At 45.3% G+C, this 71,361-nt stretch overlaps 1 protein-coding gene and 1 long non-coding RNA gene across 2 annotated transcripts; both read left to right on the plus strand.

Moving 5' to 3' along the window:
• The first annotated feature begins 953 nt into the window (after positions 1 to 953).
• On the plus strand, positions 954 to 1,866 carry LOC123488914. The gene is made up of 3 exons (XR_006660335.1): positions 954 to 1,062; positions 1,524 to 1,618; positions 1,825 to 1,866. It is a non-coding gene; the product is annotated as an uncharacterized LOC123488914 (long non-coding RNA).
• A 10,971-nt stretch (positions 1,867 to 12,837) lies between these two features.
• On the plus strand, positions 12,838 to 45,567 carry LOC121558402 (polymeric immunoglobulin receptor-like). The gene is made up of 7 exons (XM_045219648.1): positions 12,838 to 12,896; positions 15,160 to 15,167; positions 15,413 to 15,745; positions 21,464 to 21,793; positions 43,471 to 43,473; positions 43,666 to 43,971; positions 45,554 to 45,567. The coding sequence occupies exons 1-7, from the start codon at positions 12,838 to 12,840 to the stop codon at positions 45,565 to 45,567; spliced, it is 1,053 nt and encodes a 350-aa protein (XP_045075583.1).
• Positions 45,568 to 71,361: the final 25,794 nt, after the last annotated feature.

Consider the following 71,361-nt stretch of genomic DNA (forward strand, 5'->3'; position numbering starts at 1 on the left):
ATTACATTGTTTACAAACAACTGAGTGGTCCTCTGTAGCTCAGCTGGTAGAGCACGGCGCTTGTAACGCCAAGGTAGTGGGTTCGATCCCCGGGACCACCCATACACAAAAAAATAAAATAAAAAAAAATAAAAAAAAATAAAAAAAATGTATGCACGCATGACTGTAAGTCGCTTTGGATAAAAGCGTCTGCTAAATGGCATATTATTATTTATATAGTAAAACAAGAATATATTTGGGGTCATGATGGGGTAACAGTTGAACTAAACTCGTGAGGCAACTTAAATTATTCAAGAATCAATGGCTATATATAATTATAATGAATTCAAAAGACTAACAATGGATGTACCAATCACAGACTGCAGCTTTAAGGAATTTGTAAGGAGCCTGTTGTAAAAACACTTTTTTCTTCTCTGAATTCTTGTTTTTTACCTCTGTGTTCAGCTACTCCAGAACTCTATGTGGACCAACAGGAAGTGACTGGAGTAGAAGGAGGGAGTGTCACTGTCCGTTGTTACTATAGTAACTCTGGAGATATAAAGTGGTGCAGGATGGGTGGTGATTGTGTGAGTTTGTATTCTGGGACTTTACATGGAACATCAGTGACATTAAAGCGGACTAGTGATGCCAACAACAGAAAAGTCTTAACAGTGACTTTGATTGGACTGAAGATGGAGAACACTGACTGGTATTGGTGTGAAGTGGGAGAACTAGAGATGCCTGTTCACATCACTGTCAGTCAACAAACTGCAACACAGAGAACCATTAAGATGACCTCAAGTTAGTAGATGAATTACATACATTATTATCAAATATGATTCACTCTGTTTAATCCAGTGGCATCATCTGGAATTAATTGTAATATTAACTATGAATGTAATGTTGCTATACAACCTGACTATCTGGTATACCAGTAATTTCATTGATGCCATTGTTGTTTTACATCACAACAACCCAAGCTCCAACCAATCAACAACCCTCTGCCTCTCCAACTGCTGAGCCTGTTCAGACTGACAACACAAGTCAAGGAGCTGAGGGGAACATGGAGGACGTCCACCAGAGGTTATTATCACTCATTCAGCTGTATTATCCCACATATTATGGCAATTGTTTGACAATATGAACACAAAGAAATGTTACAATTCCATCATACACTACAACAGTTAAAGCTAACCAAACACCCTCCCTAAATGCATATAGAGACTATTAGCACTTCCTCTTGGGTAGAACATTTCTTTGGAGAAGTAGCAGCAATTTTTGTGTTATTCTCACTCATTTGCAAGGACAAGTTGCACACATAAAAAAACAAACACGTTATTTGTATAGTAATAATCTCAATAATAATAATATCATCTCTTCAGTTGCATGGTCTTCTTCCACACATGTGAATAGCTAAATACTTGTTCAGTTTATCACAACAGTGTAAACAACAAGTTATAACTTTTTCACAAATGAAATGATCAATTTATAATAATCTATTTTAATTGTATTTTTGATTCAAGTTCTTCTATGTAATCCATCAGGTCCATAGATGTGAAAGTCCTACTGATTCCTTGGGGCATGTTGGTGGTGGTGACAGCTGGTATCCTAGTCACATGGAAGATGTGGACAAAGCATAGTAAGTAGTCATTTTATGTGAATATAAAAAAGGAGAATAGTTTAGAAAAATATGTATTGACATTGCGACCAACAGTATATTGCTGCCTGTGATTTATCTTGAATGATAGAAAGTATTTGGAGGAGTTGTCTATAAGAAATCTATTCAGAGGTATTATTGTACAATAACAAACTCAGAAGTAATTGACATCTCCCTCTTTATTCCAGAGGACAATAAGGCCAAGGACCAGACAACTAACAACTCAGTGGTAGGATACACTTATTTTATTATATTCTATTATTTTCAACCATCTGCTTTTCTGTTCTTGATTTGGGATCATCTACCATTTGAGTCGAGCGTTACCTCTTCAGTTGATTATCGATGACTTTACAAAAAAGGTCCCATATTCTAACTGAAACCAATGCTGTTTAAAAGACTGTCACGGTTTCGGCCGAGGCTGCTCCTCCTCCTGGTTCGGGCAGTGTTCGGCGGTCGTCGTCCCCGGAGTACTAGCTGCCACCGATCTATGTTTCATGTTCGTTTGGTTTTGTCTTGATGTTGTACACCTGTGTCTTGTTTAGTCCTCGTTAGTGTCCTATTTAGTTCTCGTTGTGTGTGTTTGTCTTTGTGTGTGATTGCTCTTCTGTTTTGTGTTGGAGCTACGTACTTCCCTCCAGTGTTTTGGAGAGGTTTTTCGCACATGTTAGTGCGCCGTTTGTTTGACGCCTGTGTGCGCCATTATTTCGCCTTCGGGCTTATTGTGCTTATTTTCTACGTGAATATTGCACTAAAGTCTTTTGGACTGAGCTTCTGTGTCCTGCGCTTGATTCATGCACCACACCCACCTTCAGCACCTTATGACAGAATCACACACCTGAATGGAATCAGCAGGATCTGCAGTTACGCCTGAGTCGCTCGAGGAGCATGTTCGCGGCCAAGATGACCAGATACGACAACTGGGGACCGCTCTACAGTACGTCATCAACACCCTGCACCGATGGGAGGCCAGCGGGGTACCCACACCTCCACCTACCCTGCCAACCCCATCGGCCGGTCCACCAGTCCCAGGTCCGGAACCCAGGGGGATTCGGCTCGCTCCCGAGGGCGTATGACGGAACAGCTGCCGGGTGTCAGGGGTTCCTCCTGCAGGTGGAGCTCTACCTGGCCACTGTACACCCGGTGCCCTCGGGACACGAGAGCGTTTCCGCCCTCATCTCCTGTCTCACGGGCAAGGCGTTGGAGTGGGCTAACACCGAGTGGAGGAAGATGGACGCCAACACCATCTCCTACGCCGAGTTCTCCCGCCGCTTCAAGGCCGTGTTCGACCATCCACCTGAGGGCAAAGCGGCGGGGGAGCGTCTAGTCCACCTGAGACAGGGGAGGAGGAGCGACAGGCGTTTGCTCTAGAGTTCCGGACTCTAGCGGCGGACGAGGGTGGAATGAACGGGCCCTCATCGACCATTTTCGGTGCAGCCTACGGGAGGACGTTCAACGTGAGCTGGCCTGCAGGGATACCCATCTCACCTTCGACCAGTTGGTCGATATGTCCATCCGTCTGGACACCCTGCTGGCCACCCGTGGCGTCCCCGAGGGGGGTCCGTCCATTTCCGCCCTCCGGCACCTCCGAGCCGAGCCCTATGGAGCTCGGGGGTGCCGAGCGCTAGAGAAAGGAGGAGAAGGAGCCCGAGGGGGGCCTGTCTCCTGCACCAAGTGCGGTCGTGGAGGGCACACTGCGGCCAGGTGCTGGGGAGGGTTCTCCGGGGGGGAAGACAACAGGCCACGCACTGGGGGGGCCTCCCAGGTGAGTAGACGTCCCACTTACCCAGAGCTTTCTGTTGCGCACTTTTGTATACCTGTGTGTTTTCCACAGGTTGCACCTCATTCCCAGCATAAGGCGCTAGTAGATTCAGGCGCAGCTGGGAATTTTGTTGATCGGAAGTTTTGTTTAGATTTAGGGATCCCTCTCCTACCTATTGACAAACATTTTCCCGTTCATGCCTTAGATAGCCGCCCGTTGGGGTCGGGGTTGATTAGGGAGATCACAGCACCACTTAGGATGTGTGCGCAGGGGGGTCATGAAGAGACTATACAGCTGTATCTGATCGACTCTCCTGCGACCCAGTGGTGCTGGGAATTCCCCTGGTTAGCACCCATAACCCTGCTATTTCGTGGCAACAGAGGGCTCTCGATGGGTGGTCTGCTCAGTGCGAGGGGCGATGTCTGGGTGTTTCCGTGGGGGCGACTTCGGTGGAAAGTCCAAACCAAGTGCCCGCACTGCACATTCCGCCTGAATATGGGGATTTAGCTCTCGTGTTTAGTAAAATAGGGCTACGCAGTTGCCTCCTCATAGACAGGGGGATTGTGCGATAGATCTCCAGGCAGGAGCAGCGCTCCCACGGAGACACGTGTATCCTTTGTCTCAAGAGGAGAGAAAAGCTATGGAGACTTACATAGCCGAATCTTTGAGACAGGGATACATTCGGCCCTCCACTTCTCCCGCCTCCTCGAGCTTCTTTTTTGTGAAGAAGAAAGATGGAGGGTTGCGCCCGTGCATTGATTACCGTGGTCTCAATCAGATTACTGTGAAATACAGTTATCCACTCCCTCTGATTGCGACCATGACAGAGTCATTGCATGGAGCGCGGTTTTTCACAAAATTGGATCTCAGGAGCGCGTATAACTTGGTGCGCATTAGGGAGGGCGACGAATGGAAGACAGCGTTTAGTACCACGTCAGGTCATTTCGAATATCTCGTCATGCCATATGGGTTGATGAATGCTCCATCAGTCTTCCAATCCTTCGTAGATGACATTTTCCAGGATATGCAGGGACAAGGGGTGGTCGTGGTACATTGATGACATTCTGGTGTACTCGTCTACCCGAGCCGAGCATATAACCCTGGTGCGTCGTGTATTGAGGAGGCTGTTGGAGCACGACCTATATGTCAAGGCAGAGAAATGTCTGTTTTTCCAGGAGTCGGTCTTCTTTTGGGTTATCGGTTGTCCGCGTCAGGGTGAGAATGGAGGTGGATCGGTGTCCGCTGTGCGTAATTGGCAAACTCCAACCACTGTAAAAGAGGTGCAGCAGTTCTTGGGCTTTGCGAATTACTACCGGAGGTTTATCCGGGGTTTTGTACAGGTGGCAGCTTCCATCACGTCCCTTCTGAAAGGGGGTCCGGTGCGCCTGCAGTGGTCAGCTGATGCGGACAGGGCCTTTAGGAGACTGAAGGACCATGTTTACGTCGGCTCCGGTGCTGGCGCATCCGGATCCCGCATTACCCTTTCAGGTTGAGGTAGACGCGTCTGAGGCTGTTATAGGGGCCGTTCTCTCTCAACGGTCCGGCACGCCACCTAAACTCCACCCCTGTGCTTTTACTCAAAAAAAGCTCAGCCCGGCGGAGCGTAACTATGACGTTGGGGACAGGGAGCTGTTAGCTGTAGTTCAAGCCCTTAAGGTGTGGAGGCATTGGCTTGAGGGGGCTCAACACTCTTTCCTCATTTTGACTGACCATCGGAACCTGGAGTACATCCGGGCAGCGAGGAGACTGAACCCTCGCCAGGCTCGATGGATTATGTTTCTCACCAGGTTCGTATTTAAAATCACGTACATCCCTGGGTCCCAGAATGGTAAGGCAGATGCGCTGTCCCGGCGGTATGACACGGAGGAGAGGTCCGTTGAGCCTACTCCCATACTACCGGAGTCTTGCCTTGTGGCACCGGTGGTGTGGGAGGTCGATGCGAAATCGAGCGGCGGTGCACCGACCCCAGCCCTCCACAGTGTCCTGAGGGTCGGAAGTACGTTCCGCTCGAGATTCGGGATCGACTCATTTACTGGGCTCACATCACCCTCCTCTGGACATCCGGGTATTGGCCGGACAGTGCATTGCCTTAGCACTAAATACTGGTGGCCCACTTTGGCTAGGGATGTGAGGGTTTATGTCTCCTCCTGCTCGGTGTGCGCCCAGTGTAAGGCGCCCGACATCTGCCCAGGGGTAAGTTACAACCCCTGCCCGTTACACAACGACCATGGTCCCACCTCTCGGTGGATTTTGTGACAGACCTTCCCTCTCTCAGGGGAATACCACCATCCTGGTCGTTGTGGACCGGTTCTCTAAGGCCTGTCGTCTTCTCCCTATGTCGGGTCTTCCTACTGCCCTACAGACCGCTGAGGCCCTATTTACCCACGTCTTCCGGCATTACGGGGTACCCGAGGATATAGTGTCTGATCGAGGCCCCCAGTTTACCTCCCGTGTTTGGAGAGCGTTCATGGAGCGTTTGGGGGTCTCGGTTAGCCTTACCTCAGGGTACCACCCGGAGAGTAACGGGCAGGTAGAACGTGTCAACCAGGATGTGGGTAGGTTTCTGAGGTCGTATTGCCAGGGCCGGCCGGAGGAGTGGGCACGGTACATTCCCTGGGCCGAGATGGCCCAGAACTCTCTCCGCCACTCCTCTACCAACCTAACCCCCTTCCAATGTGTGTTAGGTTACCAGCCGGTTCTGGCACCTTGGCAGCAGAGCCAGATCGAGGCCCCTGCGGTGGATGATTGGATGAGGCGCTCGGAAGAGACGTGGAACGCTGCCCACGTCCACCTGCAGCGGGCCGTCCTTCTCACAAGGCGAGCGCCGATCTCCACCGCAGTGAGGGGCCGGTGTACGCACCCGGAGATCAAGTCTGGCTCTCTACCAGAAACCTACCCCTCCGCCTGCCCTGCCGGAAGCTGGGTCGGCGGTTTGTGGGGCCTTTTAAAGTCCTGAGAAGATTGAACGAGGTGTGTTATAGGTTACATCTACCTGTTGAGTATAAGAATATTAACCCCTCGTTCCATGTGTCTCTTCTCAGGCCGGTGGTAGCTGGTCCACTCCAGGACAATGAGATAGGGAGACTCCTCCGCCCCCACTGGACATCGAGGGGCTCCGGCGTACACCGTTCGGTCCATCTTGGACTCAAGACGCCGGATGGGGGGTCTCCAGTATCTCGTGGAGTGGGAGGGGTACGGCCCGGAGGAGCGGTGCTGGGTGTCGCGGAGGGACATCCTAGACCCATCTCTCCTGTCGGAGTTCCACCGGGACCATCCCGCGCGCCCTGCTCCGCGTCCTCCTGGTCGTCCCAAAGGCCGGGGTCGGCGCACGACTGGAGCCGCGCGTCAAGGGAGGGGTACTGTCACGGTTTCGGCCGAGGCTGCTCCTCCTCCTGGTTCGGGCAGGCTTCGGCGGTCGTCGTCCCCGGAGTACTAGCTGCCACCGATCTATGTTTCATGTTCGTTTGGTTTTGTCTTGATGTTGTACACCTGTGTCTTGTTTAGTCCTCGTTAGTGTCCTATTTAGTTCTCGTTGTGTGTGTTTGTCTTGTGTGTGATTGCTCTTCTGTTTTGTGTTGGAGCTACGTACTTCCCTCCAGTGTTTTGGAGAGGTTTTTCGCACATGTTAGTGCGCCATTTGTTTGACGCCTGTGTGCGCCATTATTTCGCCTTCGGGCTTATTGTGCTTATTTTCTACGTGAATATTGCACTAAAGTCTTTTGGACTGAGCTTCTGCGTCCTGCGCTTGATTCATGCACCACACCCACCTTCAGCACCCTTGACAAAGACAGAGAACAGGAAATTGTCAGTTCACTAAATATATCTCTGACTGCATCCTTTCATGGAAACAAACTGTGGTTTAGTTGGTAAATAGACAAGTCCTGTATCTCTTTGCTATTTATTTCTTTGCAGTCTGCCGACCCTGAGCAGGACATTACATACAGTACAGTGAGATACACCAGAGAAACAGCACAGCAGGTACAAACTGAATAAACCTGGTTTTGGTCTGTGGAGATCTTGGACTAGTACCAATCACTCCATCTCTGCATGGAGCTAAGGTTCTTTCTCTCTCCTCTATCTCTGCAGTGTGAGCTTGGGTTCTCTCTCTCTCTCTCTCTCTCTCTCTCTCTCTCTCTCTCTCTCTCTCTCTCTCTCTCTCTCTCTCTCTCTCTATATATATATATCCTCTATTTCTGCAGTGTGAGCTGGGGTTCTCTCTCTCTCTCTATCCTCAATCCCTGCAGTGTTGAGCTGAGTATCTGAAGTTCCTATACTCTGTCTTCCTATGTATGTAACCATGCTGCTCTGTTGATTAGCCACAGCTAGTATTATGTTATCAGAAACAACAGTAGGTGATTGTTTTCTCAGTGTTAATATAGTCATGGTTATGTCACCAGTATACCTATAGGCATAATATATCACCTTTATGTCACATATCACAATTACAACTGTCTTTCACAGAGAACTGTGTTTTAAACTGTACTCTCCATTATAACAGAACTGTCCCTGTTCACCTCTCTACCTGTTCCTCCTCTGTAGGCAGCAGAACCAGATGATAATGTGGTCTACAGCTCACTAGCTCTACAGGTGACCACACAGGTCAGTGTTGGTGTCTCCTCTGTCTGTTGTACCAGATGATGCTGATTTCTCAACAAAGATACAGACAACACCACATTGCTATGTGTTGTAAACGTCACTCTTTAACCACACAAATCTTTCTTAGTCTTTTTAGTTTTGCTGCATGAAAAACTGTATAATCACATTGTGACCAGCTAACCACATTGTTTTCAGTGTGTATCCATAACATTACAGTGTGGAGTGTGCCTGGGTTTAGGGTGAAGTTGCCCCTAGATGCTGATCTTGGGTCAGATTATATTTTTTTAAATCCCACTAAAGGTTAAGGTTAGGATTGGGGGAGGGGAAGATGATTCTAGATCTCTATCTATTGGAAATGTCACCACAGTGATTGTGACTGAATGTTACACGTTCTCTCCAGCAGAGGGCAGCAGCAGCACAGCAGTGACTGACTGAGTGACCTTGGTGGAGTCCTTATCCTGGAAGGACAGCCCACTCCCCTCTCCTGTGTCACAACATCTATCTGCCTCCAATATGCTTCTGTCATACCTCTTTACCCACGCCAGAAAGACCCCTCTATCCTTTTGTGTCCATAAACTACTGAAGACAGTCTGCTGTGTTAGTTTTCATTGTTACCACATATCTGTTATTAGTTATTTTCCATCCACCTTTCCCCTTGTCACTTGTTTTTTACATCATCATCTTATATCTCTCACCTAATTAATTGTTCTATGCCTGTAACTAATCATGATCAAAAGTATAGATAGTATAGTATAGTAGCTACTTTGTATAATAAATGCTGTACTGCGATAATAAAATGTACTATACTGTCTATATTGCACAATGGACATCTGTCACACCTGATGTGTATTTTTAATGGATTATCAGATAAAATTGAGTTAATCATGAACATATAGTTAACATTCTTTGTGGCTAACTGAATTGGGCCGTTTGTTTTTGTCTCTCTCTTCAAACACAGTGAAGGGAGCAGCACCAGGGTTGAATAAAGTTTGGGCTAGACCTTTGTCTCCTTGGTATCTTCTTGATTGATTACAGCATGAGGGGGTGAGGTTTGTGTAATTTAGGGCCTTGTCATGTTTAAACTAAACATGAGTGTGTGTGCAAGACAGGGGAGCGGGTGATTGGTTGGAGTAATAGTTCAGCCGTCCTCAGGGACAAAGGAAGTGGGCGGAGCAATAAAAGAGCGGGAAAACTGAAGAGGACTATATAAGATGGAGGGACACCTTGAGGATGTGTGCCCTCTGCAGACTGGTATCGGCTTTGTTGAAAACTTTAATAAAGTCATTTCCCAGTATCCCCTGTGCATTTCTACCTGTGTTTTCTGTTTGTCTGTTGCCAGTTTGTCTTGTTTCGTCAAGCCTACCAGCGTGTTTTTCCCGTACTTCTATTCTCTCTAGTCCCTGTTTTCTAGTTCTCCCGGTTCTGACCTATTCTACCTGTCCTGACTCCGAGCATGCCTGCGTTCCTGGACATATCTGACTCTAACCTGGTTTACAAACCTCTGCTTGACCTGACCCTGAGCCTGCCTGCCGTTCTCTACCTTATTGACTCTGCCCTGGAATACTGACCTCTGCCTGCCCTTGACCTGTCGTTTGCCTGCCCAATGTTTTGTAATAAACATCTATGATTTGAACTGTTTGCATATGGGTCTTATCCTGATTCCTGATTGTACAAACTGGCTGACCCAGCAGACTCGGACAAGCTCTGCGACGCCGTCTCCTCCCACTGAGCCACCATTGCAAGACACGAGGAGTTACTTCACAACCTTATGGAAGGATTCCAGACCTTGGCTGAACGCCACGGCTGTGCTTTCCATACATTGCCGGAGAAAGTCAGCGGATTGTCTATTAGGCAGCAGCCACTACTTTAATCCCCCAGACTCTCAGCAACCCTGCCACCAGCGGCACTTCTTCCCAGCCTACCACGGTGTCCCGAGAACCTTGCTTACCTCCGGAGCGCTATGCTGGAGATTCTGGAACCTGCCAGGCTTTTCTCTCCCAGTACTCCTCATCTTCTGTTCCGGTTGCCCTCGCACGTCCTCAATTTCCACCTCGCCTCCAAGGAATCCCGGAAATCCCCGAAGTCTACACTTCCGAGTGAATCCGATGTCACCCGAGTTCTCTCAGAAATCACAGAGGGTTGCCGACTCCCGGAGCCTATGCAACTTGGCAGAGCTAGATTGTCTCCTGCCGAATGGTTACACAGACTGAACACATAGGGCTGTCATTATATTTCTACCTGTCCTGTAAAAAGACCCGGCTCATCAGGAGGTATGAGTACACTGGTGGCCATTACGGAGAATGTCCAGTCTCCCATTACTCGTACCCCTCTCCATGCCATCCTGCTGTGCGGTGACCGGTCCAAATCTCTCCCGGTACTCATTGACTCTGGGGCCGACAAGAGTTTTATGGACGCTACCCTGGTGTCAGAGTTGGGAATCCCCACTCAAACCCTCTCTATTCCCATGGACGTCGGAGCGCTGGATGAGCGTTCTATTGGCAGAGTCACCCACAACATGGTTCCTATCAACCTGCGAGTGTCAGGCAACCACAGTGAGACGATCCAGTTTCTACTTATCGAATCCCCTCAGGTACCCGTTGTGTTGGGGTTTTCATGGCTCCAAAGACACAATCCCCTTGTGGACTGGACTGTGGGTTCGATCAAGGTTTGGAGCGCATTCTGCCATGCTCAATGCCTGAAGTAGGCGCAGCCTGCCCCGGAACGTATTCCTGCAGGCTTGGGTAAAGTCTCGGACCTCTTCGCCATTCCCGTGGAATACCAGGACGTCCGGGAGGTTTTCAGCAAGGCCCGTGCCACCTCACTTCCTCCGCATCGGCCCTATGACTGCGCCATTGACCTTCTCCCGGGCACTGCACCGCCTCAGGGGTGGCTCTATTCCCTGTCGGGTCCGGAGACCAAGGCGATGGAAACGTACATTGAGGACTCCTGGCTGCAGGGTGTATCCGTCCTTCTGCCTCCCCGCCGGCAGAGGGTTCTTCTTTGTGGAGAAGAAGGACAAAACCTTGCGTCTGCGTATCGACTACCGGGGCCTGAATGACATCACGGTTAAAAACCGTTACCCACTTCACCTCATCGCCTCGGCTTTTGAGTCTCTCCAGGGGGCTACCATCTTCTCCAAGTTGGACCTCCTGAACGCCTACCATCTGGTACGGATACGGGAAGGGGACAAGTAGAAGACATCCTTTAACACGGCTAGCAGGCACTACGAATACCTTGTTATGCCATTCGGACTGACCAACGCTCCTGCAGTGTTCCAGGCCCTGGTTAACAATGTTCTCCGTGACATGTTGAACCGGTTCGTGTTCGTCTACCTCAATGACATTCTTGTTTTTTCCCGCTTGGCTCAAGAACATGTCCTCCATGTTTTTCAGCACTCACCTCTCCAATGGTCCCGTTCACGTGGTCTCCAGCTGCAGACCGGGCGTTCTTGGACCTCAAGCACCGATTCACAACCGCCCCATCCTAATCCATCCGGATCAGTCCTGGCAGTTCGTGTTGGAGGTCGACGCCTTGGACATCAGATTGGGGTCTGTCCTGTCCCAGCGTTCGGCCCAAGACCAAATGTTGCATCCCTGCACTTTCCTCTCCCATCGTCTCAACACCACTGAAAGGAATTATGACGCGGGTAACCGAGAACTCTTCACGGTTAAGATGGCGTTAGAGGAGTGGAGGCACTGGTTAGAGAGGAAGGAACACCCTTTCATAGTGTGGATGGATCACAAGAACCTGGAATATCTCCACACCGCCAAGCGCCTCAACTCCAGGCAATCTCGACAGACCCTGCTATTCACTCGGTTCAACTTCACCATCTCATTCAGCCCGGGATCCAAGAATGTGAAGCCGGATGAGCTTTCACGCCTCTATAGCCCCTCTGCTACACCAACGGACCCTGAGACCGCCCTACCCTAACTCTTGTCTCGCGGCTGCATTCGTCTGGGGTATAGAGAACCAGGTCCGTGAGGCGCAGTGTTCCCAGACGGACCCCGGGGAGGGGGCCTGGTTACCCAGATGTTTGTCCCGGACTCTGCCTGTTCCCCAGTTCTGGAATGGGCTCATTCCTCCCGACTGGCCAGCCATCCTGGCTCCCGTCGGACCCTGACCTTTGTACGACTACTTTTTGGTGGCCCACCTTGGTTCATGACGTCTCCATGTTCATCACCGCCTGCACTGTGTGTACTCAGAATAAAATTCTAAGGCAAGCTCCGGCTGGCCTCCTTCAACCTCTTCCCGTTCCTCACCGCACCAGGTCCCATATATCCCTGGACTTCGTCAAGGGTCTCCCTCCATCAGATGGCAATACCACTATCCTCACGTTGGTGGATAGGTTTTTCCAAAGCCGCCAACTTCATTCCCCTTCCCAAGTCACCCTCAGCCAAGGAAATGGCCCAGTCATGGTGCAGCACGTCTTCCGGATCCATGGACCTCCGGTGGTCTCCGATCGCGGTCCTCTGTTTTCGTTCTGGTTCTGGAAGGCGTTTCTGCACCCTCATTGGGGCATCGGCCAGCCTGTCCTCCGGTTTTCACCCCCAATCTAACGGCCAGTCGGAGGGAGCCAATCAGGACCTGGAGACGACTCTTCGTTGCCTCGTCTCCGCCAACCCCACCTCCTGGAGCCAGCAACTCGTGTGGGTGGAATATGCCCGCAACACCCTTCCCTGCTCAGTCACTGGTCTCTCGCCTTTCGGGTGTTCGATGGGATATCAGCCCCCGCTCTTCCCTGAGCAAGAGGACAAGGTCAGCATACCCTCGGCCCAGATGTCCGTCCGCCACTGTCGCCGTACCTGGAAGAGAGCCCGGTATGCTCTTCTCAAGACCACCTCCAGGTATGGACGACAGGCGGACCGCCATCGGACTCCGGCTCCCCATTGTCGTCTCGGGCAGAGGGTATGGCGGACCACTCGGGATCTGCCCCTCCGGGTGGAGTTCCGCAAACTATCCCCCCGTTATATCGGCCCTTTCCCCATCTCTAAGATTCTTAGCCCCGCACCCTCCGTATACATCCCTATTTTCATGTATCAAGGATTAAACCTCTGTCTCACAGCCCTCTGTCTCCTCTTTCCAGTAAACTAATGGACAACAACACTTAAGCTTCTACTTCCAGCTTATACAAACTATATACATTTTACGGACACAGTATATTTTACAATAGCTCTCTTTTGTTTGTTTTTAGTCCCATCCTTCAGCTACCCTCAACCCATCCTATCTATCTCTGAAGACCATCCAGTTTTGATTTATATTTGCTATATATTTTTCAACTCTGCTGTTTCATAAAGGTTCTGAACCTATATACAAAATCAGAACTGTTTGTGGTCGCCATTGAACATTCACGTGTCCTGGTCTCCGTCTGCCCAAAATAAATTATTAACCAGAGTGGATAGTCAAAGGACAATTATGGAGGAGTTCCCGGGGTTCAAACCAAATCTGTTAAAGTACAGGGCAGGGGAATTGATGAACAGTGGGGCATTTATCATATGTTACTGTTTAAGTACCTTAAGTTGGTTTCTGTAAACATTTACTTTGATTAATTTATGGCACCTTGTATTATGTTTTTTAGAATATTTTTAGCAATTTTGAATGTATAGTTTCTTTATTGAATTTGATTGTTTCCGTAGGAGGGGCTATGGCAATTTAAAGGCTGGGGTAGAGCTCGTCCCCGGACCTGGAGTCGCGGGCAGACCATGATAAGCAGATTCCACTAGCTTCCATAGCCACCGAGTCAGATTCCACAGCCACAAAGTCAACATTTTATTTAAGGTTAGGCATAAGGTTAGCAGTGTGGTTAGGTTAAGGGTTAAGGTTAGGTTTAAAATAGAATTTTAAGAACATCAATTGTAGAAATGGGCGGGGTTTATGACTTTGTGGCTATGGAAGCTAGTGACGACCATGAAATGCTGCATTCACGTGCTCATCAGAACTTCCTATTTCCTAGTTGTGGTGTCGGAAATACAACTTTGTTTCATTCATGTGCTTTTAGTGATTTGGTCGGAACAATTCTTCAACTAATAAGAGTTTAGCTAGCTTACTTAACATTGACAATATGGTCAAACTAGCTACATTATACATATTGATGAGGCTGTAGTGGTCAAAAATGTATTTGTTGTCATCCTTTGGTTGAAAAGGTTAAAAGGTCAGTGGTGAAACTTCACAACTCAACAACTTTCGGGCAGCAACATTTTCTCAAAACCCCTTGTAATTCCGACTTGGAGGGTTTTTCATGTGAAAATTCCCAGTCGGAACTAGGAATTTCAAAGAAATCCGACAGCACGTGAACGCGGCAATGAACTTTTGATGCAGAAGCATGTAGCGTTTAGAACCCAAGACATATGGGCATCGATTGAAAACCAAGTTGAAGTCTAGTCTCGTGTTTTTCAAGTTTGTAATTTTTTGGTGTGGTTTTCCTGTTTTTGTCCCGCACTGCAAATATTCCTCACTGGATTCTGGAACTCCAACAACCTTTTTGTCAAATAAACCAATAGTGACACCATACCAGCCACTGCCAACCAACCCTACAGTTTAGCTAAGCAGTCTTTTATCAACATGTAATGCATTGAGTTAACCTGAAACCTGTAGTCTTGTGGTACAGCAGCTTCCTGAGCTACTGCTGATTCGCTACCTTACAGGACAATGTGGTTTGGAGCTGTGTCTATGACCAGGGTTTATTTCCTGGACAACGTTTATTGTTTCTATTTCTATTCCTTTCTAGTCTAATTCTTTTTAAGACAGAGAGGGTTCATATCTGGATTTTGGCAAAACACCTTAAAATCACATAGACTGGAAGTCTAATCATGGGTTTACTTTGAAGCTGATTTTTGGTCTGGTCTGTGGAGATATTGGTCTAACTTTATTGGGAACAAATACAAGTACATAAAGTAAGTACATAAATAAAGAATTGAAATCAATTAATTTGAATAAATCAAATCATATCAATTGTAATGACTGATCCACAGAATGTATTGTTACCAGCCAATCAGGGGTATGTTCACTTTAACAGAAGCAGAATGAGGGGTACAGACAGTGATGTGTATAGGAGTCATTGTCTTTGGTGCCTCTGTCCTTGAGAAATACATTTGTGTACAGGTACTATAACACAGAAACACAAACCACACATGGCTCTTCATCTCTCCCTCCTCCTCCTCCTCTGCTCCAGACTCTCAGGTAAGGGTAAAATGTTTTTATGAAGTGAAAAAGTCTCATGGTTCAGTGCGCTGCTGCTTGAAGTCAGACAAAATATTAGCTAGCCTACATATTCAGCCCACACTCATCCCTGCCATACCAGCCATTTTGTACACTACTCACTCCGACTGTTGTCCTTGTCCACCTGAATGGGTAATTGGTAGACCACCTTATCAGTTGACCGAAAGGACTGAGTCTAAATGTGTTTTCTGTTGCTGTGTCTGCAGGTACCCAGGCAGGGGAGTACGGTGTGTCCACAGTGAGTAAGGTGTCTGTGAAGACAGGAAACTCCATCACCATCCCATGTCGCTATAATCTGAGATACATAGAATATGTCAAATACTGGTGTCAAGGAGATTACTGGAATTCTTGTTCTGCTCTAGTACGCACAGACCAACCAAAGATATCTGGGACGGTGTCAATCTCTGATGATGTCACCCGAAGAATCTTCTCTGTTACCATGACTGATCTGCAGCCAGAGGACTCTGGGTATTACTGGTGTGCTGTGGAGACTACAGGAAGAGATCAACATACATACTTGCACCTGTCAGTTACCACAGGTTAGCTCCCCATACCTCTCCTCAATCACACTGTTTTTTTTATTTGTTCAGTATGACACAGCTATGTAGCTATTATTTGGGGAAGACTGTTTTAAGGCTCTAAATACAATGTATTTACATGGCTATACATATAGGCAGATACAATGTATGTATGGAGTGTGTTTTCATTGTGGGTATACATTGTTATACTGTGGAGAACAGAAACACTTTATTATGAAGGGTTTCTACATAAGGACTTCATAACACATTCATAAGCCATGCATAATGAAATCAAAATCACAACAAAATGCTGATTTATTAATTATCTTTGAGACATTAAATTGAAATACTGTAGAATTCCATTCTTCCTATTGAAGACCGCTCCTTCTGAGGAGTACCAATATGGCGGACGGTGGCTTCAAAGCCTCTCATTGGCCAATACATAGCATCAGCAATCTAGTGTTTGTATACACTGAGTGTACAAAACATTAGGAACACCTTCCTAATATTGAGTTGCACCCCCTTTTGACCTCAGAACAGCCTCAATTCGTCAGGGCATGGACTCTACAAGGTGTCAAATGTGTTCCACAGAGATGCTGGCCCATGTTGATGTCAAGGATACGGCCGAGGCTGCCCTCCTCTCGTTCGGGCAGGCTTCGGCGGTCGTCTCCGGAGTACTAGCTGCCACCGATCGATGTTTCTGTGTCTCACTAGTTCTGTCTGTATTGTTCACACCTGTTACTCATTAGGCTTATTAGTTTCCCTATATTACCTCTGTTTTCCCTCCTGAGTGTGTGCGTGATTGTTCTTTGTTACGTCGTCTGTTGAGCTGTTGTTTTTGCTCTTCCCTGCGTGGAGGGTTTGCTATATTTACTTGGAGTCGAGTAAAGCCATTTATTCTCAGTTCTGTGTCCTGCGCCTGATTCCGTTTCCCCACTGCACCCAGACACTGACAGAATCACGCACCCGTTATGGAGTCAGCAGGCACGCCCGATCCCAGCGCTTTGTTGGAGGAACGCATCAACCAGCACGCGACCATGCTGCAGCGACTAGGTTCGGCTCTGGATCAAGTGATCCACACCATGGATCGATGGGAGAGAGGTGGGTTTTCTACACCTCCTCTTTCGCCGATTTCTCTTCCATCAAGATCCTCCAACCCTGGGTCCAGTGGTCTTCGGCTCTCGCTCCCGAGGGAATACGATGGGACAGCTGCCTGGTGTAAGGGTTTCCTGCTCCAGGTGGAACTTTACCTGGCCACCATCCACCAGGCTCCCTCGGGATACGAGAGCGTGTCCGCCCTCATCTCCTGTCTGTCGGGCAGAGCCCTGGAATGGGCCAACGCGGGAGTGGGGTGGAATAGACGCTGAGTCCGTTCGTTATGAGGACTTTACCCGCCCCGCTTCCGGGCAGTATTCGATCATCCGCCTGAGGGGAGAGCGGCGGGGGAGCGTCTGTTTCACCTCAGCCAGGGAAGGAGGAGCGCACAGGAATAAGCCCTGGATTTCAGGACACTGGCAGCCAGCGCGGGATGGAAACGAGAGGGCCCTGATTGATCACTACCGGTGCAGTCTACGGGAGGACGTTCGTCGGGAGCTGGCCTGCAGGGACACTAATCTTAACCTGGACCAGCTGGTAGATTTATCGATCCGGCTGGATAACCTGTTGGCTACCTGCGGATGTCCAGATCAGGGTCCGTCCAGTCCATCCCCCAGCACTTCCGAGTCCACACCTATGGAGCCTGAGTTTTCCACACATTCCCAGCATAGGGCGCTCGTAGATTCCGGCGCAGCTGGGAATTTCATGGACAGATTGGTTGCGCATAGATTAGGGATTCCTATATTGCCGTTAGGTGTGCCCTTCCCCATACGTGCCCTAGATAGTCGCCCATTAGGGTCAGGTATGGTTAGGGAGGTCACAGCTCCACTTCGGATGGAGACACAGGGGGGTCATGAAGAGAGAATGAGTCTCTTCCTTATTGATACCCCTGCGTTTCCCATGGTGCTGGGCCTTCCCTGGCTAGCCACCCATGACCCCAGTATTTCGTGGCAACAGAGGGCTCTTAAGGGATGGTCACCTCAGTGCTCGGGAAGGTGTGTAGGTGTTTCCGTAGGGGCAACCACGGTGGAGAGTCCAAACCATGTCTCCCCAATGCACATTCCCTCAGAATATGCCGATTTGGCTCTCGCCTTCTGTAAAAGGAAGGCGACTCAATTACCACCCCATCGACGAGGGGATTGTGCGATAGATCTCCGTGAGGGTGCTGCACTTCCCAGGAGTCACGTGTATCCTCTGTCACAGGAGGAGACGGTGGCTATGGAGACATATGTCACCGAATCTCTGGGACAGGGATACATTCGGCCCTCCACTTCCCCTGCCTCCTCGAGTTTCTTTTTTGTGAAGAAAAAGGATGGAGGTTTACGCCCGTGCATTGACTAATGAGGTCTAAATCAGATAACCGTAAAATACAGCTATCCTCTTCCTCTCATTGCTAGTGTGACGGAGTCATTGCACGGGGCACGCTTCTTCACAAAATTGGACCTCAGGAGCGCGTACAATCTGATCCGTATCCGGGAGGGGGACGAGTGGAAGACGGCATTTAGTACCACCGCTGGTCACTATGAGTACCTCGTCATGCCGTACGGGTTGATGAATGCTCCCTCAGTCTTTCAATCTTTTGTCGATGAGATTTTTCAGGGACCTGCACGGACAGGGTGTAGTGGTGTATATAGATGATATTCTCATGTGTCCCTGGTGCGCAAGATGCTTGGTAGACTGTTGGAGCGTGACCTGTACGTTAAGGCTGAGAAATGTCTGTTCTTCAGACAGTCCGTCTCCTTCTTAGGATACCGCTTGTCAGAGTCAGGGGTCGAGATGGAGTGTGACCGCATTTCAGCCGTGCGTAATTGGCCGACTCCTACCACGGTAAAGGAGGTGCAGCGATTTTGGGGTTTTGCCAACTACTACCGGAGATTTATCCAGGGCTTTGGCCAGGTAGCAGCTCCCATAACCTCTTTGCTAAAGGGCAGTTCGGTGCGCCTGCAGTGGTTTTTGGTCAGCTGAAGGCGCTGTTCACCACGGCTCCCGTGCTGGCTCATCCGGATCCATTCTTGCAATTCATAGTCGAGGTGGACGCGTCCGAGGCGGGATAGGAGCTGTACTGTCTCAGCGCTGGGTACGCCTCCCAAACTCCGCCCCTGTGCTTTCTTCTCGAAGAAGCTCAGCCCGGTGGAGCAAAACTACGACGTGGGGGATCAGGAGCTGTTAGCTGTTGTGAAAGCTCTTAAGGTGTGGAGACTTTGGCTTGAGGGGGCTAAACACCCTTTTCTCATTTTGACTGACCACCGCAATCTGGAGTACATTCGGGCAGCGAGGAGACTGAATCCTCGCCTGTTTTTCACGCGTTTTGTGTTCACCCTATCGTATAGACTAGGTTCCCAGAATGCTAAGGCAGACGCTCTGTCCTGGCTATATGACTCAGAGGATCGGACCAGGGAGCCTACTCCCATACTTCCGGCTTCTTGTCTGGTGGCGTCGGTGGTATGGGAGGTTGACGCGGACATCGAGCGGGCGTTACGCACGGAGCCCACTCTCCCCCAGTGTCCAGTGGGTCATGCGTACATTCCGTCAGAAGTTCGCGATCGTTTGATTTATTGGGCTCACACGTCACCTTCTTCTGGCCATCCTGGCATTGGTCGGACAGTGCGCTGTCTTAGTGGGAAGTACTGGTGGCCGACCTTAGCTCAGGACATGAGGGTTTATGTTTCTTCCTGTTCGGTGTGCGCTCAGTGCAAAGCACCTAGACACCTGCCCAGAGGTAAATTACAACCTCTCCCCGTTCCACAGCGGCCGTGGTCACACCTATCGGTGGACTTTGTTACAGATCTTCCTCCGTCACAGGGTAACACCACGATCCTGGTCGTTGTGGATCGGATTTCTAAGTCCTGTCGTCTCATTCCTTTGCCCTATAGTGTCTGATCGGGGTCCCCAGTTCACATTGAGGGTCTGGAAGGCATTTATGGACCATCTGGGGGTCTCGGTCAGCCTGACCTCAGGTTTTCACCCCGAGAGTAATGGGCAGGTAGAAAGAGTAAACCAGGATGTGGGTAGGTTTCTGAGGTCGTATTGCCAGGACCGGCAGGGGGATTGGTCAGTTTACATCCCCTGGGCAGAAATGGCACAAAATTCCCTCCGCCACTCCTCCACTGACCTGTCTCCCTTTCAGTGTGTACTAGGTTACCAGCCGGTCCTGGCACCGTGGCATCAGAGCCAGATCGAGGCTCCTGCGGTGGATGAATGGTTTCAGCGCTCGGAGGAGACATGGAACGCTGCCCATGTACGCCGGCAAAGGGCGATTAGGAGACAGAAGGCGAGTGCTGACCGCCACCGCAGTGAGGCTCCGGTTTATGCACCGGGGGACCGGGTCTGGCTCTCAACCCGAAAACCTGCCCCTTCGCCTGCCCTGCCGGAAGCTGGGTCGGCGGTTTGTGGGGCCCTTTAAAGTCCTGAGGAGGTTGAACGAGGTTTGTTATAGGTTACAGCTCCCCCGATTACCGTATAACCCCTCGCTCCATGTGCCTCTCCTCAGGCCGGTGGCAGCTGGTCCGCTCCAGGAGTCCGAGGTGCGGAGGTTCCTCCGCCCCCATTGGACATTGAGGGGGCACCGGCGTACTCGGTCCGTTCCATCATGGATTTGAGGCGTCGGGTTGGGAGGCCTGCAGTATCTCGTGGAGTGGGAGGGGTACGGTCTGGAGGAACGGAGCTGGGTTCCCAGGAGGGACATCCTCGATCCCTCCTTGTTAAGGGAGTTCCATCGTCGCCATCCGACTCGCCCTGCTCCGCGCTCCTCCCTGGCCGCCCCCGAGGCGGTGTCGACGCACGGCTGGAGCCGCGAGTCAGATGGGGGGTACTGTCACGGATCGGCCGAGGCTGCCCCTTCTCCTCGTTCGGGCAGGCTTCGGCGGTCGTCGTCACCGGAGTACTAGCTGCCACCGATCAATGTTTCTGTGTCTCACTAGTTCTGTCTGTATTGTTCACACCTGTTACTCATTAGGCTTATTAGTTTCCCTATATTACCTCTGTTTTCCCTCCTGAGTGTGTGCGTGATTGTTCTTTGTTACGTCGTCTGTTGAGCTGTTGTTTTTGCTCTTCCCTGCATGGAGGGTTTGCTATATTTACTTGGAGTCGAGTCAAGCCATTTATTCTCAGTTCTATGTCCTGCGCCTGATTCCGTTTCCCCACTGCACCCAGACGCTGACAGTTGACTCCAATGCTTCACACAGTTGTGTGAAGTTGGCTGGATATCCTTTGGGTGGTGGACCATTCTTGATACACATGGGAAACGGTTGAGCGTGAAAAACCCAGCAGCGTTGCAGTTCTTGACACACTCAAACCGGTGCGCCTGGCACGTACTACCATACCCCGTTCAAAGGCACTTAAATATTTGTTTTTGCCCATTCACCCTCTTAATGGCATACATACACAATCCATGTCTCAATTTGCTCAAGACTTAAAAATCCTTCTTTAACCTGTCTCTTTTCCTTCATCTACACTGATTGAAGCGGATTTAACAAGTGACATTAATAAAGGATTCTAGCTTTCACCTGGATTCACCTGGTCAGTCTATGTCATGGAGAGAGCAGGTGATCTTAATGTTTTGTACACTCAGTGTACATAATTGTCTATGAAATGACATGGGTTGCTTCTCCCTTGGTGAATTTGTGTCTGTACCTCTGTGTTCAGGTACTCCAGGACTCTATGTGGACCAACAGGAGGTGACTGGAGTTGAAGGAGGGAGTGTCACTGTCTGTTGTCACCATAGTAACACTGTGGCTAAGAAGTGGTTGTGGTGTAAGATGGGTATTTACTATGTCCCCTTGGTGGGAAGATATTCAGGTCTTTTAGATGGAACATCAGTGACATCACAGCAGACCATTGATAACAACAACAGACACATTTTAACAGTGACTCTGAATGGATTGAATATGGGGGATACTGGCTGGTACTGGTGTTCCACAGGTGACCTACAGATGCCTGTTCACATCACTGTCAATCAACTGACCACAACGCAGAGTATCACACTGCCTCCACCACCACCCCTACCCCCACTTCCACCATCACCATCTCCACTGTCAATCAACTGACCACAACGCAGACTGACACCATCATCAGTAAGTAATGAGAGAGCAGTTTTAACCAAATATAGTGAAATTAGTCTTTCAAATTCACAGAATTCAACTTAAGTCATTTTGCATACATGATACATTGATATATCACGCTGAAATTGTGTCACTTAAACACTAATAAATGAAATACAGAAACTGTTGAACCTTGACAGAAAAGCTGACCCCTCAAGACATCTCTCTGACCTCACCCACAACTGTAGTTCCTGCTGTGTCCTCTTCCACCTCTCAGGCCCCAGTCAACAACACACACGATGGAGCCCAGGGGTAGGTGAACACTACCACCTCTTTAGTCGGTACTCAATAAGCAAAAAGGTCATTTATTTTAATTATTGGATGAGTCAATTGTGTTGTTTTTAAATAAAAAATAAATGCCTTCTGTATGCCTCAGTCTTCAACTAACACTGTCTGGTTGCAATTTGCATAGTGTCATGTCCTCAAAGCAATGTTGTTCTTCTACAGATGGGAAAGAACACTCTTCTACCTTCCGAAAACTGTTAATGCAGTGCTCTTCCTCCTGTCCACCATCATTGCTGTGGTGAAGTTCACGGCAAACCGACTCTGAGGTCAAACAGGATGAGTAGAAACTAGATTTATTTAGCATTTGCACATTTTTCATTGAGGGATATGTCTTCACCTTCTTCACCTTCTTCTCCTTCTCTAGCTTTATTGGTATATTTAAATTCTTTGCTAATATTTTTTTTTTACTCTTCTCAAGATCATCTGTTACGAAATTCTGTGAAATTACAGTGCCTTCGGAAAGTATTCAGACCCCTTTACTTTTTCCAGATTTTGTTATGTTACAGCCTTATTCTAAAATTGATTAAATAAATAAAAATCCTCAGCAATCTACACACAATACCTCATAATGTTTTTTAGAAATGTTTGCTAATTTATAAAAAATAAAAACGAGAAATACCTAATTTACATAAGTATTCTGACCCTTTGATATGAGACTCGAAATTGAGCTCATGTGCATCCTGTTTCCATTGATCATCCTTGAGATGTTTCTACAACTTCATTGGAGTCCACCTGTGGTAAATCAAATAAAGAATAATATGGTCAATTCAATTGATTGGACATGATTTGGAAAGGCGCACACTGTTTATATAGGCCCCAGTTGGGCATGTCAGAGCAAAACCAAGCCATGAGGTCCATAGAGCTTGGAGAGAGGATTGTGACGAGGCACAGATCTGGGGAAGGGTACCAAAATATTTCTGCAGCATTGAAGGTCCCCAAGAACACAGTGGCCTCTATCATTCTTAAGTGGATGAAGTTTGGAACCACCATGACTCTTCCTAGAGCTGGCTGCTCGGCCAAACTGAGCAACTGGGGGGAGAAGGGTCTTGGTCAGAGAGGTGACCAATAACCCAAAGGTCACTCTGACAGAGCTCTTGAGTTTCTCTGTGGAGATGGGAGAACCCTTCCAGAAGGACAAGCATCTCTCCAGCACTCCACCAATCAGGCCTTTATGGTAGAGTGGCCAGACGGAAGCTACTCCTCAGTAAAAGGCACATGACAACCCTCTTGGAGTTTGCCAAAAGGCACCTAAAGACTCTCAGACCATGAGAAACAAGATTCTCTGGTCTGATGAAACCAAGATTGAACTCTTTGGCCTGAATGCCAAGCGTCACATCAGGAGGAAACCTGGCACCATCCCTACGGTGAAGCACGGTAGTGGCAGCGCCATGCTGTGGGGATGTTTTTCAACGGCAGGGACTGGGAGACTAGTCAGGATCGAGGTAAAGATTAACAGAGCAAAGTACAGAGAAATCCTTGATGAAAACCTGCTCCAGAGTGTTTAGGACCTCAGACTGGGGCGAAGGTTTACCTTCCAACAGGACAACGGCCCTAAGCAACCAGCCAAGACAACGCAGGAGTGGCTTCGGGACAAGTCTCTGAATTTCCTTGAGTGGCCCTGCCTTGGCCCGGACTTGAACCTGATCGAACATCTCTGGAGCGATCTGAAAATAGCTTTGCAGCAATGCTCCCCATCCAACCTGACAGAGCTTGGGAGGATCTGCAGAGAAGAATGGGAGAAACTCCCCAAATACAGGTGTGCCAAGCTTTTAGCGTCATACCCAAGAAGACTTGAGGCTGTAATCGCTGCCAAAGGTGCTTCAACAAAACACTGAGCTTTCATTTTTTAATTTGTTTTTACATTTACATTTTCTCAAGTTTTTGCTTTGTCATTATGGGGTAGTGTGTGTAGTTTGATGAGGGTTAAAAACAATTTAATCCATTTTAGAATAAGGCTGTAACGTAACAAAATGTGGATAAAGTCAAGGGGTCTGAATACTTTCCGATTGAACTGTGTAGGAGGTAATTTGCTGTGTTAGAGCCAACAATATAACGTTTAGCTCAGTGTCTAACATGATGTCATGGAATGAGTTAGTGTCACGTGAATTTCTATCTCTAATTCAACCTAAGCTTGAATCATTACCAGAGGTTGTAATGCTCTGGTTTTAATCATCAATGATTCAAGGTCCACAATCCACAAGTAATTATCGGTAAATTTTATTCAAGGAGAGCTCTGACCAAAAACACAAACATACTGTTTTTATACCCCTTGACAAACAAAGGCATTATGCTCCTCCCACCTTTAGGTGGCTTTCTTAAAACAGTTCCCGCCTTCTTCTTTACCCTTGAATGTTTAGTAATGTTAGTGGGTTGACACTACATGATAATTCGAATATCGTATACACATTTCTGCTGTATTTGGGGTGAAATCTTTTAGTCATTATTTTTAATACACAAATTCATCTATCAATCCACCCTTTTGACTAAATGGTTTCATCTTCAGGATAAATGTATTTACAAACATGTTTAATCTCAGAGATCAGTTCTATTTATCTACATCCAATCATAGGTCTTCTTTTAGGATTTTCCCTATGACCTTCATACATCAGAACCAATAAACGTTTCATCCAATTGCGGTCTTTCAGGGTCAAAGTCAGTCGTTATCCCCAAGCCTGGAGGATCGTATTTCCCACTCTCCTGGTCAGAGTCCGGAGTCGGTCCATTCTCTTATCATTTGGTGAGATACTGCATTCACCAACGCCTTGCTCACCAATCCTCGGACACAGGGAACAAGACAACAACCACATAATACAAGAATTCCCATACAAACACTGACTGCCCCTAAGATGGTTGCTGCTATGGTTTTCCATTTACCAAACATGGTATCAAACCATCCTGTCCAAGATGTACTAATTCCTGAGTTTTCAGCCCATTCTTTACTTAGCGCAGTTAATCCTGCAAGAGCTCTGGTCACCGTCCCTTCCGGTGCGGTGTTGTTAGGGATAAATGTGCAACAATGCCCCCCCACCATTTTACAGACTCCACCCCTTTCTACCAGCAACATATCCAGAGCTAACCGATTTTCCCAGGTCATAAGTGAGGTGGCCGATAATTGCTCGGAGATCCCCTTTACTGCATCTCTAGTCTGGTTAATAAATCGTTGTTGGTTGTAATAGATATAATTAATCCAATCCACATTTTTGTTTATTGTCACCCACCAGAAAATGTTTGTGGTGAACCCCTCCCATATCTGATTCATAGCTTTGTATTCATCTGGAACACCCTGGGGATGCCTATACCATCTATCCAAATGGGGGCTATTTCCTTCCTGACCTATATTCCTTTTCCTTCTGATTATTCTTCCTGTCACTGGTCTTTGATGACTAATTCTTACAGGCTGGACCAACAATACTGGTGCACAAGTACCCACCCATCCCTCTGGTAATGTCTGCCGAATACTCCCTTTTTTAGTGCATGCCCACCACACATCAGTCAGAGGGATGGTTAGGTTCCTAATTTTTCCTCCCTTCCTTATCTAAATCAGTCACATTAATTATCTCCTTACAGCCATCAAAATCACCCACGTTACGGGTGCCATTTCTATGTCTGTAACACTGGTATTCGCCAGGAGTTAAAGTGAATCTAGGTGGGCTGGCCGAGTATGTCAATTTTGCCAGCCCAATCCCTGTGCAATTGGGCTCTTTTTGATTGGACCCCAGGTCTAATACACAGGGAAACATTGCCTTTGGCATTGGGGGCGGTCAACATTGTCGGTCGCCCAATGGAGCATGCATAACAATTGGTCTCCCCCAAGGCCCTAGCGGTGTATTTCATCCACTTTAACCAGAGATTCTAATCAGGGACCCCCTCCACTTCCCCATTGTTCCATTCTTGGAGGAGAAAATCTTTCATAGTGGACGGGTTAGTCAAATTGACTCCGTCATCCCTTGACTGATTTACTCGGTCTATTGCCATTAATGGATTAATGCCAGTACCTGCTCCCTCTATATCGTTTGACTCTATTAAATATAATCTTAGACAAGTATCCCGTCCGTATACGTCCGCGCAAGCCCAGTAAGTTCTTTTCATGTCCTCTTTAGTGACCTTTACTATCGTTACTACCATCTCCGTGGGGATGTCGTTATACCTTCTTATCCTCCATCTGGACGTCCAGCCCCCCCCCCCATCTCATATCTCCTTCCCCCAGTATGTCTATATACCTGAGCCCAGGAACAATCCGCTGAGGGGGCTGAACATAAATACAACGGGATCTTATAATCCCATGTTGCTTGCTTATCCGCTCTGATAAGATCCCTAATCATAATTTTGAATCTTACTCCCCACCCTTCTCTGACTCCTATTTTGTAGATCACTCGCCCTTGATGGTCAGTATGTCGGGTCGCTTTCCCTTTATTTCTTAATAATGGTAAGGCCATAGCGTAATTGGTGCGAGGTGGTGGTGGATTTTGACCTACCACGACTATTGCCGAGACTATGATGCAGCTCAGGGTCACCCATATTCCCAAAAACCGCCAACCCTCTCCTGTCTTGGAGTCCTTCTGCTCGGTACCACCCCATACTCACACCCTAGGAACACACTACAGTGATGATAGGTCTGGGTAGGAGATCTTCGTTGACAGAGGTGACCCCCGGACCCTGTGGCCCAGTTCCGCTCGTCAACTCTGCGTGTGCTAAGCGGTGCTTGTATGTGGTCCTACCTTCTTGCAGTGGGTAACATGGACCCAGGTTCCTCTCTCTGCTATTCTAATGGCAAAGGCGGTGACCAATAGAACCTGGTAGGGGCCTTCCCAACGGGGCTGCTTCCAGTCTTTTTCTTTAGGGATTGTATCCACACCCAGTCTCCGGGTTGGATAGAGTGGGTTACCCTCTCCTTTAGTTCTCCTGTGGGGCACAGAATCTTTTACATACGTGTTTGGTTAATTAACAGTCTTCTCATATGTCCCGCCAATGTCCCTTCTACTTCTGTATCTGCCTCCTCTAGTCTGCCTAACTCGGGCATTCTATATGGTCTCCCAAACACTTTTTCAAAGGGGGGATAACCCATCTTTATTTGGTGTCACCCTAATCGTCATTAATACTATTGGTAGACATTGTACCCAATTTCTTCCTGTACTCATGATGCTTTTTCTTAAACGTGATTTAATCGTCGAATTAGTGCGTTCAATCAAACCTGCTGATTCCGGATGATATGAACAATGTTTTTTCATATTAATATGTAACTTCTGTCCAATATTATCTATTACCTGGTTGGAGAAGTGAGACCCATTGTCGGAATAAATAGTTTCTGGCAATCCGAACCGAGGGATTATTTCCTGACATAAAGCTTTAGCTACTGTGAATACATCAGCGGAGGAGGTTGGAAAGACTTCTACCCATTTGGTATACTTGTCTATCACAGTCAAACACCATTTTTTCCCTTCACTTCTTGTAAGTTCTATGAAATCAATTTCCAACTGTTGGAATGGATATCTGGCCTGGGGAAATTCCCCTTTTGGTGCTCTCTGCTTTCCTTGATGATTACTTTGTGCACATATAACACACCTAGAACAATTTTTTAAAAAGTAATTTGTTATCCCGTACGCTACAAAGTGCTTTCTAATTATTTCCACCATCCCCCCGGTTGATACGTGACTTTGCCCATGTATCAAAATTGCTGCATATCTAAACAGAGATTTTGGTAATATAGGTAAACTACCTTGATGCCACATTTCCCCCTTCTTGACTGCTCCCATTTTCTCCCATCTACTCACTTCCTTCATCGGTGCTCTTAACTGGCTGTCTATCAGTAATGCTTTATCAATGTCTACCTCCTCTTTTAGATGTAAGTATGTGGGTGATTGTGGTTTGAGACCTGCCTTTTTTCGCTTCCTCATCTGCCTTTCTGTTGCCGTTGCTTATGCTATCTACACCTTTAGTGTGAGCATCACATTTACAGATAGCTAACTTCTCTGGTAGGAGTACAGCATCTAAAAGATTCAAAATGAACTGGGCATGTGTAATGGTTTTGCCAGAAGTGGTTACCATTCCCTGTTTCTCCATTGTGCAGCAAATACGTGTACTGTATTAAATGCATAGGCACTATCGGTGTAAATAGTAACCTTTTTCCCTTTACTCAAATGACATGCCCGAGTGAGAGCCGCTATCTCTGCCTGTTGTGCAGAATAATTTCTAGGTAATGATTCAGCTTCCAAGACGTCAGTCTCTGTTACAACTGCATATCCTGTAGCATTCGTACCATCAGGGTTTTTTCTAGATGAACCATCAACAAACATAGTCACTTCCCCATCCACTAAGGCTAGGTCTTTTAAGTCAGGTCTTGGCAACACAAGTTTCTCAGTTTCAGTTATACAATCATGTGGGCTGCCATCTGTCGCAATAGGAACTAGAGTAGAGGGGTTTAGAGTTGTACACCGTTCAATGGTCAAATTAGGCATATTTAACAGGATTATCATACAAGATAAATGTCTAGCAGGTGACATATAGGCCATTTTATGCTCCAACAACAGTATGGATACTGCATGCGGAACCTTTAGTGTTAAATCGTGGTATAAAACTATTGATGCCGAATCTTGCACTGCCTGAGCTGCAGCTACCACAGATTGTAAACATAGTGGCATTGCTTGTGCTACCTGGTCTAATTTAGATGAATAATATGCAATGGGTTTGTTCTTATCCCCATGTTTTTGAGTCAAAACCGATGTCATATATCCCTCCCTACAATCTACCGTCTGGGTAAAAGGCCTGTCATATCTAGGAAAAGCTAAGGCTGTTTGGGAAGTGAGCAACTTTTTTATCTCTATAAATTGTTCCTCCGCCTCAGAGTTCCAAATGATTTTATCATGTGCTGCCATTGCCTTCCCATAGATAAGATCACTTAACTTCCCAGTATGCAGTGCATAATGTGGTACCCAAGCTCTACAGTAGTTTATCATCCCCAAAAGCTCATCATTTGTTTTTTTTCAATGGTTTTGGCGCTTCAAGTATAGCAGTTTTCCTGGATGAGTTTAACATTCGCCCTTCCTGAGTTATAGCGTGTCCCTAGGTAAATCACCTCGCTCTGCCAAAGTTTAAGTTTCTTTTGCTCACTTTGTGTCCTGTTCTGCCAGGAAGGTTAACAATTGGATTGTATCCCTCTTACATCCCTCCTGAGTGGGATTAGCCAATAGAATATCATCTACATAAACTAACATTTGGCTTCCCTCCTGAGGTTAAAACTTTCCCAAATTCCTAGTTATAGCCTGGGCAAAGATTGTAGGACTTTCCGAGTAGCCTTGAGGCATCCTAGCGTATGTCCATTTCCTTCCCTGAAAAGTAAAGCCAAACCACCCCCTGACTATCCGGATGAACTGGGATACTAAAGAAAGCATTAGCTAAATCTATCACTGTAAAATAGGAGTTTTCTGGTTTCAATTGGTTCAGCAATGTATGTGGATCTGGTACACATGGAGCTCTGGGAATGATATTTCTATTAACCCCCTGCAAGTCCATTACCATCCTCCAGTCGGCGCTAGGTGCTGCCTTTTTAACAGGAAATACTGGAGAGTTGCATTGTGCCTCGTCTCCAGGAATTATCACCCCTCCCTTAAGTAAATGCTCAAATGTAGGTGTTATCCCTTTTATTGCTTCTGGTTTCATAGGGTATTGCTTTTGGTATGGTCTATGATCGGATCGAGGAATCACTTGTACTGGAGCTACCCCCTTAATTAGTCCCACATCGGCTGGTCCTTGTGACCATAATTTGAACGGAATTGCTGCCAACTCATCCTCCTGTTCCTGAGTTAAGAAAATCTCTTCCTGTCATCCGTTAAAATTTGTCTCCAGGTGGACCCCGGCCTGGGTTTTTGCTCTCCAATTCAATTTTCTTCTATATCTCCCCGTGGAGTGGCTATACTGATCCCCATTTGGTGTATTTTGCCAGTCAGTGATGTTTTTCCCCTGTTTTATCCATTTACCTAGTGATAACCATTCCTCTGAAAGTTCTTTCACTAGGGAAACATGGGGGCTCCACCTTTCTATGTACAGTCTCTGGCTTTGTGGTCCTAACTCCACCTCTACAGCTGCCCGTTTTTATCATAGTGAACCCATTTTAACCCAATTGTTTTTTCTGTGGTTTTTAACAATTCTTCCTCATAATCTGGGTTAGGACCTGGGTGCTCATTACACCATAATGTACAGTGTAAGTCATCTACCGTCATCTTGGTTGATCCAATCACTAACTCATTACTTAGGTCCATTAGTGATTTCGGTATGTCTGTGAGTCCCCCTCTTAGCAGATCCTGGCTATACCAATAGCATGGTTTTCCCTCCCGCTCAATACCATATTATCTCTTACGACATATGCCTTCATACCCCTTAGCGTTGGCTTTACAGCTACGTTCAACTGAGTCATGGCATCCCTTCCTAGCAAATTGACCGGACACTGGCTTGATACAAGTACAGGTATGCATACCTCTCCCCTGAATCTTCATGTTTTAAAGTCACCGGGGCCGATAATCGCTCTATAAATTGGATGGCCCGAGGCCGAAGCGTACCATGATTCTTTTCCCCATTAATTCTAATTCCTTTGGGTATGTCGGGTATTACAGATTGCTGTGCGACATGCCCCTGTGTCACACAAGAATTTAATATTTTTCCCAATATTGTTAAGGTGAGGTATGGTTTCTGTTCTTGCTGCAGAGCCAATTCAATCGTTTCCAATTCAAACACTTCACACCCCGTATCAATGGTATCCTCTGACCCTCTCCTTCACTATCTGTCTTACTATCTTCCCCTTGCTCTAGTCATGCCTCATCTTCCTCTTCCTCCCTACCGGAACTGGGTGGTGGGTGTTTGTAGGCCCTCTCTCTTTTTCCACCCCGATTATCTTGTTTGCCCCTTCTTTTATTGCCGCAGTCGTGATGGTTATGACCTGTCTCGTTACAGTATTTACACGGGGCACAACATTCTCTTGCAAAGTGTCCTTCTTTGTCACAGTTAAAACACCTACTTCCTTTCCCATAGGGCAGGAAAGAGCGAGGCCTCGCTCCCCCCTCTTCTGGAGTTCTACCTCTCCCAGCTATCTCCCCTAGAGTAGCCATTAAATATTCTGCTCCCTTTTGTTCCTTTCTGACTCTATCCTGTTTACTATTCTGCTCATGATGGATTGCATATCTTTTGACCTCGGCTAACGATGTAGTTCCCCATCCCACTAAAGTTCTCTTAATATTCCTGCTTATTTCTGGTCTCATTCCACTAAGGAATGCTATTTTTAACTGCTGATGGTAACGGAGTATCATTCCCTTGCCCCTTGGGGAGGCTCAGGTATCCCTACTATTTGCGTTAAATACATTTCTCAGTCTCTCTAAGTATTGGCTGATGGTCTCACTGTCTTCCTGTTTACATTCATGTACTTTGGAGAATTCAGCATGTCGATGGTAATGTTCCCTTAAATTATTACACAATTCAGTTATTTTCCCAACATATTGCCCATCATCTGCCCATAGTAGGACTGCTCCATTGGCATCCCCTGAAACCCACTGCCCCCGAACAGCTGCCCAATCTTTCCCAACTAGGGTTCTGACTGCCCTTTCAATTTCCCCTGTGTTTAGCTTAAAGCTTGCCGCTAGACTCTCCAAATCCCTCCTGAACCCCTCTATTCCTGTCTTAGGGTGCACTACACCCTCTATAGCTCTCACTACATCTCGCTGTGTCCATGCCCTATATACATCCAGTGTGTCTGGTGCATGCTCCTCCCAGCCCTTGGGTTCGGCAAGGCTATCAAAGGGTACTGGTCATCCCCTTCCTCATTATCTAACCACTCTTTTCTTCCCTGGCTTATTGTAGTTTTCTAATCTTTTTAACTCCCTGTTTTTAAACTCTCTGTGTTTACTCTCTTGCTTTTCCTGCCTCTTTCTCTCTATCCAATTCTGCCCTTAACCTGACTATTTCATTTTGTAAAATGTCCCCCTCTTTGTTTTCTTTACTGGCCTCTTTACTCTGCCCCCTCTTCTTGCCCTTCCAACACTCGGCTTGGCCGTCATATGGTGGGGAGGGACGGGGATCACCCCTAATCTTCTCCTACACATGACAACGGTATCATCTGGGCTTTCTTTCCAAGCTTGCTCTACCAACTCTGGATATAACCTCTCTGCTCTTTGCTCTGGGGGAGGCCCTGAAACTTTTTTTTTTCTGTCCCTTTCTCTTTGCATCTCTAATAATTTTTTATTTTGTCCTTCCTCTCTTTTTTCGCGCCTCAAACAGCCATACCTCGCTGTTTCTAGCCCCTCCTTTCGCTGTTTTTGCATCTGTTTGATCATAAGTTCAATTTTTCTACTTCGAGATGCCCAATAAATCCATACTTTTTCTCTCCCAAACGGATCCATAAAACACATTCCTTCGATCTTCCTAACATATATCTTTCATCCCCGTTAATTCCCGGGAAGATTTATTTCCCATGGTGGAAAACTAAAAAGTTCCCCCTTTCGTAATAATTCCCAGAATTATTCTTCTAGAGCTTATTTTTGTGCGTCTCTTGAGCCAATGTATGATTTGCTCTTGTAATTAACCATTTAAAATTATTCAACCCCTAACCCAGAGCTTTTATTTAAAACTCCGGTTTCATGAGAAGAGTCAGATAACCATTTTTTCTCACGCGACTTAATAATTTAGCTCCTTCCTTGAAACGATTTACACGTACACTGATGGATACTCAAGTCTCACACGTACATAACATTATACAGTCATTTGCTAAACCTATTTGTAACCTAGAGGTCGTGAACTGCTCTAGTTTCATGAAACACACAGAGTTCTAGCAAATCCCCAGTTGTATACGCGACTTTTGACCCGTTTTATCTATAGCACACGACGAAAATCATCCCTTTTCCCTTTTTATCGTAGTACTGTACCCAATACAGTCTCAATAAAAACTAGTTTACATTGGTGATGGCCTTCATCCCTTGTCATTTCGGACTAGATTATTCTGGTAATAGCTATTTACCTAGGGTCAATTGCGGACCTCCCTGTTTCGTAATAATTATTACTTTGGTAACTATTTTCTGCCGTCTCTCACTCTCTCTCATACAAGTTCAAATTATTTTACCAAAATTCATGAATAAAATTACTGACCTTTTCCTTGTAGTTTGGATTCAAATAATTTTTCAAACTCGTTAACGTCTTTATCGTTCATAAAGAGTAATCACCAGCCTGTTTATTAACCTTAACGTCGAAGGCCAGGCCTATTCTTCACGGATGCAATCACCCGGCCGTGCACGGATTTCGGTGTCTCTAGAACGATAAAGATGTATTAAGATCCGGCTCGAAGGACCAATCTGTCACGTGAATTTCTATCTCTAATTCAACCTAAGCTTGAATCATTACCAGAGGTTGTAAAGCTCTGGTTTTAATCATCAATGATTCAAGGTCCACAATCCACAAGTAATTATCGGTAAATTTTATTCAAGGAGAGCTCTGACCAAAAACACAAACATACTGTTTTTATACCCCTTGACAAACAAAGGCATTATGCTCCTCCCACTTTTAGGTGGCTTTCTTAAAACAGTTCCCGCCTTCTTCTTTGCCCTTGAATGTTTAGTAATGTTAGTGGGTTGACACTACATGATAATTCGAATATCGCATACACATTTCTACTGTATTTGGGGTGAAATCTTTAGTCATTATTTTTTTATACACAAATTCATCTATCAGTTAGTTTACCAGAAACCTGCCTTGTGGTACAGTAGCTTCCTCAGCTAACTTTAACACTTTAGGTTGGAGGACATCTGTGGTTTTGAGCTGCGTCTATGACCAGCTTTCATCTCTAAGTAGAAGGCAGTCATCACTCCATCTCTGCAGCACCTGCCCTCTCAATTCTATAAATGTCTTTGTGTAATCATTAGTGACCTATTTTCCAGCAGAGGGTAACAGGATAATAGTGACTCTTGGTCCTAAAGAGCCCTTAGAGAATGTTGGAAGCTGAAAACATTGTAGTGACTATGAGTTTTGGGTTAAACTAGTATATATAATGCAATAGTTGCTAACTTTCACTGAGGGGGGCATGTACACAAATATTTTGAGCTTTCTTCAGGATAAAACACACACACGTTTGTTTTACTGTATTTGTGGGGATCAAAAAAGTATGCCCATTCAAAATCCTATTTTCCCCTAACCCTAATGCTAATTCCTAACCTAAACCCTAACCGTAACCTTAAACCTAACCCCTAGGCCTAAAATAGCCTTTTACCATGTAGGGACCAGTGAAATGTCCCCCACTTGTCCAAATTGTCGTTGTTTTACTATCATTGTAAGGACATCTGGTCCCCACAAGGATAGTAGAACTAAAACCACACACACACACACACACACACACACACACACACACACACACACACACACACACACACACACACACACACACACACACACACACACACACACACAAAGCAAGGTTACATTTTAATTCGTTTGTTTTTAGCATGATTTATGAATCCTTAGTTCTTGAGTTGTTTCGTAGTTGATATTTGGTCGTCTGGTTTACTGTAACAAATCCTCTCCTTGTTGAATCAGAGCCTTGGCCTACTATTCTGTCTTTACCTTCTCCAGCTTTAATGGAAAATATAAATGCTTTGCTAATAAACATTTTTAAAGACATTATACTGTTCTCAAGATCATTTGTCAGAAGATTATGTGCTCTGTGAGTCTAGGTGTGAAATTGTTGTATCAGAAATAGTTGGCTGTGTTGGAGCCAACAATAGAAATTATACTCAGTAGTTAACATCATGTCATGGAATGAGTTTACCTGAAACCTGCAGCCTTCTGGTACTGCAACTTCCTGACATAACTTTAACACTTTAGGTTGGAGGACATCTGAGGTTTTGAGTTGTGTCTACTGTGACCAGGGTTCATTTCCTGTATAGAAGGCAGCCATCACTCCATCTCTGCAGCACCTGCCCTCTCAATTCTATACATTTCGTTGTGTAATCATTAGTGACCTATTTTCCAGCAGATGGTAAGAGGATAGTAGTGACTATTGGTCCCAAAGAGCCCTTAGAGAAAGCTGAAAGGGGCAGTGCAGTCAAAAATGTGAGTTTCCTGTTTGTTTTTAAATTATATTTCCACACAATGAGGTTGGAATAATACTGTGAAATTGTAACAAATTTGGATAATGCCCTTTTAGTGTAAGAGCTTATTGAAGAAAATGGAGTTGGAGTTTTTGATCCACAGAATGACATCACAATCTGAAATGATTATTCTGATTCTGTTTTATTTGCATATTTATCCTCCTACTTTGAAGGGGTAAGCTGGGTAGGCTCTAGTCTATACAATCCTCTCCACCAATCAGGGCTCTGTATTTAAATATATTTAAATTTCTATCAACACACCCACATGATCACACAGAGCATTTCAATGTCAAAAGGAGGATCAGGAAAATAAATCAGGAAAAATGTATTTTTGAGTTATTTTCATGAAATGAACACAGACAGTGATTTAAAAATAACATGAAACTGCATGGGGCTTGAACAACGTTGTAGTGACTATGAGTTTTGGGTTAAACTAGTCTATATAATGCAATTGTTGCTATCTTCCACTGAGGGGGGTGTGTACACACAAACATAAGCAGGAAGAGTTAAAGTGAGGTCTGTGAACATTGGGAAGTAGAGTAATTCTCGACTGGTGCCTTTGTCCTTGACTGATCTACACATTAGTACACAGATACTGTGTCACACACACAGACTCAAACCTTCACGACTCCCCACCTCTTTGACCTCTTTCCTGGGGCCCATGCCCACCTCTTTGACCTCTTTGATGGGGCCCATGCCCACCTCTCTGACGGCCCCTTGTCCACCAGCTCTTTGATTTCTCCCTCTCCCTTGCTGTCTATCCTGCTCCTTGTTAAATAAATTGTAAGTGTTCACACACACCCTTTTATATGGTGACCAATAGTGGTTGCACTATGTGAAATCAATTAGTACTAATGAATATTCATTATGTATGGTTATCATGTATCATACATGTCATTTAGATGTTTATACTATACAAACACACATTGTATTTATGTAGTTCTCTAAATACATATATAGTAGACAAACCAGTCAAAAATCAATAGGTTTACCAACGGTTAAGTGACTAAACATTAAGCGCCGTTGGATTGCATGATGGTCAAATGTATTTAAACAAATGTGACGAGAATCATATGAAAAGTATTGTGATTATTACATTGTTAAAGGCAATTACTTTATATGAAAGGTATTTCTAGATGTGTCATGAGCCCTCTCACTCCACCGGGTTACCACCTTAATGTGTTTCCACTATCTTCCACTCTGCTCATCTCTCTCTCTCTACTCAGCCTAACTAGCTCCACCTGTCCCTGCTCTGCTCGGCTCTAATTACTCTGCCAGCTGCGCTGCATTACCCACTAACCTCTCCCAGTATTTAAAGTCCTGTCTTTCAGCTCTCCTTTGTCAGATCGTCTGCAAAGCTCACACCCGGAACCTGTGTGCTCGCTTCTGGCTCACCCTTGTTTTGTGACCCCGGACCTGCCTGATTCTTGGATACTCTTCTGCCCCAGGAAAACCAGACCTGCTTTCTGCCATTACGACTCCTGACTACTCTTCGACCCCGGTAACTCCGACCAGCCTTCTGCCTTGCTACAACGTATTTGGATTTCCCTTGAACTGTACTTCTGCCTTGTTTCATCCGCCTCGTTGTGTCTGTGTTTCCTCCCCCAGGACTTCTGGACCACCAACCACCGGCGTCATCGGACGCATCGCTGCCACTGGGGGGCACAGACCCAGCACATTGGACGGGATAACCCTGGAGCCTTCACTCACTCCCTACTTCCCTTTCCCCTTAAGTTTTAATAAACTTTCTGGTGTGACGCAATTGTGGTCCTCTTGTCGTCTGTCTGAACCGTGACAGTACGATCTGACCATCATGGACTCAGCGCACACTTCCCGACATGGAAACCGAAGAACCTGAGCAACCCACCGCCATGCTACGCCTGGAACACACTGAGAGAGAGCTAGGCCGCATGAGCGGCGACATCACCTCTCTGCTTCAGGTCGGCCACCAACAGCATCAGCAGTTCCAGCAGCACCAGCAGCAGTCCCAGCAGCAGCAACAACAACTCGCCAGGATCATCCAACTCCTCACCAACCTTACCCCAGCCAGTCTGCCCACCAGCCCTGCCTCCGAGTTACCTGCTCCCGGTCATTGCAGCCGCTGCCCCGGAACCCAAGATTGGAAACCCCGAGCGGTTCAACGGCGATTCTACCCAGGTCCGGCCATTCCTGACTAGCTGCCGACTTCAGTTCTCCTTGCAGCCAAGGACCTTCGCCACGGAGGGGGCTAGGGGTCGGGTATGCCATCACTCACCTGACGGGCCGAGCTCGACTCTGGGGAACAGCAGAGTTCGAACGTCAAACCCCCGCATGTGCAACCTTCGACCTGTTTGCTGAGGAGATGCTGAAGGTGTTTGACCTGGATTCCCCAACCGCAGAGGCTCTGTGAACTGTTCAGTATTCGACAAGGCAGACGTGACAGTCGCAGGCCATTCCATCGACTTCCGAACCCTGGCAAGACGAAGTTCTTGGAACACACCATCGTTGGTGGACGCGTTCTTCCATAGCTTGGCTGACTATATCAAGGACGAAGTTGGTCTCCCATGAACTGCCTTCCACTCTTGATGAAGCCATCGCACTGACTGTCCGGATCGACAGAAGGATACAGACCCGGGCTGTCGTGAGAGGGGGCGCCAAGGTCCACCAACTCCCGGCATTCGAGAGATCCGACTGGGCTCCTGTCAGCTACTGCCACCACCCAAGTCAGCTTGATCAGTCTGAGCCTATGGAGATTGGGCGAGCCTCTCTCACTCCTGCAGAGCGCCAGCGCCGCTTCACCTCAAACCTCTGCCTCTATTGTGGAGGTGATGGACATCGTGTGGTAACCTGCCCTTTAAAGCCGAAGCTCACCGGGCATAGGGGAGTCCGGTTGAGCTCAATGACCATCCAGTCCTCCGACCGCAAACCCCTTGCTGCAAGTTCACCTCCGCCTCTCTGACTCAACTCACACCCTGGCGGCTCTGGTGGATTCTGGCGCCGAAGCCAACATAATGGACATCAAGCTGGCACGCCAACTGGGACTGGAGAACCTCGTTTGACACCTCCTATTCCTGCCCGGGCACTGGACGGACACTTACTCGGGATCGGTCACTCATGTCACGGCCCCGGTCTTGATGGGTCTGTCCGGAAACCATCAAGAAACTATCCAGTTTCACCTGCTCCCCCCTCTCCCAGGCCAACCCTCATCCTGGGTTACCCATGGCTCCGCCCGGCACAACCCTCAGCTCGACTGGGTGACCCGGGGTGATCAGGGAGTGGGGAGAGGACTGCCACCGAACCTGCCTGCTTGCTGCCGCACTCACCCCTCGGCCAGTACCTACTAACTCCGCTCCTGACCTCTCCCATGTCCCAGAATGCTACCATGGTCTCAGAGAAGTGTTTAACAAAGCAAGAGCCACATCTCTGCCCCCTCACCGACCGTACGACTGTGCCATCGACCTCCTCCCTGGAACAGCCCCTCCAAGGGGCCGTCTTTTTCGTTGTCTGCTCCTGAAAGAAGGTCCATGGAGGACTACATCAATGACTCTCTGTCCACAGGATTGATCCGTTCATCTTCATCTCCGGCTGGTGCTGGCTTCTTTGTGGGGAAGAGGGACGGATCTCTTCGCCCCTGCATCGACTACAGGGGACTCAACGACATCACAGTGAAAAACCGTTACCCTCTCCCTCTGCTCACCTCTGCTTTTGAGTTGCTCCAGGAGCCACTGTTTTTACCAAGTTGGATCTCAGAAACGCTTACCACCTAGTGCGGATCCGGGAGGGAGATGAATGGAAGACCGCATTCAATACACCAACAGGCCACTACGAGTATCTGGTTATGCCTTTTGGCCTCACCAATGCTCCTGCTGTGTTCCAGGCTCTAGTGAATGATGTACTGCGGGACATGTTAAACAAGTTTGTCTTCGTTTACCTGGATGACATCTTAATCTACTCCAGAAACCTGTCTGAACACACCCGCCATGTCCAGCAAGTCCTTCATCGTCTTCTGGAGAATTCCCTCTACGCCAAGGCAGAGAAATGTGAGTTTCACGTCAAGACAGTGGCCTTCCTGGGGTACATAGTGGCAGAGGGAAGTATCCAAATGGATCCTGCCAAAGTATCAGCAGTCACTTCATGGCCAGTTCCGGAGAACAGAAAGAAGCTGCAACAGTTTCTGGGTTTGCTAACTTCTATAGAAAGTTTATCCGGAACTACAGTACCGTTGCTGCCCCTCTCACTGCTCTAACCAGCACCAAGCAACCCTTCACCTGGACCCCAGCAGCCGACAAGGCCTTCAGTACCCTCAAGGGTAGGTTCACCTCCGCTCCCATCCTCCAGATGCCTGACGTGGACCGGCAATTCATTGTGGAGGTGGACGCCTCGGATGTGGGAGTTGGTGCTGTGATTTCTCAGTGGGCTGCGGAGGATAGGAAGCTCCATCCCTGTGCCTTTTTCTCACGTCGGTTGTCCCCCTCTGAGTGCAATTACGACATAGGGAACCGAGAGCTGCTGGCTGTGAAGCTTGCCTTGGAGGAGTGGCGTCACTGGCTGGAGGGGTCCCACCATTCCATTTCTCGTTTGGACCGATCATAAGAACTTGGAGTACATCCGCACGGCCAAACGGTTGAACTCCAGGCAGTCCCGCTGGGCCCTGTTCTTCACCAGGTTTAATTTCACTCTGTCATACCGGCCTGGATCACGCAACACCAAGCCAGACGCCCTCTCCCGTCAATTCCAGAAGGATGACGACCCTCCAAGGATCCTGTGTCGATTCTGCCAAGTCCCTGCATCGTAGCAGCTCTGACCTGGGCTGTTGAGGAACAGGTGCTGGAAGCTCTCCGTAACCAGCCCGGTCCCAGCACTTGCCCAGCTGACCGCCTTTTTGTCCCCGAAACCTAAGGTCCCAGGTCGTTCAGTGGGGACATGACTCCCGCCTAGCTTGTCACCCTGGCTCCACCCGCACTTACAACCTGCTCGCCCAGAGGTTCTGGTGGCCCGCTCTGAGAAAGGATGTACGGGAATTCGTCCAAGCCTGCCCCATCTGCAACCAACACAAGTCGTCCTGCCAGCCCCCAGCCGGATTGCTGCAGCCCCTGCCTGTGCCCAGACGTCCCTGGTCTCACATCGCCCTTGACTTTGTCACGGGGCTGCCCCCCTTCAAGGGGCAAGACCGTCATTCTCACCATAGTTGACCGATTCAGCAAGATGGCACACTTCATTCCCCTCCCCAAGCTCCCAACCGCCAAGGAGACCGCCCAGGTGGTCCTGGAACACGTCTTCCGGATCCACGGACTGCCAAAGGATGTAGTTTCTGACCGTGGTCCACAATTTCTCCTCCGCTTTTTGGAAGGAGTTCTGTCACCTGCTGGGAGCCACAGTCAGTCTGACTTCCGGATTCCATCCCCCAATCCAATGGGCAGTCAGAGCGGGCAAATCAGGAGCTCGAGAAGGCACTGCGATGCATGACTTCACGCAACCCCCACTCCTGGTCGCAGCAATTGACATGGGTGGAGTACGCACACAATTCTCTGACCTGCTCTGCCATCGGTATGTCCCCTTTCCAATGTGTTTATGGATACCAGCCTCCTCTATTTGCCAGTCAGGAAGGGGAGGTTACTTTGCCCATCTGCACTTGCGTTTGCCCGTCGATGTCGCCGCACCTGGTCACAGGCCCGAGCCACACTTCTCAGATCCGTTGCCAGCTACACTACCGGGGCCAACCGTCGGAGAATCCCTGCTCCCACCTACCATGTTGGTCAAAGGGGTGTGGTTGTCGTCAAGGAACCTGCCACTCAGGGTGGAGTCGCAGAAGTTGGCACCTCGGTTCATTGGCCCATTCCCTATCATAAGAGTGATTAGCCCAACTGCTGTCCGGCTCCAACTGCCTAATTCCATGAGGGTGCACCCCACTTTCCATGTGTCTAAGATTAAGCCCATTCATGAGAGTCCGCTGGTCCCTGCTGCGCCTTGTCCTCCTCCTCCACAGCTCGTCGATGGTGGTCTGGTTTACACCGTCCGCCGCCTGCTTCGGTCCAGACGGAGGGGTAGGGGTCTCCAGTACCTCATTGACTGGGAGGGCTATGGACCTGAGGAAAGGACCTGGGTGCCAGCTAGTCGGATTGTGGATAGGACTCTCATCACCGCCTTCCACCAACGGCATCCTGATCAACTTGCAATCCGTAGGGGGCCGCCCCAGAGGGGATCCCTAACCGTCCTGCCCGCTCGGCTTCCTGTCCTGTGCCTGATCCTGTCTCGGGACCTGTCCCATCTCCCGACCACGGCCCTCCGGCTTCCTCCGAGGATGAGGGCGTTCGCTCGGACCGTTCGAGGAGTTCTAGCCCTCCTCCGGCTCCCCTCCTCCCGCCCGGCGTGGTGTTGCTCTTGGGACTTCTGGGGCCGTCCCCTTGGGGGGTTCTGTCATGACCCTCTCACTCCACCGGGTTACCACCTTAATGTGTTTCCACTATCTTCCACTCTGCTCATCTCTCTCTCTCTACTCAGCCTAACTAGCTCCACCTGTCCCTGCTCTGCTCGGCTCTAATTACTCTGCCAGCTGCGCTGCATTACCCACTAACCTCTCCCAGTATTTAAAGTCCTGTCTTTCAGCTCTCCTTTGTCAGATCGTCTGCAAAGCTCACACCCGAACCTGTGTGCTCGCGCTTCTGGCTCACCCTTGTTTTGTGACCCCGGACCTGCCTGATTCTTGGATACTCTTCTGCCCCAGGAAAACCAGACCTGCTTTCTGCCATTACGACTCCTGACTACTCTTCGACCCCGGTAACTCTGACCAGCCTTCTGCCTTGCTACAACGTATTTGGATTTCCCTTGAACTGTACTTCTGCCTTGTTTCATCCGGCCCGTTGTGTCTGTGTTTCCTCCCCCAGGACTTCTGGACCACCAACCACCGGCGTCATCGGACGCATCGCTGCCACTGGGGGGCACAGACCCAGCACATTGGACGGGATAACCCCTGGAGCCTTCACTCACTCCCTACTTCCCTTTTCCCTTAAGTTTTAATAAACTTTCTGGTGTGACGCAATTGTGGTCCTCTTGTCGTCTGTCTGAACCGTGACAAGATGAAACACTGATCATGTTTGGTGAAAAGTTTTGTGTGATTTTGTGTGTTGTACTTAGTCAATTGAAAATGTGCTTAATGTTTTGAAAAAACTGCCTTTTTGATGGTCTGTTTTGAGTTTTGTACTAAGAGTTGTGAAATGTTACCACATACATGTGAAAATAGTATGAAAGCAATACAAAAAATGTCATGAATATTTTTAAAGACATTTTATTCTTCTCAGGATCATTTGTGATTTTGAGAGTGACATTCTGATGTATCTGAAGTAGTTTGCTGTATTGGAGCCAACAACAGAATGAATAGCTCAGTATTTAACATGACATTATGGAATGAGTTTAGCTTAAACTTGCAGCATTCTGAGCTAACTTTCACACTTATGCTTAGAGGACATCTGTGGTTGTGAGCTGTACATTTCCTGTATAGAAAAGGGAGAGAGACAGAGAGCGTTCTTGTTGAACGTAAAATAATATCAGACTGGGTTGTGGTCCGGAGGACCCTGAACCATGAACCTGGTTTAAAATGAGAGTCTGTGGAGGTCTTGGTCTAGTACCCATCACTACATCGCTGTAGCACATGACCCCTCTAATCTATCAATGTCTAGCACATAGAGTACATTTATCATATCGTTTCTTATATACCGAAATATAGATTTTTGACAATGGAAATATTGTGCATGTCACCCAATTATCAAATCTTTGTATCATTAGTGGCCTGTGTTCGAGTAGAGGGTAACAGGATAGTAGTGACTCTTTGTCCCAAAGAGCCCTTAGAGAAAGCTGAAAGCTTAAATAAATTACATTGTGGTGACTATGATTTTGGGGTTAAACTAGTCCATATGATGCAATAGTTGCTATCTACCACTGAGGGGGCCATGTACCCACAAACAGAAGCAGGAAGAGAGTTACAGACAGTGAAGTCTATTAACATTAGGAAGTAGAGTCATTCTGGCTGTTGCCTTCGTCCTTGACAAACATTTGTACTCAGGTACCATATAATATACCAGGCAGACTGAAACCATAAACATGGCTCTTCATCTCTCCCTCCTCCTCCTCCTCCTCCTTTTCCTCATCCTCACCCTCATCCTCTTTGTACTCTCAGCAGGTAAGGGTACTATTTCTACGAATTAAGGGCGAAGTCCCCTGGGTCTATTCACTTAAAACACTGTATAATCAATCTCAATCATGAACGAGCTGTGTGTTGGAGCAATGTGATTCATTTTGTATTTTTCCTTTGTACAGATTCTGTTAAATGTTAATTCTAATTTAAATGTGTTTTGTGTTGATGTGTCCACAGTGAGGTATGTGTCTGTGCAGACAGGAGGCTCCATCACCATCCCATGTCACTATGATCTGAATCACATCAACCATGTGAAATACTGGTGTAAAGGATTAGGTTGGGAAATGTGTTCTTATGTGGTACGCACTGACCATCCTAAGAGCAGTAGTAATGCCTCAATCTCTGATGACATCAACAAGAGAATCTTCACTATGACCATGACTAACCTGAAGTCACGGGACTCTGAGAATTACAGGTGTATTGTGGAGATCAATGGAGGACCAGATATCAGGATACAATGGTTCTACCTATCTGTCACTCCAGGTAAGATCCCTTCACTGTTTGTATCTAGTAAAGTAGAATGAATAGTGCTCAGCAATGTCCTATGGATTGTCCTGTAAACCTTTAATGTCAAATACAAAATAATGACCCAATTATAAATATCATTTTACAACAAATGAAATGATAAATGTGTAACCAGTCTGAAATTCATAGACAGAGCTATACTGTATACGTAGGTGCAAGAACTGACCGTGTTTTGAAGCTGGACAGCGTTTGTTTACAATTACATGACATAGTGTCTCTAGCTTCCCCTCAGTTCCCTCTCTGTTGCAGCATGACACAGTGTCTCTAGCTTCCCCTCAGTTCCCTCTCTGTTGCAGCATGACATAGTGTCTCCAGCTTCCCCTCAGTTCCCTCTGTTGCAGCATGACATAGTGTCTCTAGCTTCCCATCAGTTCCCTCTCTGTTGCAGCATGACATAGTGTCTCTAGCTTCCCCTCAGTTCCCTCTCTGTTGCAGCATGACATAGTGTCTCTAGCTTCTCTTCAGTTCCCTCTCTGTTGCAGCATGACACAGTGTCTCTAGCTTCCCTTCAGTTCCCTCTCTGTTGCAGCATGACATAGTGTCTCCAGCTTCCCCTCATTTCCCTCTCTGTTGCAGCATGACATAGTGTCTCTAGCTTCCCTTCAGTTCCCTCTCTGTTACAGCATGACATAGTGTCTCTAGCTTCCCTTCAGTTCCCTCTCTGTTGCAGCATGACATAGTGTCTCTAGCTTCCCTTCAGTTCCCTCTCTGTTGCAGCATGACATAGTGTCTCTAGTTTCCCTTCAGTTCCCTCTCTGTTGTAGCATGTCAGTGTCTCTAGCTTCCCCTCAGTTCCCTCTCGTTTGTAGCATGACATAGTGCATGTCTCTAGCTTCCTTTAGTTCCCCTTGAGCTCTCTTCAGTTCTATGGTTTTACGTCATAAGGATTCACATGCTGTAAAAACACTGTTGGATGCATTGTGTAGAGCAAGGCTCACCCTGTCTCATCTGATTTAGAAAGGTTCTGATCTCTAATTCTGTGTCTCATACCATCACACACACTACTATAAACTTTCTCACAAAAATGGTGCACGAAAACGCACACACACGAGCACACAAGCACACTATTATAAATACCCTTAGTCTCTGCCTTTTTAGTGTTCTCTCTATCTTTTTGGTGGAAATGTTCACACTCTCATTCCATTAAAGAAACACACACGTCTGAGAGGGGCCCTGCGCAATCTCACTGTAGACGCCTGTAGTGTCTCTGAAAACATCACAACGCTCCCCAGTGTTGCCATGACAACAGATTGCGTTTGCCATAGCTAGCTACCTCTGGAACGCAACGGCAGCACACAGGTGCATCACATACAAATTGTATAACACAGATGAAATGAGCAGGATCACACAGGTGCAGAACGTAGAAGTGGGACAACATAGATCAGGTAGGCAGGAGCACATGGAATACAAATAGAACAGACACATAGTTCCATAGGGAGAGCTATATGCTACAGTTCTTAAACAGTGCTCAAGGATTATCATTAAATGCCACAGGGAGAGTCTGATTATGATAATTTCTCTAAAGTTTCCCATCCGTCAGTTTTTCAGAGGTGAGGAGCTCGCATCCTATCAGAGCTTGTCAGAGATGAGGTGCTCTCATCCTAAGAGAGGGAGGTCTGAGTCAATCACAAAGTGCTGCTTAAAGACCCTCTTAAAGACGTGACAGAGGAGGAGAAAAGCTCTTTATCAGTTCCTCACTGTAGAGGGAGCTGTCAGTGCCAGGATCATCAGACAGACAGACAGGGTAGTGTAAAGAAGTGTTCACACAGTACACACTGTCTTAGTTTTGACAACACATGGACTACTGAACGTCCAGTTTAAGAAAAAACGTTATACCCCCCCACACACATACACAGCAGGATGATAATGTTGAGCTACCTGTAAACTACTTCATAAGAAAGTGATAAACCTTAATGATGCAACCTCAGACAAAATCAGAGAGAGAGAGAGAGAGAGAGAGAGAGAGAGAGAGAGAGAGAGAGAGAGAGAGAGAGAGAGAGAGAGAGAGAGAGAGAGAGAGAGAGAGAGAGAGAGAGAGAGACTATTTTCTACAGAAGATAATCCCACCATCCAGAGGCAATCCAAAACATTGGCCTCTTGCCCTCTCTCTAATCCAGTGGTTGTCAGAGTGGGTCCTCTGTCCTCACCCGGTTCTAATCCAGAGGATATTAGCTACTAGCAACCAGTCCTAATCCAGAGGATAATAGCTACTAGCACCCAGTCCTAATCCAAGTTTCCGGGACACATCATCTAGGTCCCGACTCCGACCCACTGTGAGTTTCCTTAGAACACATCCACTAAAATTGATTTACAGTATTAGGCAATTACTGTGTGTCAATGAGCTCTGTCTAATAAAGAAATGGTAGACAGCCAAGATTCCCCCATTCACATCACAATATAAAGCTTTTTTTTCTATGAATGTATGAACTCTTTATAGAGACCAACGATGGAAAGATAACTCATAATTACAGATATCTCCAGAGCCCTGTCACAGCTTGGCATCAGTCATGAGTCTTTGTGTGTGTGTGTGTGTGCACGCACATGTGTGTTTGCACTTAGTGAAAAAGTTGACAGTTGATGCCATTGAACATCCATAGAGAGAGACAGTGTTTTTCTGTTTTTGTTAACAGGAAAACAAATGGGAACAATTTAATGAATGTGAAATGTTCTCTCTCACACAATACAATCCCCAGCTGGAATGTGCAAGTCTATAACATCATTGACTAACAATACTTTCCCTTTATTAAATAGAGTAAGAACAAATGTGTGTGACTCTGACCTCTACAGGACAACATAAAGAAGAATGAATGATCAATGGATTGATTGAAAGGACAAATTATCAATGGAAGTGCTTGGAGGGATGAATGATCAATGGCAGTGATTGGAAGGATGAATGATCAATGGAAGCGCTTGGAGGGATGAATGATCAATGGAAGTGATTTGAAGGACAAATGATCAGTGGAAATTATAGGAAGGATGAATGATCAATGGAAGTGATTGGAAGGATGAATGATCAATGGAAGTGATTGGAAGGATGAATGATCAATGGAAGTGATAGAAAGTATGAATGATCAATGGAAGTGATAGGAAGGATGAATGATCAATGGAAGTGATAGGAAGGATGAATGATCAATGGAAGTGATGGGAATGATGAATTATCAATGGAAGTGATAGGAAGGATGAATGATCAATGGAAGTGATAGGAAGGATGAATGATCAATGGAAGTGATAGGAAGGATGAATGATCAATGGAAGTGATAGGAAGGATGAATGATCAATGGAAGTGATGGGAAGGATGAATGATCAATGGAAGTGATAGGAAGGATGAATGATCAATGGAAGTGATAGGAAGGATGAATGATCAATGGAAGTGATAGGAAGGATGAATGATCAATGGAAGTGATAGGAAGGATGGATGATCAATGGAAGTTATTGAAACGCAGCGGAGGAGAGAGAAATACGTATTCTTCCATTAGAATGGATCAATAATAACCGTAAGGCCACATATGAACTGCTTATAATCAATAAATGATTTAACCCTTTATTGAGGCATGACACAACATCATTATCTTCACATTCTCCAATCAGGTTGGAAATTGTAGCATTGATTACTCTTGATGACATTGATCCCTTCAGTATGGAAGAGGGTAGTAATCCTCTCTTTAGTATGGAAGAGGGTAGTAATCATCCCTTCAGTATGGAATATGGAAGTAATCCTCTCTTCGGTATGGAAGTAATCATCCCTTCAGTATGGAAGAGGGTAATAATCATCCCTTTAGTATGGAAGAGGGTAGTAATCATCCCTTTAGTATGGAAGAGGGTAGTAATCATCCCTTCAGTATGGAAGAGGGTAGTAATCATCCCTTTAGTATGGAAGAGGGTAGTAATCATCCCTTTAGTATGGAAGAGGGTAGTAATCATCCCTTTAGTATGGAAAGGGGTAGTAATCATCCCTTTAGTATGGAAAGGGGTAGTAATCATCCCTTTAGTATGGAAGAGTATAGTAATCATCCCTTCAATATGGAAAGGGGTAGTAATCATCCCTTCAGTATGGAAGAGGGTAGTAATCATCCCTTCAATATGGAAAGGGGTAGTAATCATCCCTTCAATATGGAAGAGGGTAGTAATCATCCCTTCAGTATGGAAGAGGGTAGTAATCATCCCTTCAATATGGAAGAGGGTAGTAATCATCCCTTCAGTACGGAAGAGGGTAGTAATCATCCCTTCAATATGGAAAGGGGTAGTAATCATCCCTTCAGTATGGAAGAGGGTAGTAATCATCCCTTCAATAAGGAAAGGGGTAGTAATCATCCCTTCAATATGGAAAGGGGTAGTAATCATCCCTTCAGTATGGAAAGGGGTAGTAATCATCCCTTCAATATGGAAAGGGGTAGTAATCATCCCTTCAATATGGAAGAGGGTAGTAATCATCCCTTCAGTATGGAAAGGGGTAGTAATCATCCCTTCAGTATGGAAAGGGGTAGTAATCATCCCTTCAATATGGAAAGGGGTAGTAATCATCCCTTCAGTATGGAAGAGGGTAGTAATCATCCCTTCAGTATGGAAAGGGGTAGTAATCATCCCTTCAATATGGAAAGGGGTAGTAATCATCCCTTCAGTATGGAAGAGGGTAGTAATCTCTGATCATTACCAATCTCATCACTGGGTCTTTAGATGATATGGTGGCACATGTTCCAATACTAACATGAACCCTTTCCTCCTCCCTTCCTTGAGGTAATCATTGATCTGCTATGACTGTGATGGTGGGAACACATTTGAAGTGGTCCCTTGTTGTCACCTATCCTTTAATGTTAGATCTGGGGCCTGTCCATTAATGTTAGATCTGGGGCATGTCCATTAATGTTAGATCTGGGGCCTGTCCATTAATGTTAGATCTGGGGCCTGTCCATTAATGTTAGATCTGGGGCCTGTCCATTAATGTTAGATCTGGGGCCTGTCCATTAATGTTAGATGGCCGTATGTGGCCCAATGCATCAAGCGTCTCAGAATAGCAGCGCTGATCTAGGAACAGGTCCTCCGTGTCCATTTAATCTGATTCAATGTGATCTAAAAAGGCAAAAAGTATCTTAAATCAGCACTCTTACTACGATACGTACTTATGGCCCCAGGTGCTCTCATGTGATTGCCATGCTACCTGGTACCTATGATACAGCCATACCCATTATGCTGGTGATGACTCACAAGCAGGGCCGTAATCAGGGAGTTTCAGAGAGGTCCTGAAAGGGGGGGGGGACATTTTTGTGAATGTTGAAGCTCATTTTTCTGCATTTCTATACAATGAAGCTTTAAAATGCTGTTTGGGGTACAGCAAAACAAGCCAAAATTATCCCAGTCATTATCAACTTGGCTACTGTAGGTTCATTCACCTCAGTCCATCTACAGACACATACAGTGGGGGAAAAAAGTATTTAGTCAGCCACCAATTGTGCAAGTTCTCCCACTTAAAAAGATGAGAGAGGCCTGTAATTTTCATCATAGGTACACGTCAACTATGACAGACAAATTGAGAAAATGTTTTCCAGAAAATCACATTGTAGGATTTTTAATGAATTTATTTGCAAATTATGGTGGAAAATAAGTATTTGGTCACCTACAAACAGGCAAGATTTCTGGCTCTCACAGACCTGTAACTTCTTCTTTAAGAGGCTCCTCTGTCCTCCACTCGTTACCTGTATTAATGGCACCTGTTTGAACTTGTTATCAGTATAAAAGACACCTGTCCACAACCTCAAACAGTCACACTCCAAACACCACTATGGCCAAGACCAAAGAGCTGTCAAAGGACACCAGAAACAAAATTGTAGACCTGCACCAGGATGGGAAGACTGAATCTGCAATAGGTAAGCAGCTTGGTTTGAAGAAATCAACTGTGGAAGCAATTATTAGGAAATGGAAGACATGCAAGACCACTGATAATCTCCCTCGATCTGGGGCTCCATGCAAGATCTCACCACGTGGGGTCAAAATGATCACAAGAACGGTGAGCAAATATCCCAGAACCACACGGGGGGACCTAGTGAATGACCTGCAGAGAGCTGGGACCAAAGTAACAAAGCCTACCATCAGTAACACACTACGCCGCCAGGGACTCAAATCCTGCAGTGCCAGACGTGTCCCCCTGCTTAAGCCAGTACATGTCCAGGCCCGTCTGAAGTTTGCTAGAGTGCATTTGGATGATCCAGAAGAGGATTGGGAGAATGTCATATGGTCAGATGAAACCAAAATAGAACTTTTTGGTAAAAACTCAACTCGTCGTGTTTGGAGGACAAAGAATGCTGAGTTGCATCCAAAGAACACCATACCTACTGTGAAGCATGGGGGTGGAAACATCATGCTTTGGGGCTGTTTTTCTGCAAAGGGACCAGGACGACTGATCCGTGTAAAGGAAAGAATGAATGGGGCCATGTATCGTGAGATTTTGAGTGAAAACCTCCTTCCATCAGCAAGGGCATTGAAGATGAAACGTGGCTGGGTCTTTCAGCATTACAATGATCCCAAACACACCGCCCGGGCAACGAAGGAGTGGCTTCGTAAGAAGCATTTCAAGGTCCTGGAGTGACCTAGCCAGTCTCCAGATCTCAACCCCATAGAAAGTCTTTGGAGGGAGTTGCCCCAAAACATCATTGCTCTAGAGGAGATCTGCATGGAGGAATGGGCCAAAATACCAGCAACAGTGTCTGAAAACCTTGTGAAGACTTACAGAAAACGTTTGACCTGTGTCATTGCCAACAAAGGGTATATAACAAAGTATTGAGAAACTTTTGTTATTGACCAAATACTTATTTTCCACCATAATTTGCAAATAAATTCATTAAAAATCCTACAATGTGATTTTCTGGATTTTTTTTCCTCATTTTGTCTGTCATAGTTGACGTGTACCTATGATGAAAATTACAGGCCTCTCATCTTTTTAAGTGGGAGAACTTGCACAATTGGTGGCTGACTAAATACTTTTTTTCCCCACTGTAGCCTATTAGCTATACAATTGTAATTTTATACCCCTGAAAGGGGGGAAATATGAGAAATGATTCACACTGACACGTAGCATCAGCGACGAAATGGAAACCTATGACATTTTTAGAACTGTATTGTTTGCATGTTGATTGCATTTTAATGTCGGCCTACAGGGAAGATAGGCCATGTGTAGATGTTCATATTGTTTTAAGTTCCTATCGTATTATTTTTTTTAAAGTTCCTAACATATTATTTTTTATGTTCCTAACGTATTATTTTTTTATGTTCCTAACTTATTCTTTTTTTACGTTCCTAACATATTCTTTTTTAAAGTTCCTAACGTATTATTATTTTTAGTTCCTAACTAATAAAAACTTTGCAAAGAGGCAGGCGTGAATAACTCAGTCAGATCAAGTCTATAAGCGTTCTGAGCTTTGATCAACGCTGGGATCAATATCTAGAGGTTGACCCGTATTTGATTTTGTTTATTGTGTACAAAGTATATATTTGTTTTATTATTAGCTTTATTAGAAGAAATTACGAGGTCCTGACCTCTGTGTCTAGTCACAGCCATGCTCATAAATCATTGTAATCCATAGCCTAAACACTGATGAATAAAACACAAATCTATGTTAATCTGGTCTCATTAACATGCTACCTGGCATCGTGTCTGATGAGTCAAAGGTCATTTAAATTCATAGTCCCAATTGTGTCTCTTCCTACATGGGTAAATTTTTTTTACAGTTGTGACATACAGTAGTAGGTGGCAAGCAATGATTTATATATGAGGGCAAGTCACTACCCTTTGTGCTATAAAGATCCAGACCTCTTCACATGGGATGAAGTGCGTTTAGGCTACTTTACACACATGAGAAGACACGGCAGTAGAAACTGTGTTCTCCATCTCCATTACATGGTTAGCTAGCTACATAGGCAATTAATTAATATAACAATTTGCTGTTATCAGATATAGGCCTAAAGTAGCTGCAAATCAGGTTGTTATGGACGTGTACACATCTGCAGAAGAGCTACGTCCATAACAACCTGATTTGCAGCTACTGGCCACTCATTTAGTGTTCAGACCGAGCATCGCGGCACTTAACAAAACTTCCCCCTACGGAAGATGCCCTGGTCCAATGACTCATGTGTAATGTAATGGAACTGAGAGTCATGATCAAGGGCTAGGTTACCTGCTGATGTACAGTAGCAATGGAAGATACTGAAGAAGATAGGGACTAGAACAGAAAATCAAGACAATGGACAAATGGTGATACACTGGTGTTCAATATAAAGTAAGCTACGCTGACGTCAATAATAGGAAAGCATATTTTTTTACATTGATAGTCTATGCCCCTCAAACTCAACTCTGGACCTCGAAGCCAGTTCCACTGCATTTTTGTATTGTTCCCATCTGATCAGGGACTGATTTAGACCTGGTACACCAGGGTGGTGCATTTAACTATCAGGTAGAACAGAAAACCAGTGGTCTCTGACTGAGGTAAAGTAGGTTTTATATCAGACATTAAACAGACATTCACCGTTAGCCTAATTAAAGTTTGACATACATTTCCATTTCTCTCTGATTACTTGAAAGGATCTTTCACGAGCTAATGTTTTTGTTAGGGGTGGACAGATAAAGTCAAATGTTGATTTGATAGAAATAATCAAATCATATAAAAATGCATTTAAATCTCTTTTTTACAACAACCTTTTCATTGATTGTGATAGAAACATCAAAACAAGTGAAAATTATTCTAAAAAGGTCTGGCCTACTTTTACAACCTTTGATTTGTATAAAACATCAAGTATTGATTTGATAGAAATAATCAAATCATATAAAAATGCATTTAAATCTATTTTTCGCAATAATTATTGCATTGATTGCCATAGAAACATCAAACAAGTGAACATTTTTCTAAAACCATCTGGCCTACTTTTACAACCTTTGATTTTCATAAAAATCACGATATGATAGAAATAATCAAATCATATAAAAATGCATTTACATATCTTGTTCGCAATAATTTTTTTCATTGATTGTCATAGAAACATCAGAACAAGTGCAAAAATATTCTAAAAACATCCGGGAAAGACACTCAAAGAAGAAACAGATACTTTAATTGGAGAAACAGGAAGTACTGACATAAAGAAGAGAACAACAGAATGTTGAGAATATTCAATTCACATTTCATGATTAATCCTATCGTCAAGGCTTCACCCTCTTATTATATAGAAAAACATTGTCTCCTTCCTAGAAAACGTCAACATTCTAACTTAGTTTTAGTGTCTACTGAATCGCAATTGCTCAAACAATAGGCTGCATTAAATCTCGCTTAGCTAATTTTCTAAGCTTTGTGGAAAAGGAAGTGGACACCAGTGTGGCGTTTGACAATGTGCATCACAGTTCACAACATTAGTTCAGCTATACAGCTGAGGGATGGGGCTGGGGAAATTTCACCCCTCTCCAATTAATGAATGTTGAATGTCAACACTTATAAGCCACTGACAGGGCAGTTTCTCAAAATGTATGTAGTGTATTAGGATTATGTCTTTGTTAATGGTTTTTAAGTGGAACTGAAAGAATGTTGATTTTAGTATCAAGAGGGAATGTTTTAGTGTAACGCCACATACAACAGACAGGAAGTGTGTTGTAGACAGGGGATTGGACAGTAGAGGGAGCCACCCACATCTTGGGGAGATTATATATACTGGGGGAAAAACGAAGGAGAGGGTAGAGCGACCATTGCAATCTGAGGCGTCGCTCTCCGGGTGGGCATGTCACCTTTAACTCATGCTGAAAGCTTGTGATATGAATAAACTTATGATCAAGGTTCAGTATGAGCGGACTCCTTTGTTTATCAGCAATAATTGCCAGCATTTACTCGATACGACATGTATTTTTCAATATTTTCAATAAACCACTAACTCAAGCTGAACTGGAAGAGGTGGCTGACTGGAAGAGGTGGCTGCAGCTATGGTCCATGTTGTGTCTACAACCGTCTCCAGCATCCCAGCCACCCAAGTTATAGACTGTTCTCTCTGCTACCATACAGCACGTGGTACCGGAACGCCAAGTCCTGGACCAAAAGGCTCCTGAACAGCTTCTACCCCCAAGCCATAAGACTGCTAAATAGTTAGCCGGACTATCTGCATTGACCCTTTTACTATTTCTGACTCTATTCACACACACAATGGACTCTACATACACACACAGACACACTCACATAACACGTACACACATTCGCCACACACACACTCATCACATATGCTGTTGCTACTGTCTATTATCTATTCTGTTGCCTAGTCACTTTACCCCTATCTAAATTGTATTTCGTACCTATCCAAATTGTAGTTCGTACCTATCCATATTGTATTTCGTGCCTATCCATATGTAACATAATATTTAGTGAAATATGTCTAGACTAGATATTGGTGGAGCTAGATGTTTGCTCTGGTTAACCACTGACTTGAACTATAGACTGAAAGGACCATGAGACAGATTTCCAGATGAATAGTGTTTATCAGTCATACATTGCGTTACGTCAGTTGGGAGGGGTTACAAAGGTACAGCAGTTGGCAATTATCACAAAAATACATACTAATGGAGAATAACAAGATCATAGTTATTAGACTCATGGCAAACATAGGAGTTAACAGTTGCAGTGTTATCCTGCGCTAACAAAGGGAAAACTACCCTTGCATTGAAAAGATAGAGCCGATGTCTGCGCCCATGCGGAAATCTAATAATAATAAAATCACCATTAAAATATGTCTGTTTAAGCTAGATATATGTTTTTTTTTGCATGGGCTAAGTCTCAATCCACCGCATCCGCCTATGGCGGCCTTCCACATCTGTGGAGGAAGGTGGCAGAGCTACGCAGGTGTTAGTCAGACCAGGAGACATTACGAAATTCGGTCTTCTCCAGAAAACATCTGTAGCATCCGAACGGTTTGGGCTACAAACTAGTATGACCCCTCTATGGAAAGATGAGACTCACAAACACGAGAGATATAGATCTACGATATAGATAGGATTTTTTGGGGGGGACTATCTGTTTTTCCATGCATGAATCTGTTATGCAATGTGCTTCTATGGGATAATAGTAGTACATTTCATCAAATAATGTTTATATATATATATATATTTTTTATACCTACAGGGTCCTAAAATTCTAAATCTAGTGGCTAAATGATCATTGGTATGCACATCATAAAACAAATCAATATGTTAGCTTACTAGAAACCCAGCCCCGGGCCCTTAAACTCTAGGGGGTTAAACCGAACATGTAAGGTCCTTGGACTAAGGACTAAGGTTAGGTTCCAGTCCATTATTGGGCTACAGGTAGCCTATCCAAAACGCAGAGAAATGATACAGTCACAAAGAGCAGTAGTAAGCCTACACGGAGATAAAGTAATTCGGTTTTACCTGAACCATGCGGCGATTCCTTGAAGAGACGGAATGTGGTGTTTGGTGTAACAATTCCGTAATTTATAGTGGACTTTCGCCCGCAGCAAACTGTGATAACCTGACTGACAAGAGGTGTGTAGACGCTCCGTCACAAGTGACCACGTCTCTTCGTGAATATTCATAAATACTTTAGCCTATGCCAAGTTAGGAAATAAACGATCAATATGCCAAAACTTTAGTTGTACACAATCATAAATAAGCAAATTAATTCTATAAGGTTCCCTAAATGTGAACATGTAGTAGTTGAATGTTTTCTGGATTTTTTTATTTTGTCAACATTTTGTCACATTTTTTACAGTTTCATGGAAGTTGACAACGGTATTATGACGAGATCAATGGGTAAATTGTATCAATAATCATTCTGAAAAATGTGTGTAAATTAATAATAACAGCTGTGTGTCCTTGACTCCTTCCTAAATTTAGCTGTACTTTGCACTGACTGTAGGTTCATCGCTTCACATCGCAGGTGGAACTTTACTGTCACCTGCTGGATGAAGATAGAAATGATTAGTATTCAGTGGGTCAAACACCCTATTGGGACAGTTATGAATGAAGATAGGCCTAATCTGAATAAAATGGCAGTCAGAACACAATGAGTTTGCTGGCACCACAGAGATCCTATTAGGCTAAATAGTTCTATATCAAATCAAATTAAATTGTATTTGTCACATGCGCCGAATACAACCTACCTTACAGTGAAATGCTTACTTACAAGCCCTTAAACAACAATGCAGTTTTAAGAAAGTGTTAAGTAAAAAAATAGATAAGTAAGAAATAAAATAATAAAAATAGAAAATAACAAATAATTAAAGAGCAGCAGTAAAATAACAGTAGCGAGGCTATATACAGGGGGTACCGGTACAGAGTCAATGTGCGGGGGGCACAGGGCGGCAGGTAGCTTAGTGGTTAAGAGCATTGTGCCGACTAGGTGAAAAAATCTGTCTGTGCCCTTGAGCAAGGCACTTAACCCTAATTGCTCCTGTAAGTCGCTCTGGATAAGAGTGTCTGCTAAATGAGTAAAATGTCAAAAAAAATTTAGTTGAGGTAATTGAGGTAATATGTACATGTAGGTAGAGGTAAAGTGACTATGCATAGATGGGGGGAATGCAAGTAGTCCGGGTAGCCATTTGATTAGCTGTTCAGGAGTCTTATGGCTTGGGGGTAGAAGCTTTTTGGACAGACTTAGCGCTCTGGTACCGCTTGCCGTGCGGTAGCAGAGAGAACAGTCTATGACTAGGGTGGCTGGAGTCTTTGGCAATTTTTAGGGCCTTCCTCTGACACCGCCTGGTATAGAGGTCCTGGATGGGAGGAAGCTTGGCCCCAGCGATGTACTGGGCCTTACGCACTACCCTCTGTAGTGCCTCGTGGTCGGAGGCCGAGCAGTTGCCATACCAGGCGGTGATGCAACCAGTCAGGATGCTCTCGGTGCAGCTGTAGAACCTTTTGAGGATCTGAGGACCCATGCCAAATCTTTTCAGTCTCCTGAGGGGGAATAGGCTTTGTCGTGCCCTCTTCAAGACTGTCTTGTTGTGTTAGGACCATGATAGTTTGTTGGTGATGTGGACACCAAGGAACTTGAAGCTCTCAACCTGCTCCACTACAGCCCCGTCGATGAGAATGGGGGCGTGCTCGGTCCTCCTTTTCCTGTAGTCCACAATCATCTCCTTTGTCCTGATCACGTTGAGGGAGAGGTTGTTATGTAATGCTGTGGCTGGTACCAAAAGAGAGACCAGAGTTGTGTGGCCTCTTATAAAGATGTACTTTTTATTACATTAAACAGCTGCACAGACAAAGACTCAAATCCTTTATTTCCAGTGTTGTTTTACCCTTCTGATCCGGGGGGAGAACTCAAAGTTGGAGGCGTCGCTAGCCAAAGCCTGAAGGCTGTGTCACGGGGCTAAGCTGTGCCCTATAGAGTAGGCTACCGAAGCACCTACACACACCAGAATCATTTCCTTCATGTATATCTCAGTAACATCATAGCGGCACACATCAGATTACATGTTTGTTAACCGTGTGGTCTAGCGCTATTCACATAATCCATGCACTTTATTAAACGGTCATTTTGTAACTGTTGTTCGCAGTCAACATTTACGTTGATTAATTTATGGTAGCTTACCTTATCTTATAGACAATATTATTTGTCCTTTTGAATGTGTTGTTTTTTGATTGATTAACTGTTTTGGTTTGTCTCCGTAGGTGGGGCTAACGCAACATAAAGGATGCGTTCCCCTGCTCAGATGTTGCATGCATCAACCAATGGTTGCCTTCCATGTCATTGACTGTGCGGTCCTTGCTATAACATATGAGTTGTGTTCCTCTGCTCAGACGTTGCTGATGCATGCCAGATCTCCTGCATGGGTATTTTACATATCAGCAAACCACATCATATGTTATTATAATTTATTCACTTTTATGTAATCAGGGGAGCCCAATTGAGACCAGGCGTTGTAAGATCTGAGCAGCAACGTCTGAGCAGAGGAACACGGCTGGGGTAGAGCTCCTCCTGGGCAGACCATGGTGAACCTTTGACACAAGGTATTTAGCTTTTAGGGCCCAACTTGAAGTCTAGTCTCAAGTTTGTCATTTTGTTTCGTTTTCTATTTTGTCTTGCACTGTAATTTTCCTCACCGGATTCTGGAACTCCACAACCTTTTTGTAAAATAACCCAATGGTGACTCCATATCGCTGCCTCCACTTTAATGCTTTTAAGCCTCCAACTGCTGGGCCAACCCTACAGGCAGTAACAAAGGTAGTAGAACTGAAAAACCAAAATACAATAAAGGAAATTCAAAAGAAAATGTCATACTGAAGAAGTGCCTGTGGGCTATCAAAAATGATGTGAGCTCTGTGCTTTGTGAGTTTGAGTGTGATATTCTGATGTATCGGAAGTAGTTTGCTGAGTTGGAGCCAAAGATAGAAGGTATACAGTGCCTTCGGAAAGTATTCAGAACCCTTGACTTATTCCACGTTTTGTTACGTTACAGCCTTATTCTAAAATTGATTAAATAAATCAAAATCCTCAGCAATCTACACAGAATACCCCATAAGGACAAAGCAAAAACAGTTTTTTAGAAAACTTTGCAAATATATAAAAATGGAAAAAAAACATACCTTATTTACAAAAAAACAGGTTGATAAATTTTTTATAAATATGTATTTATATAAGTATTCAGACCCTTTGCTATGAAACTCGACATTGACCTCAAGTGCATCCTGTTTCCATTGATCATCCTTGAGATGTTTCTACAACTTGATTGGAGTCCACCTGTGGTAAATTCAATTGATTGGACATGATTTGGAAATTCACACACCTGTCTATATAAGGTCCCACAGTTGACAGTGCATGTCAGAGCAAAAACCAAGCCATGAGGTCGAAAGAATTGTCCGTAGAGCTCAGAGACAGGATTGTGTCGAGGCACAGATCTGGGGAAGGGTACCAAAACATTTATGCAGCATTGAAGGTCCCCAAGAACACAGTGGCATCCATCATTCTTAAATGGAAGAAGTTTGGAACCAACAAGACTCTTCCTAGAGCTGGCCTCCCGGCCAAACTGAAAAATCGGGGGAGAAGGGCCTTGGTCAAGGAGGAGCCCAAGAACCCAATGGTCACTCTGACAGAGCTCTAGAGTTCCTCTGTGGAGATGGAAGAACTTTCCAGAAGGTCAACCATCTCTGCATCACTCCACCAATCAGGCCTTTATGGTAGAATGGCCAGACGGAAGCCACTCCTCAGTAAAAGGCACATGACAGCCCGCTTGGAGTTTGCCAAAAGGCACCTAAAGATTCTCAGACCATGAGAAACAAGATTCTCTGGTCTGATGAAACCAAGATTGAACTCATTGGCTTGAATGCCAAGCGTCACGTCTGGAGGAAACCTGGCACCATCCCTACGGTGAAGCATGGTGGTGGCAGCATCATGCTGTGGGGATGTTTTTCAGCAGCAGTGACTGGGAGACTAGTCAGGATCGAGGGAAAGATGAACGGAGCAAAGTACAGAGAGATCCTTGATGAAAACCTGTCCAGAGTGCTCAGGACCTCAGACTGGGGCAAAGGTTTACGTTTCAACAGGACAACGACCCTAAGCACACAGCCAAGACACCGTAGGAGTGGCTTTGGGACAAGTCTCTGAATGTCATTGAGTGGCCCAGCCAGAGCCCGGACTTGAACCCGATCGAACATCTCTGAAGAGACCTGAAAATAGCTGTGCAGCAATGGTTCCCATCCAACCTGACAGAGCTTGATGATTCAATTGTTTTTCCCCCCCTCATCAATCTACACACAATACCACATAATGACAAAGTAAAAAGTTATTTAGAAATTTTAGCAACAAACCCCCCCCCCGAGACTCAAGGCTGTGATCACTGCCAAAGGTGCTTCAACAAAGTACTGAGGGGGGTTGTTGCTAAAATGTCTAAATAACTGTTTTTGCTTTGTCATTATGTGGTATTGTGTGTAGATTGATGAGGGGGAAAAACAATTGAATCAATTTTAGAATAAGGCTGTAATTTAACAAAATGTGGAAAAAGTAAAGGGGTCTGATTACTTTCCAAATGCACTGTAGCTCAGTATTTAACATGACGTCGTGGAATGAGTTTACCCAAGACTTGCAGCCTTGTGTTACTGCAACTTCCTGACCTGAGCTAATTTTGACACTATGAAGATATTATCTGTGGTTTTGAGTTGCCTGTGGTTTTGAGTTGGCCCCTGAAGGACCCTGAACCCTGACCTGGCTTAAAGTGAGAGTCTGTGGAGGTCTAGTTCCCATCACTCCATCTATGCAGCACACCTGAATTCTATCAATTCCTTTGACATAAATGTATGATATAGTTTATTTTATACAGAATTAATTCAGAAATATTGAATTTAGAAAAGAAAAGGTGCAACGCTCGCTCACCATAAAAAGTATTTGTTTTATTAAGCAAGTTTAAAAGACTGACGTTTCAGCCTTTAATGGCCTTCTTCAGAAATATTGAATTTGGCCATTGAAAATGTGGTGCATGATGCTCCTGCATCCAGTCTTTGTATCATTAGTGGCCTGTTTTCCATCAGAGGGTAACAGGATAGTAGTGACTCTTGGTGCATAAAAGGCCTTAGAGAAAGCTGAAATACATGTACATTGTAGTGACTATGACTTTTGGGTTAAACTAGCCAATTTAACGCAATAGTTGCTATCTGCCACTGTGGGGGAATGTACACAGACACAGGAAGAGAGTTAAAGAAAGTGAGGTCTGTGAACATAAGGAAGTAGAGTATTTCTCGCTGTTGACTTTGTCCTTGACACACACATCAGTACATGGCTCCCAATCTCGCCCGCCTCATCCTCCTCTTCCTCATCTTCCCCAGACTCTCAGCAGGTATGTGTAACCTCCTACATAAAACAATATTACAGTTTACTATAGAATACTATAGTAAGCTGTAGTATACTGTAGAATTCTATACTCCACAATGTAGTGTACCTCGATTGTGTAGTGCTTACAATATAATTTTGTAGTATACTGGATAATTATATTCCACACACTGTAGTATTCCTCAATCATGTAGTACTTACTTTAGAATTTTTAGATGGATTGGACTGCTAGCTAGCTTTATTGCTAGCTGCTAGCTTTTTCGATGCTCTTTTGATTTGAACGTGCTGTCCTTGGGGAGCTGATGCCGGGGATTTCCACTGAGGTTCCCCCTCGATCATGTAGCGCTTCCTATAGAATGTTGCAATATACTGTAGAATACTATACTCCACACTGTAGTATCCCTTGATTGAACATTTTATCTGACTACTTAAAAAAACAATACAACCACAAATGTGGATACAATGCATTTAGAAATTTGTCGAGAATAACACAAAAAACCTTTGACATTTATTTCGATTGTGATCCTAGTTCAAACATCAAATATATTACACATTTACAGCTTACCCACATTAATAAATACTAAAGTATACTATGGTCTAAATACTGTAGTATTACTATAGTTATATACTATAGTATTGCGGACTAGTGTTTTTGCAGACATGACTGTAGTGTACAATAGTATTCACTGTTGTGTTTTTGCAGACTTTACTGTCGTATTCACTGCAGTGTTTTTGCAGACATGACTGGTATACTATAGTATTCAATGTAGTGTTTTTGCAGACATGACTGTAGTATTCACTGTAGTGTTTTTGCGGACATGGCTGTAGTATCGTATAGTATTATTCACTAAGGGTTTGGGAGTAACGAATTACAATTTTTTTTCTTTTCTGTAATCCGTTAGGTTACCAGCTAAAATATTGTAATCAGATTACAGATACTTTTGGAAAACTACAAAGAGATGATTACTTCAAGGATTACTTTTAAATTCAGAAAATATGTTTGTGAATTTTTTGTTGTTGATACCTTTCTGTTTTCTCAATGACATTCAAGTCAGCATTGAAAAAGGCCAAGTTTAAAGTGGAACTGACAGCGTTTTAACTACTTTGCAGACATGAAACAAACAGACAATCATAATATCAGTCAGAAATATCAAATTCCCAGTTTATGCTTCAAAACCAACTTCATAAGAGGTTTTAAAAATTGATTATATTTGACTCCAAAATTCCATGACGTACAGTAAGACATTGTTGGCAGAATAGATGGATGCAGTTCAATGCATGATATAATTCACCAATACATTTATTGGTAGTCCAAAAAAATATTGCTATCAGGTTGTAAATCACAGCTGACCTAACATGGTTTGCTGACTCCACCCATTCAGGATGCAGCCTTTCAGTTTCAATGACTCAATATTTTGAACAAAAACGGAGGGCTGTAACTAAGGCTGGGAATGTCAATACAATCAAAATCCGTCATAACATGGCTAATAGGCTAGCGTATCTATTTATGTAGATATGTATTTAGCAATCTAAAAACACGGAGCCTAACGTTAGCTAGCTAGCTGCTGGGAGGATTTCATGTCATTGGAGGCGTGGGTGAGTGACAGACTTTTTCCCTTCATCGCTTTTCAGTGGCTACAGCTACACACACTGGTGTCATTTGGTTAGCTAGCAAGAAATGTGAATCCGCTTTGCTAGCTAGCTATGCTGAACATGAACGACTGTTATCCACAGTTAGCATATCTCTTAGTTGTCAATCAAATCTATTTGGCATCGATCAAATAGGCGGGCAGGCAGGCAAGGTCCAATTTTGTCAAAACGTGGGTTGGGACAAGCATGCATTGGCAGGCAAGCTGCAGAATGGACTAGCAGGCTACTATTCCCCATTGTTTATCAGTGCGTTTTGACGGCCAACTAGCTGAAAAGGTTTGAGGGTTTATCTAATGTTCTCTCCTTAGATTTTTCTCATCTCGCTCTGGCCAGCTTTAGTTGTTGATGTGCATAGGCAACTGAGCGCGAGAGACCCTACCTTTTCACAGTTGTTTGATCAATAGGACTGTGAAGTTCCCAAATGTAAGAGGACTCCCGTGGTATTTACATATTTCCAGAAATCCATTCAGGTGTATTTTGTGGCTTTTGGCCAATGCATTCTAATGATCTAAAGTCACACTGTTGCTACTGCCTGTAAATACACAGTTCAAACTGAATGATGGCAGGCCCATGTGAAAAATGGCTTATTTGCATATAGGCCTGCTGTAGATCTGAATAACTATGGCGCACCGGTCTGTGTAGACTCGGTCCTAGATGAGCATGTGTTTTTATTAGGTTTTATTTACTGCAGTGTCTATTAATTGTCCAAACGCAAGACCGCTTTCCCACTCTTTATTGCTATTGAATTTTCACAAATGCTTTAGTATACCTCATTCGCAAACATTCTATGAATTTATGAAAATGACAAAATGACCATAATATTTAAGTGCTCTATAATTTTTTGGAAAGGTGTCATATTCTTCCTGGGGTGTATACTGTATGTAGCAGGAGCAGTTTTCACTTGCATGTATTTGTATGAAGTTCGTCAAAATATTTGATTCTCATTCTAAAGGGAATAAATTCCAAGATGTTGTCTCTATTCAAGCTCTTATGCATTGTTCTTCCGCCCTCTCCTGGCATAAAATGGTATTGGTCTGGTGTCAAGTTCACCGTTGCCGCCATATTTGAGTTCCCTTTCCATTATGGCGAAGAAGGTATGTAGAAAGTTGAGCTCCGCTCTTTTTTTGTGATATACCATGTCATAATCCTCATACAAGTCTAGTCTAGCTGAATAAAGTGCCTTATGAATGTTTTGTATATGGATCAAGCTGTGTGGAGATCAGACTATCTCAGCTATTTAATATCTCAGTATCTTGATGTATCGTGATGCTAGCTAACTACTTGGCACTAAATGAACGTTCTGAATGTTTACTTTGCTAGCTAATGAGTCGTGTAATGGCTACCGTTACCACGAGCGGTAAGACAAAGTTGTGACTACAAAAGGCTGTGAAGTATTTGTAGTTAATCATATCAGTAATTAGTCCATCATATCAGAGCTGTAGCTCCGCCCACCGGTGAAGTGGAGCAGAGCATGCTGGGCGATCTCCAGCTCAGAGAAGATCAGCTCGAGAGAAGTCAAGTGAGAGAAAGTTCCAGCCATCCTTGTGTTTTCCCACCAGGTAGCTTTCATTGTGTTAGCCAAGACCAGTGTGCGTCCTTGTTGAAATTTGCCAGACAACTAAGTGCCTTAGCCCATCCATACTACATACACTGTGCGGTGCGGTGCTGTTCCGTGCCTGTCCATTTTCAGCGTTATTAAACCACCTCAACTGGAATCCTACCTGTCTGGCATCTGTTCCCTTACCAGCACAGATGCCAGACAGGTACCCTAAAGGTAGTCCCGGTAGTCTCGCAATGTTGCGCCTCTGGGTTTAGAATCTCTGTGACAAGAGTTTCTGTCAGACAAAGTCAGGTAGGTCCCTCCCCGTTTCATTCCATTGGCTTTTTTTGCAACATTTTGCAACATAATCGGCACAATGAATACGCCCCAGTGGACAGCTAGTGAAATATGCACTCTTGCAACAGCTGCATAGTGTATGGAATAAAAGTTTGAGTTTCTACCTTCTACCTTCTACTCCTGAGTGGCGCAGTGGTCTAAGGCACTGCATCGCAGTGCTAACTGTGCCACTAAGATATCCTGGTTCAAATCCAGGCTCTGTCGCAGCCGGCCACGACCGGGAGACTCATGGGCGGCGCACAATTGGCCCAGCGTCGTGGCCGGCAGGGATGTAGCTCAGTTGATAGAGCATGGCGTTTGCAACGCCAGGGTTGTGGGTTCGATTCCCACGGGGGGCCAGTATAAAAAAATATGTATTCACTAACTGTAAGTCGCTCTGGATAAGAGCGTCTGCTAAATGACTAAAATGTAAAATGTAAACCCCCCCATGGTATTGTGCTTCAAAAGTGGGGCTTTTATTGCTCAATTTAATTAGTGCTGAAAAAAAAAATGGCATGCTCAAACTCACGCACTTTTGATAGACTTATCGAGATATCAAAGTGTCACCAACAAAAACGTAAACAATAGACCCATAGCAAATGCAGCATATGGAAGACATTTTTCACATGCAAATATCACTTTTTGGTAGTGCTCAAAGCATGCCATTCCGAGAGCAGCTTTTATTTTTCAACTTGAAGCAATGAGCCCACTCAGTCCTCCATGACAACAACATCAGAAACAACAGTGTAGGCTAATAGTCCTTCGTTTTTAGGTTATGCTCAGGTAAAACATTTTGACTAATTTATATTTCCAAGACCTATTGTTGAAGATCAAGGAGTATTAAATTAATTGGAATGACAAAATATCTGACAGACTGTTTTGTAAATGCAAATATATAGCCTTAATCATATTATTATCTGTAGTAGAAAGCAATGGGTTAGAAGAAGCCTATATAACCAACCCATAAAGTAAAATGCAACATACATTTATGGCAAGCTATGCAATAGATGTTGTTCAATTGATATTTGTGTCTTCTTCTAATTAAGCAGGTTGACGTTTATTGTGATGAGTCTTGTCCTTGAGGCAGAACTGAGCGATTTCCGCTAGATGGGCCAGCTTCAAAGTCAAAATTGTCTGTAGCTTATTGTAAAAATGTATAAAAACAAAAACTAGCTTTTGGTCTGAATTTAAGGTTAGGCATTAGGGTTAGCAGTGTGGTTAAGGTTAGAGTTAGGTATAAAAGCAGATGTTATGACTTTGTGGCTGTGCCAGCTACTAACCTGCACCTCTTAAGAGGAATGTAATCTAGTATACTGGCGACGTCGAATGCCGAAGGGGTGGAGCGGGAGTAGACGTGACAGTACCACTCCCCCCACCGAAGCGCGGCTCCAGCCGCAGGACAACGCCGACCAGCGGGGCAGCCCCGAGGACGAGGAGCGGGCCGGTCCGGGCGGCGAAGGTGGAAATCACGGATGATGTTGGGATCCAGAATGTCCTCCACCGGAACCCAACACCGCTCCTCTGGGCCATACCCCTCCCAGTCTACCAGGTACTGGAGCCGACCCCCACGACGTCGGGAGTCCAGTAGAGATCTGACAGCATAGCAGGACCCCCTCAATGTCGAGGGGGGCGAAGGAGTGTCGTGGGGGACAGCATAAGCTAGGGGACCAGGAACCACCGGCCTGAGAAGGGAGACATGAAAAGAAGGTGAGATACGGTAGTCACTGGGAAGATGTAACCTACATGTCACCTCGTTGACCCTCCAGAGAACCTTGAATGGCCCCAGAAACCGGGGACTCAGCTATAATAATAATAATAATAATATGCCATTTAGCAGACGCTTTTATCCAAAGCGACTTACAGTCATGCGTGCATACATTTTTGTGTATGGGTGGTCCCGGGGATCGAACCCACTACCTTGGCGTTACAAGCGCTGTGCTCTACCAGCTGAGCTACAGAGGACCAGGGTGGAGTGGAGTGGGAGGTTCCTGGTAGAGAGCCAGACACAATCCCCAGGGTGGTACACAGGGGTCGCACTGCGGTGGCGGTCTGCCTGCTCCTTTTGATGGTGGACGGCGAGCTGGAGTCTCATGTGGTCATCGCTCCACACTTCTTCTGTGCGGCTGAACCACTCAACCGCAGGAGTTTCGGTCTGGCCCGGGTTCCACGGAGCCAGGGCCGGCTGAAAACCCAGAACACACTGGAAGGGGGTCAACCCAGTGTAGGAGTGACGTAGCGAGTTCTGGGCGTACTCCGCCCATGGAAGGAGTCGAGCCCACTCTCCCTGCCGGTCCTGACAGTGACTCCTCAGGAACCTCCCCAGCTCCTGGTTCATCCTCGCTACCTGCCCGTTGGACTGAGGCCTATACCCGGAAATGAGGCTGACTGTCATAAAGGCTCTCCATACCCATGATGTGAATTGGGGGCCACTGTCGGAGACAATGTCCTCTGAAGGCCATAATGCCGGAAGACCTGCTGGAATAGTGCCTCAGCGACCTGGAGAGCGGTAGGGAGGCCAGAAAGAGGGATTAAATGACAGGATTTAGAAAATCTATCCACAACCACCAAAATGGTGGTGAAACCCTCAGAGGAGGGGAGACCAGTAACTAAGTCAGTGGATAGATGGGACCAGGGACGCTGAGGCACGGGAAGGAGTTTCCCTGCTGGAGCGTTCTGGGGGGATTTGGTTTGGGCACATACGGAACAGGAGTTGACGTAGCGAATGATGCCATGCGCCAAGGTGGGCCACCAGTACTTCTCAGAGATGGATTGGGTAGTGCGAGAAATACCTGGATGTCCAGCGACGACAGCTGTGTGTGCCAAGGTCAGCAGCCAATCCCTTATTCCCGTGGGAACGTAGATGCGCTCGGGAGGACAGTTTGTGGTCGCAGCTCCCTCTCCAGAGCCTGGCAACATCTACATCCCAGACCACAGGAGCTACGACTCGGGAGGATGCACTTAGGACAGGACCCTCTCCCGAATCGTAGAGACGGGTCAGGGCATTGGCCTTGGTGTTCTTTGAACCTGGGCGATAGGTCAGCGTGAAGTCGAACCTTGTGAAGAAAAGGGCCCACCTTGCTTAGCTAGGATTCAGCCTCCTCGCTGTCCGTATGTACTCCAGGTTCCAATGGTTGGTGAGGATGACGAATGGTACCTTGGTGCCCTCCAGCCAGTGTCTCCACTCCTCTAATGCCAACTTCAACACCAGGAGCTCTCGATCACCGACGTCCTAATTCCTCTCTGCAGGGGTCAGTTTCTAAGAGATATATGCACACGGACACAATTTCTGTGGATTACCCTGTCGTTGAGACAGAACTGCCCCCACGCCCACCTCTGAAGCGTCCACCGCCACCACAAAGGATATCGTTGGATCTGAGTGTTTAAGCAATGGGGCGGAGGTGAAACATCCCTTGAGTAGACGGAAGGCCTCGTCGGCTGCTGGGCTCCATACCAACCTACGGGGACCACCCTTGAGGAGAGAGGTGAGAGGGGCGGCGACGAAGTTGAAGTTCCTGATGAAACTGCGGTAGAAGTTGGCAAACCCCAAAAACCATTGTAACCCCTTTATGGTGGTCGGGACTGGCCATAACCTGACTGCATCTACCTTCTTGTCGTCCATCCTCACTCCCTGCGGGCTGATTTGGTAGCCTAAGAAGGAGACAGCCTTCTGATGAAATTGGCACTTCTAAGCCTTGACGAACAGGTGGTTAGCCAGGAGGCAATGTGTGACCTATTTTCCAGCAGAAGGTAACAGGATAATCGTGACTATTGCTCCCAAAGAGCCCTTGCTGAAAGGGGCACTGCAGTCAAAAATGTGAGTTTCTTGTTTGTTTTTAAATTATATTTCCACACAATGAGGTTGAAATAATACTGTGAAATTGTAACACATTTGGATAATGCCCTTTTAGTGTAAGAGCTTTTTGAAGAAATAAACGCCAGGATTTTCAGACTGTTCAGGTGGATGGAGTTTTTGACCCACAGAATGACATCACAATCTGAAATGATTATTCTGATTCTGTTTTATTTGCATATGTATCCTCCTACTTTGAAGGGGTAAACTGGGTAGGCTCTAGTCTATACAATCCTCTCCGCCAATCAGGGCTCTGTATTTAAATATATTTAAATTTGTATCAACACGCACACATGATCACACAGAGCATTTCAATGTCAAAAGGAGGCTCAGGAAAATAAATCATGAAAAATGTATTTTGATTTGTTTTCATGAAATGAACACAGACAGTGATTTAAAAATAAAATGAAACTGCATGGGGGCTTGAACAATGTTGTAGTGACTATGAGTTTTGGGTTAAACTAGTCTATATAATGCAATAGTTGCTATCTGCCACTGAGGGGGGCATGTACACACAAACAGAAGCAGGAAGAGTTAAAGTGAGGTCTGTGAACATTGGGAAGTAGAGTAATGCTCGACTGGTGCCTTTGTCCTTGACTGATCTACACATTAGTACACAGATACTGTGTCACACACACAGACTCAAACCTTCATGACTCCCCACCTGTTTGACCTCTTTCATGGGGCCCATGCCCACCTCTTTCACCTCTATGATGGGGCCCATGCCCACCCCTTTGACCTCTTTGATGGGGCCCATGCCCACCTCTCTGACGGCCCCTTGTCCACCAGCTCTTTGATTTCTCCCTCCCCCTTGCTGTCTATCCTGCTCCTTGTTAAAGAAATTGCAAGTGTTCACACACACCCTTTTATATGGTGACCAATAGTGGTTGCACTATGTTTTACATTTTAGTCATTTAGCAGACGCTCTTGTCCAGAGCGACTTACAGTTAGTGATTGCATACATTTTCATACTGGCCCCCCGTGGGAAATGAACCCACAACCCTGGCGTTGCAAGCGCCATGCTCTACCAACTGAGCTACAGGGGACTCTGTGAAATCAATTAGTAATAATGAATATTCATTATGTATGGTTATCATGTATCATACATGTCATTTAGATGTATATACTATACAAACACACATTGTATTTCTGTAGTTCTCTAAATACATATATAGTAGACAAACCAGTCAAAAATCAATAGGTTTACCAACGGTTAAGTGACTAACCATTGAGCGCCGTTGGATTGCATGATGGTCAAATGTATTTAAACAAATGTGAAGAGAATCATATGAAAAGTATTGTGATTATTACATTGTTAAAGGCAATTACTTTATATGAAAGGTATTTCTAGATGAAACACTGATCATGTTTGGTGAAAAGGTTTGTGTGATTTTGTGTTTTGTACTTAGTCAATTGAAAAAGTGCTTAAAGTTCTGAAAAAACAGCCTTTATGATGATCTGTTTTGAGTTTTGTACTAAGAGTTGTGAAATGTTACCACATACATGTGAAAATAGTATGAAAGCGATCCAAAAAAATTTCATGAATATTTTTAAAGACATTGTAATCTTCTCAAGATCATTTGTGATTTTGAGAGTGACATTCTGATGTATCTGAAGTAGTTAGCTGTATTGGAGCCAACAACAGAATGAATAGCTCAGTATTTAACATGACATTATGGAATGAGTTTAGCTTAACTTGCAGCATTCTGAGCTAACTTTCACACTTATGCTTAGAGGACATCTGTGGTTGTGAGCTGTACATTTCCTGTATAGAAAAGGGAGAGAGACAGAGAGCGTTCTTGTTGAACGTAAAATAATATCAGACTGGGTTGTGGTCCGGAGGACCCTGAACCATGAACCTGGTTTAAAGTGAGAGTCTGTGGAGGTCTTGGTCTAGTACCCATCACTACATCGCTGTAGCACATGACCCCTCAAATCTATCAATGTCTAGCACATAGAGTACATTTATCATATCGTTTCTTATATACCGAAATATAGATTTTTGACAATGGAAATATTGTGCATGTCACCCAATTATCAAATCTTTGTATCATTAGTGGCCTATTTTCCAGTAGAGGGTAACAGGATAGTAGTGACTCTTTGTCCCAAAGAGCCCTTAGAGAAAGCTGAAATATATTACTTAGTGACTATGATTTTGGGGTTAAACTAGTCAATATGATGCAATAGCTGCTATCTGCCACTGAGGGGGCCATGTACACACAAACAGAAGCAGGAAGAGAATTACAGACAGTGAGGTCTATTAACATTAGGAAGTAGAGTCATTCTGGCTGGTACCTTGGTACTTGACAAACATTTGTGCTCAGGTACCATATAATATACCAGGCAGACTGAAACCATAAACATGGCTCTTCATCTCTCCCTCCTCCTCCTCCTCCTCTTCCTCATCCTCACCCTCATCCTCTTTGTACTCTCTGCAGGTAAGGGTACTATTTCTACGAATTAAGGGCGAAGTCCCCTGGGTCTATTCACTTAAAACACTGTATAATCAATCTCAATCATGAACGAGCTGCGTGTTGGAGCAATGTGATTCATTTTTGTATTTTTCCTTTGTACAGATTCTGTTAAATGTTAATTCTAATTTAAATGTGTTTTGTGTTGATGTGTCCACAGCGAGGTATGTGTCTGTGCAGACAGGAGGCTCCATCACCATCCCATGTCACTATGATCAGTATTACATAAATCATGTGAAATACTGGTGTAAAGGGTAGGTTGGGATGTGTGTTCTTATGTGGTACGCACTGACCATCCTAAGAGCAGTAGTAATGCCTCAATCTCTGATGACATCAACAAGAGAATCTTCACTATGACCATGACTAACCTGATGTCACAGGACTCTGAGAATTACAGGTGTGTTGTGGAGATCAATGGAGGACCAGATATCAGGATACAATGGTTCTACCTATCTGTCACTCCAGGTAAGATCCCTTCACTGTTTGTATCTAGTAAAGTAGAATGAATAGTGCTCACCAATGTCCTATGGATTGTCCTGTAAACCTGCTATGTCAAATCCAAAATAATGACCCAATTATAAATATAATTTTACAACAAATGAAATGATAAATGTGTAACCAGTCTGAAATTCATAGACAGAGCTATACTGTATACGTAGGTGCAAGAACTGACCGTGTTTTGAAGCTGGACAGCGTTTGTTTACAATT

The sequence above is a fragment of the Coregonus clupeaformis genome, unplaced genomic scaffold (assembly GCF_020615455.1).
Source record: "Coregonus clupeaformis isolate EN_2021a unplaced genomic scaffold, ASM2061545v1 scaf2575, whole genome shotgun sequence".
Classification (NCBI taxonomy): domain Eukaryota; kingdom Metazoa; phylum Chordata; class Actinopteri; order Salmoniformes; family Salmonidae; genus Coregonus; species Coregonus clupeaformis.

What these genes read in the sequence shown, in the direction of transcription:
- LOC121558402 (XM_045219648.1), top strand. Translation starts at nt 12,838, where the DNA reads ATGGACGACAGGCGGACCGCCATCGGACTCCGGCTCCCCATTGTCGTC. An exon ending in GCACCTGTCAGTTACCACAG is followed by an intron (nt 15,746 to 21,463) that starts GTTAGCTCCCCA and finishes CTCTGTGTTCAG; the next exon opens with GTACTCCAGGACTCTATGTG.